The following is a 72,089-nucleotide window of genomic DNA, read 5'->3' on the forward strand; positions in this document are numbered from 1 at the left end:
GTTTAACAAGAGTTGTTGAAAAACCTGCTACATCAACAAGAGTTGTTGATTGGAGTTTATCTAGTAGGTTAAATCCACCTCAAGAGTTAAGGGAACCTCGACGTAGTGTGAGGGTTGCGAACCCACCTATTCGTTATATGGGTTTAACTAAAATCCTAGCTATGGTAGTTGATGGCGAGGTTGAGGATCTGTTGTCTTACAAAAAAGGCAATGGAGGATGTTGACAGAGATAAATGGATCAAAGCCATGGATATCGAGATGAAGTCTATGTACTTCAACTCAGTTTAGGATCTTGTAGATCAACCTGATGGGGTTAAACCTATAGGTTACAAATGGATCTACAAGAGAAAACGGGATGCTAATGGGAAGATGCAAACCTTCAAGGCTAGACTAGTGACAAAGGGTTATCCCCAAGTAGAGGGAGTTGACTATGAGGAGACTTTCTCGCCTGCTGCTATGCTTAAGTCTATCCGCATCCTCCTATATATTACCTCATATTATGACTATGAGATATGGCAAGTGGATGTCAAGACTGCTTTTCTGAATGGAAATCTTGAGGAGGCCATTTATATGGTACAACCCGAGGGATTCATAGCCTAAGGTCAAGAGCAAAAGGTTTTGCAAGTTGAATCGGTCCATTTATGGACTGAAATAGGCATCTCGATCTTGGAACATAAGGTTTGATACTGTGATCAAACCTTATGGTTTTGACCAAAACGTTGATAAGTCTTGTGTCTACAAAAAAATCATCAACAGTGCAGTAGTTTTCTTAGTGTTGTATGTAGACGATATCCTACTCATTGGTAATGATGTAGGCTTACTGACTTCAGTTAAGAACTGGCTAGCGACCCAATTTCAAATGAAATATTTGGAAGAGGCTCAGTTTATTCTTAGCATTCAAATCTTTTGGGATCGAAAGAACAGGGTACTAGCACTGTCTCAGGTATCGTACATTGATAAGATGTTGTTCAAGTACTCGATGCAGAACTCCGAAGGGAGCCTTTTGCCTTTCGCCACGGAATTACATTGTCTAAGGAAAAGTGTCCTAAGACACCTCAAGAGGTTGAGGAAATAAGATGGGTCCCTTATACATCTGTCGTGGGCAGTTTGATGTACGCGATGTTATGTACTAGACCTGACATATATTATGCAATGGGGATAGTCAGTAGATATCAGTCGAATCTAGGACAGGGTCACTAGACAATTGTCACAAACATTCTCAAGTATCTTCGGAGAATGAGGGACTACATGCTTGTGTATCGTTCTAAGGGTTTGATCTTTACAGGATACACGGACTCGGATTTTAAGACTGATAAAGATTCTTGGAAATCCACTTCAGGATCAGTATTCACTCTTAACAGAGGGGCTGTAGTATGGCGAATCACCAAGCAGAGGTGCATCACTGACTCCACCATAGAAGCCGAGTATGTAATGGCTTATGAAGCTGATAAAGAGGGCGTTTGGCTCAGGAAGTTCCTGACTAATCTGGAAGTTGTTCCAAATATGTCTAGGCCCATCACCTTTTATTGTGATAATAGTGGTGCTGTGGCGAATCTCTATGATCCTCAGTGTCATAAGCGCAGCAAGCATATTGAGCGAAAATACCATCTCATCCAAGAGATTGTGCATCGAGAGGATGTGATTGTCACGAAGATCACTTCGGAGAATAATGTTGCTAATCCGTTTACGAAGGCTCTCATGGCTATAGTGTTTCAGGGTCACCTACAGAGTATGGGTCTATAGGACCGACCGTGACTGAACTAGGGCAAGTGGAAGATGTTGTACTGGACCTTTGTGCCCTAATTTATTGTTTTGTGTACTTGTAATGAGATTATCTTGTACACTCCACTAGCTTTAAGACAAGTGGGAGATTGTTGGGATTAATGCCCTAAATCTCGAAGGGTCCTGTAGTTTGTAAACATCTGTATGAACAAACAGTTTTGTGATATATAATATGAGATATTTTATTCACTTCAGTCTATGAAATATGAGATATTTTAGTTGCATTAATCACAAACCAATAAACTAAGATTTCTGGTTATCATTGTAACTTAAGCATATATGTGGAGACATACAAGTGGATCGTGCTTTAAGTGATAATCTAAATGGTCTGTAGTATATGGATAAAAGAGGGAAACCTTATCCTGTGACACTACGAGTATGGCCCGCTTTGTAGGTATTATAAATGTTGTAAAATGCTACAAATGGTATGATCTTGATCATTCGTGTATTAGACATGTGAGTGGGGATGCTCTATACAAAGGAGTTTGTATAAGACCGAACAACGAAATGTTTAGTCTCGTTTTATAACGTCGTTCATGACAAAGACTTTCTTTTCACTAGGATGGCCATAGGTAACATGACCTTAATCCTGAGTGAGTTGTGAACTCCTGCCTATGAAGATAGTCCTTTGATTTGCATGGGTGAGAGTGGCCAGATCACTGACTCAAACCTACCACTTTAGGGATTCGTCTGATTGAAGAGCTAGGAACTCAGTTATACAAGACGGAATTCACTCCTTCCCCAAAGTAGGGGTAAGTAGATAAATTGCTCCCTTAAGGGCTGATTCTGAGGCTTGAACAATGTGGCACCACACCTTCTCTTGGCCCGAGAAGGGTTTAGTCATAGTGGGACTATGATGTATTGTTCATTAAAGGAATCATTGGTATTTAAGGAGTTAAATGTAACTATAGGGGCAAAACGGTAAATTGGCCCAACTGTACTTACGAGCGATTTGTGAAGGGTCGTCGTACTATTGATTGGTTATATCTGATGGACACAAAAATATATATGTAGTGCGAAGAGTGCAATTGTCGATCTTAAGTGGAGTGTCTGGCAGTTAACGGATGGTGGATATCATGATTAAAGAGTTTAGTCAGTTATTCACGTACTGTTGAAGCTTCAAGCTATAGGTCCATAAAGTCCTCTTGGTAGCTCAATGGATTCATGTTGAGAATTAATTTTAAGTTAGTTTGAAATGTTCAAATTAACAAGAGAGAATTTGATTATATGTGATATAATTAAATTAGTTCAATTATATATGATATAATTGATTTGATGTATTTGATACATTGTATGATTTGAGGAATTAATATAAATATGATTTATATTAAATGCCATAAAGGAGAAAAAGAACTAGGGTTTATATGTTGCATATGATGTGATATTAAAACTATAGGTTACAAAAATAATATGATAAATTAGTTATTATATTTATTTATAATAAATTAATTATGAGATAATTGATTTTCGTCTTTCTCCAAATAACCACCTTAGTGGAAGGTTTTAATCAGTTTATGGCAACTGTTGGATAAAAGATGAAAATTGTTTTCATTTTGTATTCAACGCGCAAAGAGATCAAGTTATCAGATAACTTGTTGAGAGAGTAAACGATCGATCGAATTTTTCCATACGATAGTTACTCATTACTAAACGATCGAGTACTCAAGTCTATAGATAGGCTTAATCATTCTTCCACCTACTCGATCGTCTAGTTCCTCCATCCCTCTACCCAAATCCATACAGAGCCCATACCTCCTGGATTTTCACACCGATAATACCAAGGTAGCCAAGTGGTGGTGTCAAGTTTCGTTCGAGGGTCGAGAATCAAGTTTTACTCTATTGTGATCAAGGATTTGCCAGTTTGTGATGTTTGCTGAGTTTGCTCGTTGCATTCGTGCTGACCAACGCGTTCGAGTTTGATCGAGGAAAGACTAGAAGAAAGGATTCTTCAAAGGTATGTTTTACTCGATCCTTTGTTTTTAACTTTGAAACATGTTGCAATTTTATCCTTGATGCATAACTGGTTTGTTTGATTGTAAATGTGTATATTCATTCACAATGGAGTTTGGAATGATTTTCTTCCGCTCACTGGTTCTCTAGATTTAAAGCACATTGAGTGTTGTTTGTTGGAATGGGGGGTTGATAAAGTCATTTCCACAACTGTTGATAATACAAGTTCAAACGATGGGGTTATTTCGTATGTTAAGAAAAGACTTAGAAGTTGGAAAACCCTAGTCTTGGAAGGTGAATCGTTACACATGAGATGTTTTGCTCATATAATTAACTTGATTGTGAATGATGTTTTGAAAGAAATGTATGATTCCATCACTAGTGTTCGTAATGCTATAAGGTATGAGATTCTCTCCTAAGAGATTGACAAAGTGTAAAGCTTGTGTGGAGCAAGAGAAAATAGAATGCAAAGCTCTTGTTTGTTGGGACATGGCAACAAGATGGAACTCTACTTATCTTATGCTTGAGCATGCACTCAAATTTGATAAAGCTTTTCAAATATTAAAGGAAGAGGAGTTGGATTATCAGGACTATTTTGCTAAAAATGATCATGGAAAGATGAGGGTAGGGCCACTAAGTAATTCTAATTGGAAAAATATTGAAGTGTTTGTCATGTTTTTTAAGGTATTTTACGATGTCACTACAAAGATAAGTGGTTCTTTATAAGTAATTGCAAATTCTTACTTTCATGAGATGTGGGGTATTAATGAGCTTTTAATTCGTCAGAGCAAAGAACATAACTTTATTTTGCGTACTATGACTGTAAATATGAAGGTAAAATATGACAAATATTTGGGGTTCATTTGACAAAATTAATAAGTTTGTATTTCTAATTGTGGTGCTTGATCCACATTATAAATTGGATTATGTATGCTTTTGCTTTGAAAGTATTTATGATGACGCTATGGCTAAAGCTCTTGCTAATGGGATTGAAGCTTATTTGATATGTTTGTATAATTTTTACAAATCACAAGTTGATGGCTTTGATGATGATTTGAGTGTCCAAAGTTGTGTTTATGAATAAGTTGAATTAAGTGATAGTTCAAGACTATTGAGTTTGGGAATTATTGTTGAGACTGACCCGAGTGGTTTTATATTATCACGATACAAGAGAATACAAGAAGAAAAACATGCTTTAGAATTGAGGAATAATGTGGATCGATAATGGTCTAACTCTTGTGAAGAGCTAAGTGATCATTTTGATGTTCTAGATTGGTGAAAACTAAATGGCCATAAATACCGAGTTTTATCAAAAATTGCTCAAGATGTTTTTGTCGTTCTAGTATCTACTATGGCTTCTGAATCAACATTTAGTACAGGAGAGAGGATTCTTGATTCTTTAGAAGTTCATTATCACCTAAAACAGTGGAAGCTTTGATTTGTACACAAAATTGGATCCGTGGCAAAACATCCTTTTTATATCTTCCTCCACAGCTTGAAGAAATTGAGATTTGTGAAAAATTTGAGAGTGGTAAGTGGTGCCTCCAACCTAATTTTTATTCATTTGTTGCAATTTACTATGCATTTTTATATGGCATTATATACCTTTATATTGTTTTTCTAGATAATGTCCAGCCCTCCATCACAATACAAAAATGAAACTCCATGGGTTGACCATTTTCATGGTAAGTTGAATACTTATATGACATATCTTTTTTTTTATTGAATGTTAGGGATGCAATAAATTGTGGATTTAGAAGTTTGGTTCATAGTTTAGTCGTTGGTTGTCGTTATGTAATTCTATAGGATTAAGAACTTATGTGGTTATGTATTGTATTCTATTAATGTTGTACTTTATGTTTGTGGCTAACTAGTAACTATGGATTCATTGATATGTGATTTCATAGATATTGATATATTGTACTTAATTTACGGATATGTTTGTGACTATGGATTATGGATATGTCAATTACTATTTAAAGACTATTTTACGTTTATATTTATCTTGGATCAATGTTTTTATAATGATTGGGTTGTTATAAGGTTTCTTAATCTATCAAAAATAGGGAGAAAAAAGAAACACAACCCGACAAACCAACTCAAACTCAACTCGAATTTTAAGGGTTGGGTTGGGTTAGGTTGGGTACCCTATTTGGGTTATTCGGGTAGCCAATCCCACTAACCAGAATTTTTGGGTTGGTCCAGAAAATACCCCCAACCCAACCCATGTACACCCCTAGTTGAAATTGTTCCTTGGAGGGGTCGGTTGAAATTGTTCCTGAGTGATCAAAGTTCGTAGTTTTTGTGTGTTTTGGAGTGTTGGGTTGAAATTATTCCTCAATTATCCAAGTTTGTTATTGTTTTGTTAAGTTTTTTTTGTAATTGTTATGTATATGAAGTTTTTTTTTTTTTTTTTTTTTTTTTTTGGTAATTGTTAGTTTTTGTGTGACTTGAAAGTTGTGTTTGAGATTAGTTTTCAATGTTGGGTTGAGATTTCTTAGGTTTAATCTTAATAATAATGTGGTCTAATATCTCAAGTTTAATTATATTGGAGGTAAATTTGATGCTTTTTGGAGGTGCCTTTTAAAGCCACACACACTTCTCTCTCTCTTTTATGTAACAAAGAATATTTATCAACGACTTCATTTGATTTGAACGTATGAAAACGATTTGTTTAATTGTTATTGATTTGGTTCTAAGTTTTAGGTACAAAAATCAAAATAAAAAATAATTACAAGTAATGGAAGTATTTTAAAAAAAAAGTGTATCGAACTTTCGACGGGTCAGCCATCTTCGAGAGTAAGTTTAGTAGAATGAGGAGTTCATACATACTCTCGATGTCGTCAAAACACTGTTGAGAGATAGTACAATGCCTAGCGTGGTGTTGACATCGACGGGCGTGAGTATCTCTTGATGGTGTATATATGGCATCAGGAGTACGTATGAACAACCGACGACATAGCTTTCTGCATCAGGAGATTATCTCCCAATAGGTATTTTTCGACTAATCTCTTAACACCCTTAAGTGCGTCGGGAGATGAGTTCCCAACATGTTGCCTTTCTTGACGAATTTAGGCGTCAGATACTTATTTCTTATAGTGTAATAAGCATTGTGTTATTTTTGTAGGAGGAAAATAAATCCTTTTGAATCACACAATTATGCTTGCAAAATCAGTAATCATCAAAATTTATGTTCCAAGTGTTCCAAATATTTTTAAAAAGACGTGAAATTCATTTTACATTGTCGTGAATAAACCTAAAATAAGATATATATAGTTTTAGCCATTAATTATTTTATTATTTTTAATTCATAGGTTAGATATTTATTATTTAAACTTAAGAAAATCTATATTCATCTGTTATTAAAAATTCATCAACAGAAGTGATGTTGTAAATATTTTTAGTCACGTGCACTCACATATATTTTATAGCTAGTCCTAGTAATAGTCGGAAAAAAAATCTCATTAAGTTATTTATGAAAATATTGGAGGTAAAAAAAGGGCTAGTTGCATAAATAGAATTTAAGCCCAAAATAATAGAATATGTAGTACAAGGATAAAATAATTGCATATATAGATCAAAAAATGATAAAAGACTAAAAAACCTATGCCTAGCCATCATTTTTTTTCGCTTCTTCCCATTTTTCTCAAATTAAAAACTATCACTGATAGCAGCTATCGGTGATGACCACTGATAGGTTCTATCAGCTGCTATCGTTGATAGCTTCTATCAATTGCTATCGATGATAGTTGCTATTAGCGATAGCTTTCAATTTTAGAAAAATTAATACAATCTTGAAATATTAACTTTTAATTTGCTATCAATTATTATTAGCTATCATTGATTCACTTTCATCAATTGGAATCAACGTTGAAATATTACTATTAAGGCTAGTGGCTATCAATGATAGATTTATAAATAGTGATCAACTTTGAAAAAAGACTAATAACTTTGATTACCATAGTAGTTATCACTAATAATCTTTTATCATGGCTATCACTGATAATAGCTATCAGTCATTATCACTGATAGACTTTCATCAATTAGAATCAACCTTGAAATATTAATACTTAAGGCTATTAATGATAGATTTCTATAACTGGTTATCACCTTTGAAAGAAACTCGATATATGGATATCACTTAAGTTTTATCACCGATATTACTAACATTACTCATATTGTGGTTATCAGTGATAGCTTCTTTCACTGACAACATCACTAATAAGATGCTATCAACGATCTCACTGATATCATGCTATCAGTGACTATCACTGATAACATGCTATCAATGGTAGCTTCTATCATCGATAAAGTGTTATCAGATAACTTCTATCATCGATAACATGTTATTAGTATTAGCTCCTATCATTGGTAACATGCTATTAGTAGTAGCTTCTATCAATCACAACCACTAAACACCTTTTTGCCCCTTTCTTGTTCTTCCCAAACATTTATAAGTCTCTTTTCTTTTGGATGATAGCTTCTATCACTGATAAATATTCTATTAGTGATAATTTCTAGGCATTCTACTTACATTTTAGTTTGAGATTCAACTTTATTAATTAAATTCACTAAGTTGGCTATCAATGATAAATTTCTACAAGTGGCTATTAACTACGAAAATATAATCAAAGATTAAGCTATTAATGATAGAAAATATTAGTGGCTATCACTGATAGACTTTCATTTGCTATTTATATTTATTATTTGTTATAATAATCAAACTTAATGATTGGCTTGTTGGTGTTAAGTCACTTATGAATTGAATACTTTCAAGTTATGCGTATGGAACTAGACTCATAACTCTTGTGAAAAAAAGTGAAGAAGAAAAAATTCAAATAAAGGAAAGAAAAACTTTAAAAATAAGAGAAAGAGAAGAAGCAAAAACGGAAGAAAAAGAAAGAAAATTAAATAGAAAAAAGGAAGCAAAAACTGGAAAAATGAAAGAAAAACTAAAAAAGAAAAAGAAAGAGAAAGACAAGAAGCAAAAAATGGGAGAAAAACAAGAAAATAAAATAATAAAAAAAGAGAAGAAGCAAAAATCGAAGAAATGGAAGAAAATAAAAAAAAAATTTATAAAAAAAGTAAGAGCTGAAGAAAGAAAAATAAAATAAAAAGACTAAAAAAAGTTGTACAACAAAATAAGACAAATGAAGGCGAAATTAGAAATTAAAAAAAAAAAAATCAAAGATTGACTAGTCAATTCATCTATATTTGTAAATATTTTAAAAATATAATATATTTTTAAATTTTTTCTCTTATTCTCCTCTACGTTACGAATATCCAAAAAAAACATTTATGTAATGTAGAAAAGTCGTATGGGTAAGGCTTCGATAGGTAGAGGCCCAACCTGGCCCATTATCGGCCCATTTTAAACCCTTTAATTCGACCCTATGTTGCAGCGCCAAACCCTCTCTCCGCCTGAATTTTCGCATTCTTCCCACGCGACATTGTAGCCGCGGCAGACTCCTCCCAAATTCTCTCGCGGCCATCAGTTTCTCACAAGGTATACTCCTCTTTCTCTCTTTTAGATCCCATCATTTCTCTCTCGATCACTCTCAGTTTCATCCGCAGATCCGCTAGTTCTTCATACGTTCACTTTCTTATCGGTTCGTCTTTGGTAAAACCGATCCTTATTCGTCTCTCTTCCCAACTTTGGGATCTGATCCGTCGCTGTTTGATAAATCCCGATTTCATGTGCTTCAGTTAGTCCGATTCGTCTGTTGGTCTTCTCATATTCATTTCTAGATCGGGATCTGTAGGCTGATTTTTTTTTTTTTTTTCTTTTTGGTTGTTATACTCTCCTTCCTAATTATACCCCATATGGTTGATTACTATTCACTTTTACTATTGCTGAATTTCTGCTGTTGAAGTTTGTGAACGGTATCTCTGATGATGTGAATTTTCTGTTATCGTCTGTTAGTCTTCTCATATTCATTTCCAGATCAAGACTATAGTTTGTTAACGAAATCTGTTTTCATGAGTTGTATTTTTCTAAGCCTTTCATATTGTCATGATATTATTGACTATGGCCTCTTATGGGTGAGTAGGTCTCGTGTGGTAGCAAGTGATTGCCCCCGTTGTTTTACTCTAGATCAGCGAATTTTAGTCATCATTCTATTCTGTGTTCTTAGGGATGCTCCGTTGTTTATATGCTTTGAGCCAGATCTTAATGGTGTGCTTGTGTACGTTTTTTTGTTATCTTATTGATTATGTTTTGTTATGACGATTTGATATTTTATATATAACACAGTCGAGGAGCGGATGCCTTGGTAATGATCTCTCAAACTCGTCTGGTGTTGCTATTTATCAATCCTTGGCGTTTGTCATTACAGCTCTGTTTTCAATGAAGATTTAGATAGTCCACGTTTTGTCATATTTAAAGATGCTTAAATTTTTAACTTTGTTCCTCGATTCTGTATAAATCTCATTTTTCTTTTTTAGCCGTCGCCCGACTAAAACTATGGTCTTGGCCCATCACTGTAGTGTCTCTGTGGGAGCCCTTGTTTTAAATTTGAAATTAGAGTTTCTCATCTGATCAGGACATCGGGAATTATTGCAGGGAAGAAGTAGCCATGGCTGATCAGGTTCAACATCCCACCATCTATCAAAAGGTTGCTGGTCAGCTCTCCCTTCAGTCGAGGGTTGCTTCGGGTTTCCGTTCTTGTGACGATGGCTTTAGGAACCCTACACTTTATCAGAGGCGTGCATCAATTAGCAATTATACAAATGCCGCTTTCCAATATCCTGCTGTGCAATCCTGTGTTGCTACAACTGATCTTTCTAGGGTTGCCTCAACTGCCTCCCCCATTTTTGTTGCTGCCCCTGTGGAGAAAGGACACTTTTTGGTTGACTTTCTTATGGGTGGTGTCTCTGCTGCTGTGTCCAAGACAGCCGCTGCTCCAATTGAGCGTGTCAAACTCTTAATTCAAAATCAAGATGAGATGATTAAATCTGGACGTTTGGCTGAGCCATACAAGGGTATTGGTGATTGTTTTAAGCGCACAATCCAAGATGAGGGTTTCGGTTCCTTGTGGAGAGGAAACACTGCCAATGTCATCCGTTATTTCCCCACTCAAGTGAGTAATTTTCTTCCCTTGTTTAATTTTATCTCCTTTTCTCAACTGTTTTGAGCTAATTGTTTTGTGGTTGTTACTTGCTCCAGGCATTGAACTTTGCTTTCAAGGATTACTTCAAGAGAGTTTTCAACTTCAAGAAAGACAGGGATGGTTACTGGAAATGGTTTGCTGGCAATCTGGCATCCGGTGGTGCAGCTGGTGCTTCATCCCTTCTTTTTGTTTACTCTCTTGACTATGCTCGTACCCGATTGGCAAACGATGCCAAAGCTGCCAAGAAAGGTGGAGAAAGGCAATTCAATGGACTGGTTGATGTCTACAGGAAGACATTGCAGTCTGATGGTATTGCTGGTCTTTACCGTGGATTTAACATCTCTTGTGTCGGCATCATCGTGTACCGTGGCTTATACTTTGGAATGTATGATTCTCTGAAGCCCGTTTTGTTGACCGGGAAGATGCAGGTCAGTTTGCTGGTGGTTTCAGTAGTTTTCTGCTGGTAATTGGGTTCACCAATATATAACCAATGTTTGAATTGCTATGTTCTTATTAATTTTACTGTTTTTGTCACTCTGCAGGATAGCTTCTTTGCTAGCTTTGCCCTAGGTTGGCTCATCACCAATGGTGCCGGTCTTGCATCCTACCCAATTGACACAGTTCGTAGAAGAATGATGATGACGTCTGGTGAAGCAGTGAAGTACAAGAGCTCATTGGATGCCTTCTCTCAGATATTGAAGAACGAAGGTGCCAAGTCTCTCTTCAAGGGTGCTGGTGCTAACATTCTCCGTGCCGTTGCTGGTGCTGGTGTGCTTGCCGGTTATGATAAGTTGCAGGTGATCGTCTTCGGGAAGAAATACGGATCTGGTGGCGCTTAAGCTGGGTTAACCTCAAAGGTTTTCTTCATTTTTCAGATGTTGATGAAAATGTCTCCAGAGTTTTGGACTTTGTTCCGGCGATTTTTGTTTCCTTCAATAATTTAGTTTTGAAGGGAGTAATTCCCAAACTTTAATATCATTTAAAAGGGCTATAATTTAGTTTTGGACTGAGATGCAGAATTTTTAGACGTTTCACATTGGGGTCACCCTTTAGAATCTCAAAATAATTTCTCAGATAATTTGGTTCAAATTATATTCTGTTTATTTAAGCAACTGTAACATTCAATTACTTACAATTGAGGATGTTCTTCTGGGCTTGTACTGGTCTGAATGTTTTGTGATCTAAATTGTTCTAGAAACCAATCTTGATCTGATCTCTATCTTAATGATGTTTTTTTTTGTTCTAAGAATCTATATTCAATAAAGTTTTCTCGTTAAGAGTCCATATGTAGATCGAGAACTAGCATTTTCAAGCAACAATCGTTAGCATTCCGATGCACAAATGATTGATTTACTCATTCAAACTACTGTGGGTACTATTTTTTATTGCTGGTTATTTTGTAGCTGTAGTCCACCACCTTCAGTAAATAGAGTATCATTTCTGAATTGATCAAATGACTTATTTTTTAAATTAAATAGTTGTTAATAATACATTTTAAGCACTCTTATACGACGAAAAAAATATATGAACCTAGTCACATGATCATGTATGTTAATAAATATATGAATTCAATATCAAATGTTTGAATCTACTTGAAAACATCAAGCTCAACTAGAATAATTACTATCTCTAAATATAATTAGGAAAGCAAATCCAGTTTCACAACTAAATTTGACAAGTTGAATCTATCCAAATTTTGCTACTTCACCCACCATTAAAACTTTAAAATTATGTATAGAAACTCCAATAATTCACCATTTTAATACAAGTTCTGCACGAAATTAATTTCTATAATGACCAAAATAGACCATCTAAACTCTACAAACGACTACAACATTTTTTTTTTCCAACAATAAAAAAGAAGCTCAAATATAGATGCAAACTCTACAGACGACTACAACATTCAAGCTCTCTCGTTTCTCACACAACGGGACACCCTTGTTGAATGCTCGTGCCCACACACCTCCCAACAAACTAAAATATAGATGCAAACTTTCCAATGGCCAATTTAAATGTTGTCCAAAATCTAAATGGCCTAATAATGCATATTTGAATTATCTACCTAACAGACCCAAGATTGCATGAATCTTTTTTTCGAGAAATAATTTGAAAACAAAAGTCTAAATTATGAGATTACTGATATGTTTATGAGTTCATTTCAAAATCACTTTCAAAAAAGTTCTGGATATAACAAAAAGTGAGTTATCTGCTTAACTCATGACAATTCTCTAGTCAAACCAAAAACACTTGAAAGAAAAAATGTCAGATCAAAGGTGCATTTGTGAGTGCTTCTACCGAGTGTTTTACTATCACAATTATAGAGGAAAGTGCATTTATAACAAAATTTTCATCTTTTCCATGCTTAAATGTCTAAAATCCAATTAAGGGTTCTTAAAAAAAACAAAGAACAATCATTGTGTAAATTTGCCTTACTAGCATTTACTCTCAACACGTGCAAAATTCATAAGAGCAAAGGAAAATGAAGATTCAAGATAGCAAAGTGCCTATATACACACACACACACATACATATGAGGGGGGGGGACTAAAACAGTGACCCGTAACTCAGGCTTTTTAGGAACTAGAAAACAGAAATGCCAAAAAGTAAGAAGCAAAAAAGAAATCTTATAACTTTATACAAGTAACAGTACCAGAAGAACTTAAAAGAGGGTGGTCCAAGATTCTAAATACAAACACACAACAGTCCTTTCCTGTAAACCAAAAAAATAAAGGTCCTACTACACAAAACCAAGTCCCCACCTCAACAGTAATGCTCGTGAAAGTGTAGGACCCCAATTAATTCTAAACACACCCACCAAACTTCAGTAGGACCCTAATTGATTCTAATCACACCCACCGTACTTCAAGGTAAAACGTACTCATCTCGACTCTTTACCATCCTTAATTTAGGGCATTTCAGTAAATCCACCTTATAGGGTTTAAGATTTAACACGACCTTACTTGAACAGGATTTGTTCTATAGGTTGTACAACTGTGTCCTTGAATGCTAAGGATTTAAGATTTAACCAAAAACTTGTCAACTATGCTTCCAAATGTTATAGTTACAGTTACAGGTACCTAATTTTGGTGAAGACCATTAAAATGAAACCCAAAACTGAGAGAGATTAATACAAAACATTATACAGATTGTTTGATACAGTGCAACAATAGGGAGAGACTGCAGAGGAAGGAATTTTTAGGAATTCTTTCCAGCAATTTGAGGAACGAAATGCTGGGGATCCTTACATTATAGATTGTGACCTGATTGATCATATTGTGAGTTGGGTATACCAGTTCATGCAGAAGCCTCCCTGTCATTCATGATATGAAAGAAAGGGGGCAACATCACCTTAAAGTGTGAGGTTCGCGAGGCTGTTGTTCTTCAAGTTCTTGCTTTCTCCATAGATGTCGGCTTGCTTGGGTCGCTCCACTTTCATATCCACTGCTCTCTCCAGATTCACTCACAAGCCTTTCCATGAGCTTTTCCTTCAGTAGTGATCGTCCTGGTTCCCGTCCCACTCTACGATCCTAAAACATTGAGGAGAGACAATGTTGGATCATAAGATGTGGAAAGAAGAAACACCAGGGACAGAATTTAAAGCAAATGAACGACAATCTTCTAGGTTAAACAACTCATTCAATGATTCTTTTTTAAATACTTTTTAAATAAAGACTAAAAGAAGCAAACAATTTTATGGAACGAAGATAGTATTCCACAGATCAAAGTTGGTTGAAGTATAGTAGAAATGTAATTAACTCACATCTCGGAAAGGAAACTCGTCAGCTTCAAGCATATGAATTACGTGCCCCATTTTAGGCCTTTTCTGAACATTAGGATCCACACAGCGTAAGGCTACTAAAAGAGCACGCTTAAGTGCCCTTGTTGAAGGCTTCTCAGGCAACTTAGGATCCAGAACCCCCTCTGCATTTCGATTACTAACCATTGTTTTAAGCCATTCAACTAGGTTGACCTGAAAGTTAGATCCACCGATTGACCATGAAAAGTTAAGGGTGAAAATAGGAGCCTGTATAGGGCCCTAGTAATGCAATAACAAATAGTCTGGATGAGTGAAAACAAACCTCTCCTGAAGGGCGGCTATAATCTACTGGATTTCTCCCTGAAATTATCTCCATAATGAGGATACCAAAACTATATACATCACTTTTTTCATTTAACATGCCAGTACTTGCATATTCTGGAGCTACATATCTACAACACAACCCCAGATGGCAACACATAAGTTCACTCCGTCAGGATCGTGGATTCAAATTAAAAATCAAGTGACACATTTCACACTAGAACTTAAACTAACCCGAAAGTTCCCATCACACGAGTTGTCACATAACTCCTCTCTGAGCCTAGAAGCTTTGCCAGGCCGAAGTCAGAGACCTTTGGATTCCACTGCTTGTCAAGCAAAATGTTACTTGACTTGATATCACGGTGAACAACCTTAGGCTCAAGCCCCTCGTGGAGGTATGTTAACCTGTGATTTCATGAAGTCATAACCATGGGAAAACCTGCAGAACATAACTTATCTACAACCAAAATAGGGAAAGCAAACACAATGTAAAGCATACCCTTTCGCTGTTCCAACAATTATATTCATTCGAATGTCCCATGTGAGAGGGCTACATGGTCCAACTTCTCCATGAAGCCACTGTTCCAAGTTTCCGTTATCAATGTACTCGTAGACAAGTATCCTACAACAAGACAAGCAGAATGCACACATGTTCTCAAATCCTCTAGAGAGTGTTTTACATATGGAAAAATTCCTCATTTATGCAATTTCTTAGCTTCTACAGGATTAATTTGGAGGAAAATCAGAATACCTGTGAGCTCCTTCAGCACAATAGCCGAGCAAACGCACCAGATTCTTGTGGCGCACACGTCCAATTGCTTCCACTTCAACCTTAAACTCCTTCTCAGCCTGTCCTCTGATGACAAGAAATAGTGCATAAAATTTCTTCCAATGCAACAACATAATGTATCAAATTCAGTAGTGGATCCTTGTAAAATAAGATCAGTGCTCGTATTATAATGACATAACTACGAGAAATCATAAGGATCCGTATGAAAAAGAAACAAAATGAGAAGAAAAACCTGTTGTTGAGCAAATTTTTTATAGCAACCACAGTGTTGTCCTCAAGAACACCACGGTACACGATACCATATCCACCCTCACCAATTACATTTTCATCCGCAAAACTATTAGTAGAATACTCGAGCTCTCTGAGAGTGTACCAATGTCCCCAACCCAAATGCGAAACCTCCGGCACAGCCATTGATGCCTGATCACCAGACCGAGCCTCTCCGCTACCATGGGACGAACCGCCACCTCTCTCCGGGTACGAAATCCGGTGGTCCTTACCAATTTCAATGTGAATTCTATGGCGACCACTAGGTGGGCTTCCTTCTTCCGTCTGAAGCAGCATCGCTAAAGGCTCTGCCTCCGGCAAAGGCTCGGGGTTAGAAGCTAATTGAACTTTAGGGTCAGAATGAGTTGGGTTCCGAGAATGGTCGATTCGTATTTCCTGGATTTCTTTAGACACATTTGGGATAATGGGGTTCTGCGAGGGTTTAGATTTATTAGAACTGTTACGCCTGGAAGTGAACCAAAGCGAGATGAGGAACAGAACGATAACAATGGCGGCACCAACGCAAATACCCAGAACAACCCACAAGCGCAAACCGAAAATGGAGGTCCGCTTCGAGAGCTGGTCATTCAAGAAGGCATAATTAGACATTTTTCCCCTTCCCTTTTCTTCCTTTCTCCACCTTCTCCACCCTTGTTCTACAAACCCCTCAAGACTGTTTTTCTCGCGGAGACAGCCACAGAAGGAGGAGGACAATCACTCAATCAGTTGAGTGGCAAAAGCAAGGATACAATAAATCGAAAAAATGAAGACAAGAAACTAAACTGCACATTCCACTCATTCATTCAGTGGGGTTCACAGCGAGAGAGAAAAGAGAGAGAGAGAGAGAGAGAGCTGGCATGATGGGACTTCAAACTTCAACAATGGAGAAGAAGAAGAACCAACAAACCCTATAAAAGCCAATCCATTTTTTGACCCCTCTTCCCCGCTGTGGCTTAGCTGAAATTCCACGGTAAGTTACAAATCATTTCTGAATTTGAGGTGGGCTTCCATTTTTTTTTTTTCATTTTCGTTTCAGATTCTTTCTCTTCCATTATTTTATACGCTGTTTTTTCAGTAAGTAAACTGCTTGAATTGTGTTTGTTTGATCATTAGCCTTATAAAATATGCAAATGAATTGATGAACTAACCCATTTGTTCAGAAACACATAGTAGTGACAAACACCTTTTGTAGTATCTGATTCGTATTGCTACAATACAATAATGATAGTGTAATTGGTAAAGTTTTTAATTCAAAGTAATTTGTTGGTATATATAAAGATAGTGATCACGGACTTCGTATTAAAAGAACAGAAAAGGAGAAATTCAAAAAAAATATGTAGTGTTTAATTAATTTTAGCATAGATCAAGACTACTTAATTACTTACAAAGTACCATTGTAATTTTGTTTTATTTTTTTCTTAGGTGTTGAATAAACATTGAAAATTAAGTCATTAGATACTACTTTCACCTCCAAATTTCTTCCTTTATTATCTTGGTTTAAACAATCAAGTCAAATTTTGAAAACTAAAAAAATAGTTTTCAAAAAGTTATTTTTATTTTTAGAATTTGATTAAGAATTCAATCAAAGATGCAAATCATTCTAACAATTGTGAGTGATATAGGTTTAATTTAAAAAAATTAAAATAAAAAATCAAATAATTATAAAACGAGGTCGAAGTTATTCTATTTTTTTATTTTAATTTTGGTAAATAAGTTTAGCTTCTCCTCCTTTCTTTTTACGGAAAATATGAATTTAATATGCAATTCTAAAACCATTGTGTATCATATTTTTACTAATATAGCATTAGTTTGACTTTTCTCATGCTAAATGTAATTTGTAATTTATTTTGTTTTTACCTTAAGTTTGGTTTTTATTATTATTTTTATTTAACATCGACCTATATTTGAAAATACTATATGACGCTGTTTATTTATATGCCTCTTTTCATTTGGCTTTTTAGAAATATTCTAAAATTCTGGGTGTAGACTTTAGGGAACTTTGGTAATACTTCTATTGGTTTTTACGCGTTCAATTTTTTAAATTATTAATAAATTGTCTTTTATGCTTTTGTGATCATAAAAGTAAGTCAAATATTAAAAAATAATAATAATAAAGATAAATATTACTCAAATAATAATAAAAAAGATAAACAAAATTTTGGAATTTTACGGGTTTTTTCCCTTTTCTTTTAACTCAACCAAATGAAAGTTAGGTATTTAAACTTCTGACATATTGGTCCCTTGGCATTAAAAAAAATTTCCCACTTATTTTTTAGTAAAATAGGGAATTATCATCTAGGTTTTGCTTCTTTTTTTTCCCAAGAAATAGTAGACATTATTTTATTTCTCAAACAAAAACCGATTAAGAAATGAAAAAGTTGGGGGAATCATCTAGGTGTCCCTACCACTTTCCTTATTCCTAATTATTAAAAAAATACATTTTTTTTCAAAAGATTTTTTTTTTTTTCTTTTTAGATCATTGTATTCTATACATATATAATTTTTTTAAACCAATTGAATATCTTAACTTCAAAATTATAACACGAACATTATGTCAATTTAATTATACTCGTTTTAACATACATACTTAAAATATTATATTTAAAGATGACTTTTTCATTTAAAGTAAAGAATTTAAATTTTGTTGGCATGCGATGGTATCATTCATAAATTAAAGTGGCCTTGTTAAAAAAAAAAAAAAGTCATAACAAGTTCATTGGTGATTTTTTTTTAAAAAAATGTAAGCTTATATTAATAAAAGAACAACTTTCTAAACCCAAAATTAGTAATTATTTGACTCATAGATAAATATACGAGCTTTATAGCTGTTGTGATTGCTTTTTCTTTAGACTTGTTGTTTCTTTATATGATATGATAGATAGAAAATATATCCACACAAATAATTTTGAGTTTTGTACGAAAATATTCAAACATTTTATGATTGTAGAAAAATAAAGTCATTTCTATAAGAAAGTTCTGTATTACAATTCGACGTGAAAAATAAAAATTTATCTTTATTTTATAACATATTACTAGAAAATTAGACGTGAAATTCTCAAATAGAGAAAATGTATCAGTTGATTAATCATTTTGGACTCATTTGATAATGTTCATGTTTCTTGTTTTTCATTTTTTAAAAAATAAATTTGTTTGATAACCATTTTTGTTTCTTGTAACTATAATTTGAAAAACGTTTTTAAAAATAGAGCCAACATTAAGAAACTAAAAAGTAGGTTCTCTTATTTCTATTGTTATATATATTTAACTGTCCAAACATTTGAACCATCTCACATTTTTTTTCCAATAGGTACAAGGTGCCTAGACAATCATTCTTTTTACTCCTCTAGTCTTGAGTTTGAATCCCACCTAATGCAATTTTTGTTTGCCCTTTTGTTCTTTTATATTCTTTTGTTTTTATTTATTTTATTTCTTAACTTTTTTTTTTTAATTCTTTGTTTTTATATTGTATTGTTTTGTTGTTATTTATCATATCTTAGTTTAATTTTTCTTTATATTTTTTTAGTATTTAGATTTATATATTATTTTAATTTTCAATATGTAATTTTTTTTAATTTTTAAATTTTAAATTTTGTAGAATAGTATAATTGAGATAGATGTAAGTTGAAATCATTTAAGACAATCGCTCGAGTGAGAGTTTGACATTGTCGATCAAATTTGTACAACATTTGAAGGATAGATACAAGTTATTTTCATATTTAGTTGTGCGTTGAAACGTATTTCAATTAGATTATATAATTTTTTTTATAATTTCTTTTTGATATTGAATGTATGACATATCTTTTTTATATACATATTATATTACTGAAAAAAAAAAAAAAAGAAGAAGAGAAAACAAGAAACGAAAAATAAACAAATAACTTGAGTGAAAAATAATATTGCAAATTAAACTTTAGCAATATATAAATGATAAAAATATTTGTATTATAGTTATTCATCTTACTTCAGGACTTATGGGTATTTGATAATGTAAATGTTTTATAATTATTTTTAAATATTTTTCAAGCATGTTTTATATATTTATTTTACATAAGTAAATTATATTTAAATTATAAAATAAGAGAAAAGGTAAAGTAAAAAAAATATAAGAAACGAGAAACAAGAAATAAGAAATTGTTATCAAATAAATATATATTTTTTATTCTTGATTTATGTTTATGTTTCTTTTTTTTAAGAAACAAGAAACAGTTGTCAAACATATTTTTATTTCTAGTTCTAAAAAAAAAACAAAAAACGAAAACTTTATCAAACAGTCTATTAATTATCAACAAGTATCACCCCAAAAAATCATTAAAAAATTGTCAAATGACAGCTTATCCCTTAAACCTACACCATTTTTTGTCTAACAGATCCTAAGCTTTTCATTTATATTTAATAAAACCTTAAACTTATAAAAATGTGTAACTAGTCCTCAAACAATATAAATTTATGAGTAAGACCCTAATATTTTAAATTCTAATTCACAAAAATTGAAAGTTTAAAACCCTATGCGACATGTTATAAAAACTTATTGTACTTAAAATTAAGAATTTACAGACCTATACGATAGTCAAGGGTTAAGTTCAATACAAATTTTGTTCTTCAACTTATAAAAAATAAAAAGAAATTAGTCCTGTTGATTAAAGAAAAGAACTCACTCTACCTATCTGCCTGCCTGCTTAGTGCTTTAATCAATAATAATGAAAATAATAATGGGTAGCTCAGTAGTTAAGTAATAACTAATAATAAAGAGTGTCAGTCAATGAAACATAATTAATTACCTCTCCCGATAAAATAGAGTTTGACTACTGTAGAGGCTGCAGACCCTCCTTTTTCTAAGGGCACCCCCAACCTTTTCTTTTCCCTTTTTCCAGAAGGCCACCAAAATTCATCTTTAATCATTCATATGTATTTGCCCTTTACTCTTTACCCTTTACCTTTTACCTTTTACCCTTTCTTATATATCGTATAAGAATTCACATCAACTTGGCCCAATTTGTCCCTATTTTGGGTCAGTCTCACTAAGGGAAGAATCTGGTCCTCGAGGGTGTTTTTATATAAATGATGGAATTCAAAAGAACAAAGTTACCAAACAGCATATGAACAAAGTTAAATTGATATTATCATATATTATAAAAGGATATTTATCTCAAAATATCCTGCAAAGAGACAGACATATTTTTTGTTTTCATTTCTTGACATCATTACATGGCAAAATAATTGATCTACTTCACATCAATGAGTACAGATAGTGCTTCAAATTGGTAAATGGTAAGGTAAGGAAGGACCACCATTTTTTGCTTCTTCCCAAAAACATTTGGCAGCTTCTATCACCTTTCTTTTCAGATAAAGCAGAAGAGGTAGATTTCTGCATTTCTATGTTTGCCTATTCTATTACTTGAAGAAGATGTTTCTTAAAAATAGAGTCGAAGGATAAATATCAAGATTATGTTGTTAAACCTATTCTACAATAGATTTATGGTAAGTGTAAAAATAGAACTTTTTGTAGTTTCTGTAATGTTTGTAGTTGAAAATCCACAAGGAAAGGAATTGCTTCATTAAAAAGGCCATACTCTAGTGAGCAGCATCCTGCACAGGACTACAACTAAGATGCTTCTGCTGACTCCTCCCCTGTTTGAGCGCAATCTAACCGTGCAGCTGGTTGGGCATCCTACATGTTTGCAAAGAAAAATAGTTGGTACCAATTTCACTAACCCAGAAAGAAGTTGGTTAATGTTATTATTTTTGTCACCTTGAAATCAGAGGAAAGGTCAAACTCCGCATTGTAAGCCTGAATCACAGGTTCAAAACCGAAAGCCGTCTCTGAAGTTGAGTTGTTTGGTACAGAAGGGATGGCAACTGACTGATCTGAAAGGTTACATTTGCTGGAAAGATTGAATGTAGATTGCATAGGACACCCTTCATTCCTAGTAGACGATGTGTCTATTCCTCTTCTGGATGTTAGAAATGCATTTCCTACATCAAAGTCCAACCCCATCTGAGGTAGTTGAATTGGCTGCAGCATTCCTGGCAAGCACATTGGTTGCAAACTCAAGCCATTTCTCATTGATAACATCTGCAAAGCCAAACGTCGTCGATAGCAAGTTTAAATATGTCCATCAAACAATGACCACTTTCGTGGACCAAAAGGAAAAAAATGGAACAAGCTCTCACTAGCTCCAGACCTCACATAACATGCATATGATAGGAATGCTATTAGTAAATAATTAGAGTAGTGGGGGCATATTAACATAAGTCAAGGAGTTTGTTAGAGAAGTTTGGTTATAAATACAACAAGTGGAGGAGGTGGGAGATAGATAATATGTGGTGAAATGCATTAGGGCTAGGGAGTATTCTCAAGATTGGGAGGGTCCAAATACATCGAACACTTAGTTTCTCGTAATTCCATTATTGTTTATAGTTTAATATATTCAAGTTCTATCAATTTCAATATAAACCGGAACTGAGCAACGGAAACAGGGAAATTTTTTAACTAAACAATGATCGAGAGAGGTAGTATTTCTGCACCTCATTTCCGAGATTGCACCTGTCAAAATCCATGAATTATATCATTCTCAAACGTAAGTTATGCTAGGAGAAAACCTTTACTTCACAAACCATCTTCTCTTGATAAGTAGAATTTTGGTTATGCTAGGAAAAGGTCAAACTAGACATCATCTTACAGTAACAAAGAGAGTGAAAAGTAATCGACAAAAAGTGGTAGTGGCCGTAGAAGGAGGAGATCTTCAGCCTTTTTCAGCTGAAAATATCCCAGTAATTCTCGGAATGAGTAACAGAACTCCTAGACCTTTGCTGGAATAACAATGGCAAGCAGAACTATGGATTTAGAAAATTATCAACACTCGAGAGTCAATAAATTTCATAATCAAGTGGCTTTTCTCTAGTAAAGTTTGGCCACAAATAAAACTAGGATGCAACTGTTTGGATATTCGAAGTTCTCTGATTGGTTTGCAACCCTAAATCAAGATGTTCAGGCACATTTGATTCATATCATGTGGACAAAAAGAACATTACTTTTTGATATATCAGCACATAAGATTCTGTGGCCCAAATTCATGGACTATTTGTAATTAGTACCCAATAAAAACGAACGAGTGCATATAAAGAGAGATGAGTCCATATCAAAGAAAAGTGAAAACGTGATCAAATTCTCAGGTCCATATGCATACAAAACAAAATCAGTAAAGAAAAAAAAAAAAGGACACCCACCTGGACTTGAAGTTGAAGCTGCTTCAAATACTCAATTGCTTCGTCCAACATTGAAGCTTTGTCCGTCTGTCAAAGCACAATCTCATTGTAACTCCATAAACTTAAAAGTGAAACTGTCATAATCTTGAATTTTGACGAACATACCTTGTTTGAATTGGGAATTAGGTTCTGAAGGGCTTTCATTTTCTCATTGATCCTCCTTCTTCGTCTCTGGCCCACTCACCAACAACATTAGCAAAAGTTAAGCAACCAAACGCCTCTTAGTCTAAACTTAAAGACGAGAATGCTAAGAAATCGGGGACCCAAAATGAAACTGACCTTCTCCGACATATTATGGACCTCAGCGCTTCTACTTCTCTTGGACGAATTTCGAGGCAGATCAGTACTGGATGGAACTTCCGGCACATCCCCACCCTTTAAAAGATGGTCGAATTAACTCGAGGATAAGCAGAATCTTCATTTGGGTACTGGAAAAAAAATGGTGAAAACTGAGAAAACAAGAAGCAATTGTAACAAATTACCTCGCTATCGCAACTGAAATCCCCAAGATCATTTTCAGACGATAGACCCCTTCTCTTCAACGGCGTATTCGAATCGGAATCGACAGCGCCGGAGGAAGAAAACGCGTTGTCCGAATTTTCTTTAATGAAATCGCCAGGATCCGACAATTTCACGCCGCCACAAGTGGAGTTGACAGCCAAATACGAAGTATCAGCAAATCTCACATCCCTAACACTACAATCCGACAAAGCGTGGTTCAAAACACGACTGGACTGAAGCCGATCCTCGGGGACATCGAGCATGCAGGACACACCAGGAACAGAGGTGGAATCCGGTCGGCGAGGAAACATCGGCGGAGAGTGCCAAGGAGGTTGAGAATGCAACAAGGGCATGAACTTGTTCTTGAAGGAGACGCAAGAAGGGGAAGAAGCAGAGGAAGTAGTGGTTTGAAGATGGTGATTGATGAAAGAAGAGAAATCTTCAGGGTCATGGGGCAAACCCACAACATCAGAAGAAGGGGAAGTTCCGTAGAGATCCGCCATGATTGAGGATCAAAAGGGGTTGGAAGGAAGGATAAAAAATGAAGGATTACGTTGGGTATGTTGGCTTTGTGCGCAGAAACGGTTTGGAGTGGAAGGAATTATGTATTTGTATCGTATTTCTCTGCGTTTGTGTGTACTTTTTCTTGGATTCCGTCTTATCTTTTAGCGTTGGATGATTAGTTTTGTTGGGTAGAAAGCAAAAACAAGGATTAAGGATTTTCATTAATGGTGGATTTTCTGAAGTTGCTGACTTCTGGTCTGCCTCCCGAGGTTCAACTTATCGCCTTCCTTCTTAATCCTAACCTCCCGCCTTAATCTTCTGTCTTTCACTTTTCTTTTTTTTCTTTTCTTTTTTAAAATTTTCCTTTTTATACTTGAGAGAACCCATCAATGGCTTCTTTTTCAAAATTTGGCCCATTATTTCTTTTATTTACAAACTTTTCCAAAAATAGAGGATTTGTCTTTTACCTAATTTCCCTTTTTGTCTTGTTTCTATAATGATGTAATTAACGTGAGTAGTTGCTTTTATGCAATCCAAATTTTCTTTGATTCATGACCAATTTGCCCTTCGTATATGATCTTTTTGTTTTTTTTTTAAAATTATAAATGGGTTTTTTTTTTTTTTTTTAAGAAAAAATCCCCACCTTAAAAATATTAGATCCATTAGCTTCCAATTGTGTGTCTACGTAACATTTTCTAAATTTAAAAAAATAACTAATTTATTATATTAAATTTTTAATTTTTTTGTCTAATAAATCTCTAAATTTTTAAATATTGTTGAATAGGTCAGTGACCTACAACATTGACAAAATTGTAAGTTTGAAAATAATTATATACAAATAGATGGTGAAATGGCATATCAGTCCTTTAATTAAGTTTATGAACTCCACATACCTAAAAACTTGAAGGTTTAAAAATTAATTTTGTAATTTAACTATGTAAATTATATTTGAGTTTTTTACTTTGCATGGTAGCTATTTTAAAAAGTTTTATTAATGTTTGTTTTTCACTAAACTATGTTCATGCTGCCGTTTACATCCTAAAATTTTGAGAAGTTTTTTTTTTAATATAAAATTTTAAAAAGCTTTTGACTATGTGGTCGAACTTTTGATTGTTATTTATTATAATGTTGTAAAGATTATTAACAAGATATTAATATAATTGACCATAATCTATCTTATTTAACATACGTATTACTTCAAATATGTTATGTTTATTATTTCAAGTGTTACTCCAAATAAACTCAATTTTTTTTAAAAAAATAATAATAAAAGAAAAAGAAAAAGAAAAGCATTAAACTAAATTAAAGCTTTTAGTGCAATGAAATGTCTAAATTTACCATTTAACCAAAAAGGTTAACTCTTTTTTTTTTTTTTTTAATTTTATAGTACTTACTATACTATTGTTTACCATTTTCATTAAACTTTACATTAAAAAATAATAATACTAATTACTTTTCATAATTTATTTATTTTGTAGACTAAAAAAATAATAAGAAAAAAAAAACTGAAAATACTAGCTCAGTTCTAAATAGGCATTGTTGGATAAGAATTTTTCATTTTATTTTCCAGAAAATCCTAGCATACACTCACAATTCTTGTCTTATTATCACCTAAAAAAAACACCTTCGAATTTACTTTTAATCATCTTCGCATGTCTTCCATATACCACAAGAAGTAAACAACCTGTTGTCACTAATAAATTTCTATATTGATCCACTTTACTAATCACTAATGTATTGAGCGTTTTACTAATTGATTTTAGAATGGGTTGAAATATATTTTTAAATATTTAATTTAAAAAATAAGTTATTTTAAAAGAAATTAGAGTGTTGGGTAATCACTCAAAATAATTTTTTAAGTGTATTTTAATCAATTTTTATAAAAAGTGTTTAAATAAAATTGATTTTTTTTTTAAAAAAAAATACTTTTTTCCTCAAATCAATCAATATGAGCTCTTAGTCATCGATAGATTTGAAATACGATTGAGTGTTTTACTAATTGGTCTTAGGATGTGTTGGAATACATTTTCAAGTATTTAATTTTAAAAAAAAATAAGTCTTGGAAAAAATTAAAATGTTTGGTAACTATGTATTTTAATCAATATTTATGAAAAATGTTTAAACAAAAATGAGTTTTTTTAAAAAACATTTTTTTTCTCAAATCAATCCAAACGAGTTCTTTGTCATTGATAGATTTGAAATACGTTAATAGACAATTTTTTTTTTATCATCACACATTTTTAACTTGGGTTGGATGTAAAATGTATCATATCTATAAATAGTTGTTGTTTGTACTGGATTTGTTATTATTTTGAGTTGAATTGTCATATTAAAATTTAGAATAAACAAATAAAAAATTGTTTTCAAATAAAGAAAAATAAACCAAAATATTTATAAATAAAACAAAATTTCACTGTTTATCTACGATAGATCGCGAAAGACTACTATCTGTGTCTATTCATGTCATGGTAGACATAAATAGTAGTCTACCAAGGTTTATCACAAATAGACTATGATATTTTACTATTATTTGTAAATATTTTTCACAATTTGATTATTTAAAATAATTTTTCATAAATAAACTCTACATTGATATTCCTCCATATAACTATTTCTTTTTCTGAAAAAAGTGGGATTGAAAAACTTTTCAAATCTTAGCTTAATTTCAAAAGCAAACAGCAAAAAACTTGATATTTTCAATTTTTTTATTAGAAAAAAACTGGTTAATACGAAAAAAGTTTGAAAAATGTTCATATATTTTTTTCCTTCTAAACTTGGAAGGTATTGACTTTTTATCCTAAACTTTTAATTTCATTAAATTGTATCTAAAACTTTGATTCTTGTTGTAATGTTTGTTTTCAACTTAAATACAATAAGTGTGTATTGTAGTCTTTCTTTTAACTCTTTGGTAAAATTTCACTTCATCAATTGAACAATTTTCATGTGTTGTTAAGGTTTAATATGAAATTATTGAAGACTCAAAAAGGGAAAAAAAATCGGTTAATAATTTTTTTTTCTTTGTTGAAATTTAAAAGCTTTAATTTTTTTTTTTATTGAATTGTCAATTTTGTGAATTAGTAGGACTTAATTTTGTGTAAGGCTTGGTTTGTTGAAATAGATGACTTTCGATAGACTTTTACTTTATTTTTATTTTTTATTTAGTTGGTAAATTTAGCGAAAATTGAAGATTGGGTAAAATTACAATAATTTTCATAAGTTTAGGTTTAAATTTGATGAAATTCGAAGTATGGGATAAAAATTAAGACAACTTTTTTCAGCTCAAGTGTAATAGATAGATAGATAGGTATGTATATATTTTCAAAAATGAACTATAACACAACTAAAACATCAGTACTCAAAGTATCAAAATACGTGTGTATATATATCAGTATACAAATTAATCTTCTAGTCCAAAGAAAAAAGATTGAGTTTTTAAGGGGGTGTTTGGCTCATCAACATGAGTTGAGTTGAGTTGGTAAAATATACCAACTCACCCAAACTCTCCCTTCTTTCAAGACCCATTGGCCACTCTCATATTCTGGAAACTAACTCTAGGCTCTGACAACCACCTCTGATGAAAATTTCGACGACCAACTCCGGGCTCTCACAACCACCTCCGATGACAACTCCGACGATGAAATTCGGGCTCCAACAACCACCTCCAATGACAGTTCTGACAACCAACTCTGGGCTTCGACAACCTTTGCACGACTAACTTTGACAACCAATTTTGAGCTCCTACAACCACCTCCGTTGACTCAACTCCGTTGACCACCTTCGCGCTACCAACTCTGATGACCAATTTCAGACTCCAACAATAAACTCCGATGACCAACTCTAACAATCACCTCTGACTACAAACTCTAATGAAAAACACCTTCAATGACCACCTTTGAACGAGCAACTTCAATCACCCACTCGGGGCTTCAACAACTACCTCCAACGACAAACTCCAACAACCAACTCTAATACCAACTTCATGCGATTAAAATTCAGGCTCTGACAACTACCTCCGACTACAATCTCTGGCAAAATCATCTTCGATGATCAACTTCAATAATCACCTTTGCCCGACCAACACCGAGATTTCAAAATCACCTCCAATGACGAAATTCGACAACCAACTCCAATACCACTTTCATGTGACCAACTTTAGGCTCCGACAACCACGTCTAACTATAAAACTCCAATGAAAGCATCTTCAAAATCAACTTCAACAACTACCTCCGACTATTATAAGACTGATGACTGTTAAAGTATATTGTAGGGTTGTTTATATAAAAAAAAAATATTATTTTTCTACATTAAGTGCAATATTTATACGTCAGCAATTAAAAAAATATTTTTATTTAATTGAATTCACATATCAAATGAGTATTAAGAATATTTATATGAAAAGTAAGTATGTAGTTGAAAAGTATGTAACTTATTAAAAAAAAGATATAATGAATTTTTTTTCCTAAAATATTTTCCAGCAAGAATTAGTGAAAAATAGAGATTTGTTCTCTGATGATCCACCAAATTTAGAGGAATTGAAAATGAAACTGCTAAGCTAATGAAAGAGATTTAATTAAAAAAGTTGTTATATAGTAAAAGTATAGAGCAATGACAGGAAGAAGAGAAAAAAGAAGATGATAATGAAATTCATGGAGAAAAATTAGGAATCAAAAGTTTTGATTTCTTTTTGGTTTCTCATTTTATCTAACCATATTTCTACAAGAAATGTAATGGGTTAATTGATGTTCATTGACCAAGAAAGAAAGAAAGAAAAGTTCTAACAATTAAAAAAACAAAAAATGTAATCTATATTTTATTCAAATAAAGATGGGTAAAATTATTGAATAAAAAAGTTACAAAACAAAAATAGTAAAATCATATTATTTAGAGTAAAAAAAAATGCATCAAATATCACAAACATATGAATTCATGCTAAATAACTCTGCACCCCAAACACAGACATATGAACTCCAGACATTCTATCTCAACTCAACACCCAAATAACCCTTAAGGGGCATTTGGTGCGTGATAAAAGCAGAGAGTTGAGTTGGTAATTATTATCTGGAGAGTTAAATTTAGCTAAGGAGTTATTGTCCATGTTTGTTGTGCAAAGTTGAGTTGAGTTGGTAATTATTGTCTGTGTTTGTTGTGCAAAATTGAGTTGAGTTTGGAAGTCTGTGTCTGAGTGCAGAGTTGAGTTAAGTTGAGTTGGAGTATCTGATGCAATTTTTTGTGAATAAGATTAGTTATTTTTTTTATTTTATGCTTTGCTATTGTTGATTAATTTTCTTATACACGTATTTTCTCAAATCATTTATGATATAAATTGGACAATCTCAATTTTTTCTCAATTTATAGAACATGATAGATTATTTTTCATATTCTTTTCAAAAACTGTATAATTCTAATTCTCTTCAATCTGTAAAACATACCAACAAAATACATTTCATATTGTTGCTCAATTAATTGGTATATTGTATATTGTATGTATATATATTGAAGGTAATTATCTCAATTACTAATGAATTGGTATATTGTATGCATATATATTGAATCTTGCTAACTTAACATTATTATTTCACGTATCACACCGTTTATTTTTATATAATATGAATAATATATTTAGAATTGAAATTGTACATAGGATAATTACCGTTCATTTGATTATGATGGTGAGAATGTGATGTAATACAGTAACATTTTTCAGAAGATCACAAAAATAATATGAATTGACCGAACATGTGGCCGTTTCCAAAAAAAACCACAAAATATATGTTTTTTGGGTTGAAATATTAGGTGGTCAGTCTAGTGCGTCTGAGCAAGTAGGTGTGTATAGTACCGTAGTCATTTGTCTTCTGGTATAGCTAGAAAGAGTGTTTTTTGTATGTCCATGCCAATGATATCAATCAGGTCACATCTATCATCCTCAATGAGCCATTCAATACCAAATATGGTCTGAACTACCTCCTTCCGACGCCCAAATTCCATCTCATATTTCTCGGCTTACCACGCAACGAGTCTACCCATGTGCGCTGACTACATATTAGCAGTTAATCGCATGATGTCGATTATTTCATTCTGGAAGGTGCGTCGTTTCCTCTTACTTCCTCTAGATGGTTCTGCTGATACGCTCGCTCTGCTGGTGGAAATATCTAGTACACTTGCTCTCCCCGTGGTCGTGACATATCTCCCTGGTCTTCTTCCATTGCATCCTCAGGCAGTTGGATTTGTTCATTATCAGGGGTAGGGTATTCTTGTGACCCTAGCCGATTGAATCATAGAATAATCATTCGATTCTTTTTGCTCTTTGTATCATAATTCAATCAAAAAACTTCTAGAATTACCCCAATTTGTAAGATAAATAAAATTATTTTTTTCTTCAACTTCGCTGAAATCAGAATAGTTCTCTTCATTCTGATCCTACTACATTTGGATGAAATTTAATCGGATTGAAATATTTCTTCTGTTTTATTGATTCCTCTGAACTCAAAAAGAAAAAAATTGAATATCAAGTGGGATTTTTTATTTTAATGAATCCGTTTTTATTTTATGTTATTTCGTACTATGCAATTCCTTTGTTTGTGGGATCTTCTATTTCCCAGAACAAATTTGACATCATCACCACTGGTGGCTCGTAATAGTGCCCGGTTGCCCTATCCTTCCCAAACACATTTGATAGTTCATCATAATTGGAGAATGGCTTGTTCCACAATCCCTTCACGTTAGGATGACTCTGCATTCGTATATGGGAATGATATTAGAAATTATATAGAAACAAGTTCGGTGTATATTGTTTTATATTTTAAAAAACTTATTCGAACCCAGACGTCGAATATCTCCCTTTCCACCTGAATGCACTTAAACTTCTTGTTCCATCTGAACCCTGATTGATTTAACATCTCCGTTATTGCTGAATATTGTTTCTTCAGACTTCTAATCTTACATTCGATAGTGTTCTGGTTTAGGCCACACCCCGAATACTTCTCCTCCATTATGCGTTCCAAGTGTTGTAGATATCCTGGTCGAAAGATCTCATTGTCAAACTTCCAATCAGACTCTACCAAAGAGGTTAGGGCATTGTCCAACCCAGTGCCCTCGGCTTTTGTCCACGTATCGATCGTTTTCTATCGTCTGTCATTCTAATTCATCCATGCATACATTGTAAAGATATTACTGAAAATTAAACAACTTCGTGTGACATGTTATAAAATAAAAATCTAAAACCATGGATTGAAATAGTCGAATTAAAAATGTTCACGAGATAAATGAAGCATAGGAATATTGTTCAACAAATAGATATTATGTCTTTCTTAAAAAAAATAATCATGATCTTTGCCATTGAGAAAACATTCCGGTAGCCAAATCATCTCTAAATTTGGTCAATTCGTCTGAAGTCTCAATAATTTCAATATTCTCTCCCTCCGTAACAGCAGACACATGATTCTCTTACAGCGAATCATCAAGTGAAGCATCGATCCCCACTTCCCTTGTGATTATGTTGTGAATCAGGTAACACGTAGTTATCATTCGACATTAAACTTGTACCAGGTAGAAGGATTTGTCCCTAAGAATTGCCCATCGGCCCTTCAGAATTCTGAATGCACGCTCAATAATATTTCTTGTTGATGAATGCTTCATGTTGAAAAATTCTCTCGGTGTTGTCGGTGCATTGCTCGCTCTACGCTAGTATGAGAGATGGTAGCACTCCCCTCTATACGGAACCAAAAATCCTTCAGCATTAGGGTAGCCAACATCACACAGATAGTAGTACCCTATACCATTTTTGGGATTATAATACATGTCTATTTAATGGAGTAACTAAATGTTGCTTGTATACATGAGTGATTTTTATACCCTTTAGAACCCTCAATCCGTACGATCACGCAACTGCATCCTTCAGGACCTAAGATTCGGCGGCCGAGCCTTCCCAACCTGGCATAACGAAGATGAATTCTCCATTTTGGTCACACATCACAAGAACGTTTGTAGCGATTTACCCCTTCTTCGTCCTATATCATGGTCGATCTACGAAACTGACATTCACTTTCACGTACGTGCCGTCTAATGCCCCTAGGAAATTCTGTTCAAATTGTTTAATCATGACAATTCGAGAAGATGTCAACACAATTTATTTCGGATGCATTTATAGAACGGTATTGGAACTTTTTTCTATCTTAAACCATTTCCATTGTCCATCGGTACATGCATTTGTAACTGGTTCGGGGGTTTTCAACAACACCGTGTGTAGTTATATTACTGCTCTAAGAATTGCATTGAAATATCTCGAAACCGTCTCGCTAGATCTCGAAAAATGTGTTCGTACTACTTTATTATTCACATCATGCGCAATAATATATAGGAACATTGCCATCATCTTTTCAATACCAACACATCTACCTAGCTCCAAACATATCGTCGTTCTAATCATGTTGCATAAAATCATGAATGTCCTTCTATCCATCTGAATACTCTTCACGACACACCAAGTCACTCTCGTAAATGAGACGGAAGAACGTCAATTGCCAAATGCAGTGGCAAATGTTTGCTGGTTGTTGTTCTATCCTTCTATTATTGTTAAGCAGCGTTGTCAAAGTGAAGAATAATTGTCTTTGAGACTCAGTAATACTTGTTATGATTTTAAACAACTCCCGAACAGTCTCCATCTTACTAAGGCAATGAGGGAAGTACGTAGATCCTAAAAGGATGATTACGCTTATAATAAGTGAACTTCAGTTTAGTTACAAAATGACAAGTCGTGAAAACCTAGTACATCACTCATATCCAACTATCCCGAGCTAAGAATACATTACGATCATCTAAAAAACAAAGCCTATTACAGTTGCAATAATTGTACTACATTGTCCTACACCTTGATCACCGACTTGTCTAATGTGTATTATACTATAAGACCTATACGCATGCTCCGTTGCATCGAATGTTTCATAGGACTTGTATAATGCCTCCTTGTACCCGTTGACTTGTCCATGATATTCGTGCCAGGATAGGTAGATCTCTGGGATACGAACAATGAAAACGACATAGAATTCATGTTTTCCCATTTATCTATAATTTCAAGACATGGGTAGTCAATATCAGTAATCAACATTGAAGTGAATGGTTTTTTGGGGAATTAGGATGTAGAGGTTATGGTATAAGGGCCCCTCATACAACCCATTACTACCTATAAAAACCTAAAGTGTACAACTAAGTATGGTAGTTGACACATTATAAATGTCTCTAACGTAATATGTGCCTAGTTAAAAATTTTATTGTAAGAACTTTTTCATTTTATTTAACTTAAAAAGTAAATAAGACATAAGTATTATACGACTTGACATATTTGGATTTTCATGTGCCTAGTTAAAAATTTTATTGTAAGAACTTTTTCATTTTATTTAACTTAAAAAGTAAATAAGTAAAAACATCACTATAAAGAAAAGTATAGTTATTTCACCATCAATAAATAATACGTTTGCACTATACTTTTATTAATAGTGAAGTAAGTTAAAAATGTACAAACTGAAATAAATTTATAAGTTTGAAACTATACTTTTATTTATAGTGCACTAAACGTTTTAAATTTACAAACGTATCATTTATTGATAGTGAAATAACTATACTTTTCTTTATAGTGAAAACTTTTATTTCACTAATAATAAAAGTATAGTTATTTCACTATTAATAAATAATACGTTTGTACATTTGAAACGTTTAGTGCACTATAAATAAAAGTATAGTTTCAAACTTACGAACTTACTTTAGTTTGTACATTTTTAACTTCACTATTAATAAAAATTTTATTTCACTATTAATAAAAGTATACTTATTTGACTATTAATAAATAAAATTTGAAACTTATAAACTTATTAGACTTATTTTGAAACTTACTTTGAAAATTATTAAACTTATAAACTTATAAACTTGTAAAAAAAAAAAAAAAAAAAAGACTTCTCATAAGGTATTATTTAATACTTCTTAGACTTATTTTAAAAATCACTCAAAACATATAATTATGTTTAGATTAATAAAGTGAACAATTAGAATTAATGATGGATTAATATTTGAAAACGTCATAATTAATCAACAAAGTTATAAGTTCTAGTGGAAGTAATTAACCAAGTTCTAAGTTCAAATTCATTTGTTTGTGAAAATGTAGGGATTTAATTAATAAAATTATAAGTTTGATACTGTGTTCATAATTTAATATACTTTTGATAATGGAAGATGTAAATGAATATAATTTTGATAAAACTTGTGACTGAAATGAATTCATTTGATAAATGAAGATGTAAATTGTGAAGGAAATCAAACATGAGGATTTCCATGAGTAGCGGAAGGATCGTTCCAAATTCCATTTGAAATTGAACATATACAATTACAGTCTTAAAACAGAAACTAAACAAGTCATGCACAATAAGAAATTACAGCATGCTTACATAGAGAGTCAAGGGATAGAGTATGCGTACCTTTGAAGAATCATTTTTCAAACTCCCTCGATCAGTCTTCAAATGTCCAAGAACAATAACACTCGAACACAACGACCGGTGCAATAGCACGATCCACAACAAACACCAATGAACAACACGAACCCAACGAACGACCTTCAGAACCTCAAAACCAATCGCGTTGAGTGAGGACACCACCACAATGGTTACCTTAGTATTCTCAGTGTGAGAATCCAGGAGTTGTGGGCTCTGTATGATCTTGGTTAGAGGAAGAGACGGAAGGACAAAAATCGTGTAGATGATTGAATAAGTGGGAGATAGGAAGTGTTTATCGTATAAACGAAATGCTCAATCATGTAGAAGATGGTAACCTATCGTATAGACAGTGCCACACAATCGTTTAGCTACGACCAGCTGAAAGAACTATCGTATAGATACTGTCCACGATCATTTAATCTCTCTATTAGCTATTGCTTAGTGAAACACTTTCACTTGATAGCCTTGTCCACGAGAATATTTCCGAATCAGGTAACTCTCTAAATTTAGGAAAATATTTTTCCTTTTATCTCACGGTTACCATAAAACCACCAATAACCTCTTACTCAATTGGTTATTACAAAAAAAGAGATAATTATCAAATAATTAATATTATTATAAATAAATATGATAACCAACTTACCATATTATATTTATAACCTATAGTTTTAATATTTCAGCTCATGAAACATATAAATCATAGTTCTTTTTCTATTTTATGGTACTTAATGTAAATCATATTTACATCAATCCTCTACTTGATGTATCTCATACATCACAACAATCATATCATATATAACTGAATTTTCTCTTGTCAATTTGAATACTTCAAACTAACACCAAGAATTGATTCTCAACTTGAATCCATTGAGCTACCAAGGGGACCTTACGGACCTGTAGCTTGAAGCTCCAACGGTACGTGAATGACTGACTAAACTCTTTAGTCATAGGATCCACCATCCGTTAACTGCCGAGCACTCCACTAAAGGCTGACAGCTGCATTATTCTCACTACAGATATATTTTGTGTTCATATCAACCAATCAGCAGTGCGATAACCTTTCACAGATCGCTTGTAAGTACAACTGGGCCAATTTACCGTTTTACCCCTGTAGTTACATCTAACTCCTTAAGTACCACTAATCCCTCTAATGAACATAAGTCATAGTCCTACTATGACCGAGTCATCTCCAAAGAGAAGTTGTGGCCACTATGTTCAAGACTCGGAATCAGCCCTTAAAGGAGCAATCTATCTACTTACCCCTGCTTCGGGGAAGGAGTGAATTTCATCTTGTGTAACTGAGTTCCCAGCTCCCCAATCAGACAAATCTCCGAAAAGGTAGGCTTGTTGAATTCTGACCACTCTCACCCATACTAATCAAAGGACCGCCTGAAAGGCAGAAGTTCCCAAAACAATTAGGATCGAGGTCATGTCACCTATGGTCGTTTAAGGTGAGATGTAAGTCTCAAGTATCAACGGCGTTATATAAAGAGACGAAGCATCTCGTGGTCCGTTCTTATACAAACTCTTTGTATATGACACCCCCGCTCGCATGTCTCCACATGAATGGTTAGGCTCAAACCATCTATAGTAGTTCACAACACTTGTAAACATCTACAAAGCGAGTATCCATAGTGTCACAAGGATAAGGTATCCCTCCTTAAATCCTTATACTACAAACCTTTTTAGATTATTACTTAAGGCATGAACCACTTGTATATCTCATATACATACTTAAGTTTTCATACAATAACCATGAAGCTTTGTTATTTTATTCATAACAATGTGTATAATGTATAAAAACTACGAGACTCGGGGAGAATTAGAACACCAATCCCAACAATTTGATACAAACCAAAATTTAACAATATAAGATAATATTTTTCCTAATAACTTTGAGTTCGACATAGTCTTCTTCAAGAAACAGAGGGGGAAAAATCTCATATTCTCACAAGGGAGAAAATGTGGGAAAATGTCTAACATACAATTCCAAAATACATAATCATGATACATTTGAAATAAACAGTCCTCAACAAGTAGAAGAAAGAAAGAATAGATAGTAACTAAGATCATTCCGAACTTAAAACTTACGAACCTCAAACTAGTTACGAGAGGTATGTTCGATTAGTTTGGGCCCTACACAGAAGAAAAAGAAGTGTAGTTAGACAATGTGATAATGTATGTTAATACAATTCAAGTAGTAATAAAAGATACAAGATCATACCTTTGTTTATGTTCGAAGTGAGCGATGGTGAAGACAGTCCAAAACTAGGGGGCAAAATAATCAATTGACGGCCTAACAAAAACAAGAAAATGTTAGCGACATATCTTAATTCGATTATACGGAAAGAAGGAAACATACCTTATATGGATAGAATAAGTTGAGGTTAGAGGTGGAAGAAGGAAACAAAGTATATTGCAATAGTCAAACAACACATACTAGGATGGAAAATAGATTTAAGAGAAAGTTGCAATTAAAAGGAAGGTTGAGGGACTTACCAACACAGTTTACAAAGGAGATGGGGACAAATTGGGATATAAGTAGAGAATACAATAAGTAGAGTTTGTGAGGAAGGTTAGGTAAACTTAAGTGTACCTAACTCAATAAATTCAAACAGTAAACCCATATTAAAGACAGTCAAGTCAAAAATAAATAAATTAAGTAATGGTCAGGTCACTATTAATTTGGTAGTTGGGCTAAAAAATGACATGAATACAACATAATATATCATACAAATTAGAAAGCCTCAAGATTTCGAAAAGCCATTTGATTGGAACAAATCCAACTCCAAGAAAAGAAAATAAACATTTTCAACAATTCCAAAATTGAAGTCAATTTTAAATGTACAAAAGTTAAATTCGTTTGAATGTTGGAAATAAATTTAATGGAATGAAGCAAAAAAATACATTCACTCACAAAACAAATTGAAAGGAAATAAAACTAAAACATAAATCATACTCAAAAGATAAGGGAAAACAAATTTAAAGGAAATAAACAAAAAAAAAAAAAAATTCATTCAAAAGATTAAGAAAAACAGAGATGTATACCCTTTTTTTTAATCTAAAAAACAGTTTGAAATCATCATCGAGCTTCAGGGAAAAAAAAAATAGAAAACAAACCTGTTCTTGGGTGTATTGACCCCCACCAAGCTCCAATAACACAGTTTACATTCTCTACTAGGAGTTAACTTGCCTTTAATTTACATGGAAGCATAAGAAAAATGGCAAGAGAAGGACACATGATTTAATATTAAAGTGGCAAGAGAAAATCTGGATAAAAAAAATATGAAAAACAGTCAGGAAGCAGATCAGATATGAGAAGGGAAAGAAGAACAGAGATGGATTTAATATACCCCATTCGAGCCAGTGAAAAGAACAGTAGACACTAGTTGTAAGAGGAAGAAAATGATTATAAAAATTCTAAAGGTTTGCAAGGAAGAAAATCAAAGAGGGAAGGAAGAACATCAAATATGCAAGGAATAATATCAAATATGCATGAGAAAGAACAGAGACAGATTTAATAACATATAAATTGATATAAAAAAAAAAACTCATTCAAGCAAGTGGAATAGTAGACAGTAGGAAGATAAAAATTATCAAGGTTTGCTTTGGACAGTTCGGAATCGGAAACGAAGATAGAACATTCAACAGTCCCGACTTAGAAAATCAAACAATGAAGGAAGAACATCAAACATGCTTGAGGAAGAACAAAGACAGAGTTAATAATATATAAAAAAAAATTATCAAGGTTTTGCTTTGGACAACAGGAATCGGAGTAAAAAAATAATATCAAACATGCATGGGGAAATCAAAACGGATTTAATACAAATCTTCAACGTAGAACAAGGTAATTGCAAAAAAAAAAAAAAAAAAAAAAAAAAAGAAAGAAAGAAAGAAAATATGAACAAAAAAAAAACCTAGATCTACTATAAAATTAAAAAAAAAAAAAGGAATATCGTTAGATCTACAACAAAATTGTTCGTATTTACTAGATCTAACAAGAAACGTAAGAAGAATATCAGAAATAGACATATAGAGAAGCCAAAAAACCCATTCGAAATTAAAGAAATGAACAGACTTACAGAGAAACAAAAAAAAATGCATGGAGGAACCAGAGTAGAGAATGAAGAGATGAAGAGAAATACAACTCATTCCAGCCAGAGAAACGAAGAGACATACAGCCCATTCCAGCTGGAGGGAGAACGAATAGACCAGAGAACGAAAAGACTAGACGAAAAAAAGAAACCAAACGACAGAAGAAAGGAGAAGATGAGAAGAGAGAGAGTGATGACTAATTATGTGTGATAGAAGAGAGACGAGGCAAAATAATGCACCTGGGGCGTGAAATGAGGGGGTAAAACGGAGGGTTTAAAACTCACCGATTTTAAGTTAAACGCCCATCAAACTATGGCGAGCTTTTTAAGCCTAACCAACCCAAGACCCCATCAAACGTCCCTTAAGAAAAATAAAAAGAGAATATATTAAAAGATAAAGTATTTAAAAACAAACAACCACTATATATATATCACTAGATTTTATTGAATAGATGTGAATAATGTATGTTTGAAATCGTGAAATAATTTAAAATCTTATGATTTAAATTTTGCTATATGAATGGATCTATTTTCTTGTTTGAAATAAGAACACTTTCGAAAGTATCTAACTAAAATAATTTTGTTTGAATGGTTGTTGAAGAGGGACAAAAGAAGTACACAAATACAAACTGCTAAAATGGATGTAATAATAGCAAATTGAAATATGACAAAGTTAAATACTTCCTCTGAAATCTTACAATTTTTAACAAATAAAAAGAGAATATCGAAACAAAGAATCCCTGCGTCAAAAAGAAGTACAAATAATAAATTTGATTTATGGCTCGGTTAATTTTTTAAATTGGAAAAAATAAAAATAGTTTAAAACATTGACATTAAATATACGCGTAAAGTTAAAGGAGAAACATATTTTTCTTTATATGAAAAAGAAAAAAAAATTAAAATTAAAAGCGGGAGAAGAGAAGGGGACGTATATTTTATAATTAGAAAAATAATAAAAGCATTAAAAGTGATTGGATGAGGAAAGAGTAGTAAATGACAGAATGGCAGATTGAGAAAGTCAAAGACGTAATAATGATGTATCATTCACCGTCTTATCCCCACGAAACGTCACCGTTTGGCAATTTCCAATTTATTACATAAAACCATCAAGTAACCAACACCAATATTCTCTATTCTATATCTATGGTATATTTAAATGAGACAAAATGGGAGAATCTTTATGTTCCCATTTTACCCCCTTATATTTAGATATATATTACTATACCCTTGTTAGTTATTTACATGTGAACCTTTACACCTTTTCTATGAAGCATCCTTTCATTTTGCCCCCTAACGCATCAAAACCCTCGCACACACTTTTCTAACAAAACATCATTTCATTTAATATGTATTTAATCTATGTGGGCGGATTAGAGATTTTAGGGACAATTCATCTCTTTATTGGACTGCCGGCAATAGAACAATATAAGTGCCCATTTTGGCTATATATTTTCAATGTGTGATTTTTCTTTTTTTTTGGCCAACTAGAGAAACTCTTATGTTTTAACTCTATTGAAGAGAGAATAAAAAGAGTGGAGATAGTAGAGAATAGAGAAGAGAGGAGTGAATCTCAATGAAACAATGTAAGTGCCTATTTTGGTCATATACATGATTATTTATTTATTTTTATGTCAAATCAAGGAATCCTTACCGTTTTTTCAATATTGAATTCAATTAATGTAGAAGAATGGGGAGAGTAGAGACGAATGGGAAGAGAGGAGAGTAAAAAATAGAGGAAATTTTGAGAAAATGTGGGAAGAAAGAGATACAGAAGGAGGAGTTAAAAAACATGGCAGATACTTTTTGTTTTAAATTTTCCTAATTTTAACCGCATAATCATTCATCTCTTTCATTTTTCAAAATGTTATTGTTAATTAATTTGATTATTATATCTACTATTCTCTCATATGTGTGAATTTTTTTAATACAATTTTTTTTTTTGTTCTCCTCTTATTCCAATAAAAGCAACATATTTAGGAAAACAAAATATTCTCATAAAAAGTTGAAAGTGATAGGAAGAACATGGGAGACATATAGAGAAGTTTGAGAAAATTAAGAAATAGAGAGATAGGGAGAAAGTTAGAATATAATCTTCCTCATTTAAAATTTTAAGATCTTTAGTAGGATTAATCATATTATATTGATTATTTTGTCAAATTTTTTTTATTATATTGATTCTCCCCATATCTTTATTTATTTTCATTATCTAATATAAATTTTCTTGTATTATTTCTCAATAACATATATTTATCGCTATATTTACAAGATGAAATTAAAATAATTTGATTTTGAAAATATTAGAAAGTCGATATTGATTCGTGTGGTTTTGAAAAAAATGTAATGTTCACCAAATCCATTAGTTTCTATATAAGTAAAAACTAAAAAATTCTCTACGTTAAAATTTTTTTAACTAAGACTAAAAGATTTCATGTAAATAGTTTCTATAAAATAAAATAAAATAAAATATTTGTTTGGATTTTTAGACTTGGCGTGTGAACAATATAAGTGTATTAAATCCAAAACACATGATTTACAAAATAATCATTTTTCCAATTTTGAATTGAATATTACTCACTATCGCTATGTGTTTTGAGCTAAAAATATATGGAAAAATCCGATGATATATTAAGACCAACAATCTCTAATGTCAATGAGTAAACATTAATTAGTTTGACCGACCGTCATCATAACCTTAAAGCTAACAAATTCCTTGCCAATTACAACCCTTGAATTTTTCTTCTTTTTTTTCCCCTTCCAAAACAAATTAAAAAAAATGATTGCTTGCATTATATAAAAATTTTACTACTTGTAGTAATGTATATAGAGAAACTTAAATGTGGGTCTTCAGAGGTAGAGAATTGGCAAGCAACATCATAGCATTTCGTCCCCCGTCTCACAGTTGCTTGCTTTTTTTAACTCCTTTTTAAGCAACAGCAACCACCACCAAAGGCTCATTCTCGGCTTGCTAAACCAGTTGTTTTGCATATGGGACACAGATTCTTTTGCATCAGCCACTGCTTAATACAAGCTGTGTGGAAGTCGTGCCCGCATTCCAATGTTCCGATGTCTTCTCCTTCGACGTATTCCTCCTGGAAATCAGGTGGGTTGTTAGCAATAATCGATACTAATAAACGAAGGAAACAGCATTACAATGTTGTGCAGTTTCAAGAATGATACAACTCAAGAAACACATATGATAGATGAATCTTGTTCTTGTATGTTACAACCTGACAAACACAGCATGGTTCTTCCTCCACCTGTGAGTCAACAGCATTCACATGCTTCTTTTGTTTCAGTCGTGCAACAATCGTCTCTTCATTTAGTCCTGTGTTGACATTCCCAATACGCTCTTCCAAAGCCAACAATTCCTGCACTTGACATAGTTAAAACACGAACAAACCAACAAGAAAATGGTGCAAAATACAGTGGTCGTTGGTTTGTATCAGCCAGACCTCATATGACATGTTATCAACATCGAGACGCATATCCCTGTGCCTATCATAAATATCAGCCATCCCAAAAAATAGTGACTGGTCCAGGATCATCACATCCTAACAAAAGAGAAATTATAAAGCAACATTAGTATTATTGATGACAGATGATTATAAAACATGAGTTAAAAATGTCGAGCCAGTGATTTCAACTACCATCAGACGCTTCTGAGTCTCATTGACAAAACTAAGTTTTCACCAGGCATTAAACAAATTCCCCAAATTTGATACACAAATCCCATTCATCCACAGAATCCCATTAAAGAAAAAAGAGTCAAATAAATTGCTACAGTAAGATTGCTACATTGTAAAATCAGAAGCCCCAAACAAAGTCTAAAGCCATGGAGGCGTATTTCATAAATACAAGACCCTGTCCTACACTGCCATCAACTCTATTCATATCATATCAATTAAGTGCATCATTTTGATCTTTCCCAAGAGCAACTGAACATGAATAAGACTAAGTAGTTGTTCGCCACCATTTACACATTGTAACAAATCTAAACAAAAATAAAACATGTAACTTAACGACTGCTTGTATCTCAATACAATCATACAAATTCGCCAATGCACCGACTGACCATGATACAGCACCAATAAGGATCCTACCTCAACCCGTAAGCTTTCACCCCTGCGAACAAGCCCCAAGACATTGCGAATGTGCTGCAGACAAAACAATGGCATGTGAGCTTCAGGTTCAATTCAAAAGGTAAGATTACTAAGAATCAATATAATATAATCCATCAAATCTTTTTTATAGGACAATTAACATATTTGTGATGTAAGTTTTTTATGAGAATGTAACTTTATTTAGAATTGGAGCAAAAAAAAATGGTCTCCTAGAAACAATTAGAGCAAAATTGATAAAAAAGAAGATTGTTGATAATATAAGGTAGCTCATGCTGAGTAGGATTTTTCAAAGAACTTGACTGCAATTTGTAGTCCAGCAAACAACATCATCCTAGTAGACGCAATATCCAGGGCAACCAGGTAACGCACACCCATCCCCAGAAAAGGCTTACATTAAAAGAGGAAGCTACCTAGATACTTGCACAATAGTAGAAGTTATTTAAAAAATTTGCATAATGCTTTTCAATGTCTCAAAACGAAGTTGAGAACACTAGCATCTTGACCACAAATGTAATTATAGATGTGCAGGCCTAAGCATAGAATTGTTTTAAGGGGAAGTAATCTAAAAAGAAAGAAAAAAGAAAAGAAAAAAAGAAAGAAAGAAAAAGGAAAATAGGAAAACCAACCAATTGGATAAATTAAATACTCATTTAGGATGAATCAAAGAAATCAGCCACCCAAGACATCTGATGGTTTTCCAATAGATATAGAAGTACAGAAACTTTAAAAGACAAAATAATAAGAAAGTGATCTTCATTAAAAGGAATTTAGGAACCAAAGATGTTCAGAAGATTCAACAATCAAAACGAACAGCTCTGCAGATGTAGACAGGCATGCATATACCACACATATGAATCTAGAGCCATCATTCAGTTACTCCATGAAAAAATTCAACATACCTCAGATACAAGTCTATTATTGTCGCTTCCTTCACCAGAAGTTGCCAAAGTTCGTAATGAATAGGGAAGACCAAGTCCACCGTCACCTCTTCTTTCCATCCATAACGCAGACCTTGGTTGCAATAAATGGTGCCCCCGGCGGCCAGATCCAGATGAAAGAACCATATCCTGGGCAGAAGTAGAACCTGATCGCTGTGAATAATTACTTGTCCTTCCTCCAGATTCATTTGTAGCAGAAGCAAATAGCTGCCTACGAACATATTCTGTTAACCTCCTGGGAAACTGTGTTGGAGAACTCTCAGGAGGAATCCAAGGTCCAGAAGAGGGATGGACCCCTGAACTTGAACCAATCCTGGATGTAGAAGCAACATTTCCAGGAATGGCCAGGTTTGAAGATGCTAAACCTCTATTTGATGGATTTCGAACCAAATTCCTCAGCTCATTTGCTGGGACAAACATAGGATGTTCGGATACATTTCTTCCCATGTTGCTTGGTCTCACCTCTTCACGTTGCACCACCTGCCTCTCTCCTGTAGAAGTTGATGAACTGCCACTTCTTGAAGTAGAGCTCCCATTCCACCTATATGGTTGCAGACTTCGAGGTAAAGCAGGCACGTGTATCATAATTGGCTGACCTTGAGCTGATACATTGTCTACAGCTGGGGCTGGCCTCAAGTCTAATACATGCTCAGTAGGTAGAAGTCTTGCTGGCAGCTGGGAAGATGGCGGCCCAGGATGCCTAACAGCAGTGCCTGCTGATGCAAAAGAATCTTGTGCATTTGATGAACTAATCCTTATACGATAGTTTCTCTGAGAACTGTCTGAGCTTTCCGCAACAATCGACTCAGAGAAGTTGTTGGAAGTCAGTTCACCTGCACCTCGTACAGGTGCCTGATTCATTCGTGCTGGTGCAGGAGGTATGCTTAACCTACTGCCTGTGTTGTATCGACCAGGGAACACTGGAAGATGGGGCTCAGAACCACTTTCAATATGCTGCGAGTAGTTACTGCTTCCACTTAAAGAGGACTGCGCAACACTTCCTTCAATAGATTTTCTTTTGCAGGGTGCACGACGACCATCCAAGGAAGAGCCTGCTCTACTGTCATTTGCAACCACCGGAAGTCCACTATTTCCGGAAGGAAGTAAAAGAGGATCAGATGTACTAGAACATAAAATCCTCCCTTCTTCTGATCCACTAGATTTATACACGTTAGTACCTTCATTAACTCTGCTATTGTCACCTCCATGACTAGCAAAACTTGCATTTAGGTTGAGATTATGAGGAATCGCATTAGAATTAGAATTAGAATTTTGTATAATCAGCGGGCTCAAATTCACATGACCCAGTGAAGGATTATTTGATGACTCACAGAGTCGATTTTCGGTAACAGGACCATCTGCATCACGAGTCAGTGAAGACCATCCAATTTCAGCTTTCTGCTCGTCAGGCAGCACCTCAGTTTGCATATCACAAGAGCTAGGTTCACCCAAGCTCCATCTGCTCAAACTTCGTTGTTCATGGCTCACAGAGCTTACATATCCAGAATTTATATCAGAAGTAGGTAATAAATAATCTTGTATTCGGTTTTCTGCTGGATTCCACATGTTATTCCAGTAAACTGGTTGGTTACCCGGATTATTTGATGAAGATCCATGTTCAAAGTTTATTGTTTCTGACAAAGAACCAACACTACTCCTTTGCCCTTGCATTAGAGAAAATGTAAATTTCCCTATCAAATATGAGCCAGGTCAACAAAGTTTTCCAGACAACAAACCAAGCCACATACACTTGATTGAATCTGAAACCGATGAAACAGAAAAGCCAATTAGAATAAGAAGTGCTAGAGCTTCATATGACATTGCAAATTAGCATGTAAGATCTGTCAAACAAATAAACTCAATGATCAAACACGATACTTTTATTGGCACCAACATTCTTGATATTTAAACCAAAATATCAAGTACTATTTGCTAGCATTCAAAGCAATTTCTACATGATTATAGGAATGTAGAACAAGAATGGATAAAGGACAAAGAAAAGATTCCAAAAACACGAGATAAATCAAGAAATTAGAGCCTCGTTCCCCCAAAAAGATTGACCTTAGCAGCGAAACGAACTCCCAACATTACTCATTTTCTCTAATCTAGTTTAATGGTTAGCCATAGCAATCCAAGCCAAGAGCCTAATGCTACTAAGCAACACTTGCTTCCTATATATCAACCTTCAATTCATTTCCCTTACAAACAACTAAATGTAATATGATTACTACAAAATTTACCATATTTTGAAACCTCTAATTCCTTCAATACATGAGTGATATCAGCTAGAAATGAAACCTAATCAGCAGAGGGAAACTTCTAAGCTATAAGGAGATATCAACAGCTAGAACTTCATGTCGATGCCAAAGAAACACTTATTTTGGCACGTGGTAACAATGTAACACTGGAAGAAATATCCAATACCTGCGAGAAATTTCAGTCCCATAATGCATACAACATTACATCACCAAAAGAAAGACAAAGAGATGATATGGAAGAACGATTCAAATCAAGAATGTAAGCACCCAGATACGACTGATGAGAATGAGCAACACAGAAGTGTAATATCCTGTGCAAAATGGTTACTTCAAATGAAACATTTCTAACATGCAATCAATTGCAGATTACATTAAAGATTTACATATTCCTATCCCTAGAAGTGGGCTCACAACAATGGCAACATTCTCACGTTGATATCATGGAACAGTACAAAGTTTCATCTAGTCCTGTAACAGCACCAAATGTCAGAAATGAACCAAAAATTATGGTTTTAGAACTCGGCGAAGCGTCTAAAACACATCCAACCCACAAGAGAAGAAACTAAAAGGCATAGAAAGCTACAAAACTAAATCCCAGAATCAATAAAAAATCGAACTCACAGATTAGGCAAACAGCTTAACCCCAGCTACAATAAACAAAAAAAAAAAAAAAAAAAAAAAAAAAAAACAACTGAAAAATGAGAACTTTCTACTCCAAACAACCTAGAAAATAGCACTGATGAAGGCGGAGAAATCAAGGCCGCTCAACTTATATCCATAAATTTTGGCGTGATTAGAAGAACCATCATCGCCGAAGTCGCCGATAAGGTTAGTTCAAAATTCAGATTGAAGAAGTCAAAAGGCAAATCCTTTTACCCTTTGATATACCCTTTAAACAAAATCCAAACAAAAAATATATATATCATTATTTAAAAAAAAAAAAATAATAAAAAAAAAAAAACGTAAGAACATATAATGTTTGAACAGTAATCATATGAATATCTGCTAATTCTATTAACGCATTAAAAACCTCCGGCAAAGAAGAAATGATAACCTCGGAGATCAAACATTGGATTATTGAATGATCCATCATCAAGGACCGATCAACCTAAGAACAGGAAAGAAAAAAGAAAAACTTACCAAAAGAGATGGGAAATTTGAAATTTGAAAAGGGGAAAAAAGGGTCCGATCTATGAAGAAGGATCTGAGAAGAAAACCCAAGAAGTAATCCCTAAATGGAAGTGAGGGGAAGAAGAAAGCTTTAAATTTGACAATCTCCCACAAGATGAAAGTGGGAGGTAACAAAACCCACCGAGTAATGGGTGAGGGAAAGGTGGGGGATGTGAGGTAGACAAAAGACCATGTCCAAGATTAAAAGGTAGTAATCTTTAATTATAAGGATTAACCCAGCAGAACAAATATATTAAAAGGAGAGAGAGAAGAGAGTAAACAGTCCATCCATAGCCAGAAGGGCAAGCCAAGGCGTTCCCATCTTCAGACAGAGAATTTAATAAATTTGAGAGATAAAAACCAAAAAAAAAAAAAAAAAAAAGGAAAAAGAAAAGAAAAGGAGAGAATAAAAGTGTGTGTCGTGTTGGGCCGCTTACCAAATGGCTCAGACCTCAGGTTCAAAAGTCTCCATCTTGTTAAAAACCCTCAAAAGAGAACACTAAACACGCAACAACAACAAAATTACTGAATATTATATAACAAATGAACCAGAAAAAACCCGCCCCCCAATGTCCGCCATAGATACCTTCAACCCCACTTCCTTCTTCCTCCTCCTCCCTCCTCCTCCTCCTCCAAGTTCACCACTGTAGATCAAGGTTGTAAATTATGAAAATTTCCCAAAAAACAAAAAAAACAAAAAAAAATACATAAACGTGGCAATGATACTTTTCCTTTCATGGGTCCCATTCCTAAACTTGAGATTTGGTTTCCTTTCTTTGCTGCCAGGGCTGTTTGTGTGTAATTTTTGACCATCTATTAATGGGGTGTTTTAATTTTTATTTTTTTCTTTACCCATCACGTGGTCAAACAAATGATAATAATCACAATAATCATTCAAATACACCTAATTTTAATTTTTGCTTAATGTAACGTAAAACTTTTATTTGGAAATACAGAATCATATCATATCCCTCTTATAATATACGTTTTGGATTTTATTTTGGCAGTGGGTAAAGGTTATGTATCGAAGCCCCTCCTTTGCTTAAAAGAAGTGTGAAAGGATGAAGCTACTTGAGTATTAGGCCAGATTCTAACCCAACTTCTCCTTTTTAAATGAATGGCCACCCCCCACCGTTCATATCTCAAATTGTGGGCCTATTCATTCTTTATGGTTTTGGTCTTATTGACACTTTTTTTTAGGAAAAAAAAAACAAAAAGTTATTACTGTCTTTCAATTGTGGGTTTGCTTTGCCATATACCCTGTATTTTTTTATGCTATAAAATGAGGCCACACAATATGATAGCAATTTGTCCATACCATATGGGTTTGCTTGTAAAAAAACAAATGCTTCACAGCTCCTTTCAATGGAAAATTTTTAATTTTTTTTTCTAGAATAATAATCAGACATACTAATTATGATAATGAGATGACGATTCTCCCACCATAGAGAATATTTAGAAAATTTCAATGCTTTTGACTAATTGGAGAAATATAAGGCCAAAGCCTAAGCCTTTGGTTAATCAACAAACCCAAACGGCTCAGCTTATCAAAATCTACATCTATCTTGATGCTCTTGCTTAAGTTGAAATATATCAATTTAATATATGAAGGTTCAATCATGCACCCACATAAATTTATACATCGAGAGAGAGAGAGAGATTGACCCTTTGAATAAAGAGACAACTTGTGAAGTGGGGTAAAAGTAAAAACACAGTGGTTGGCTGCCAAAATGAAACCATGAGAGTCTGAGACCTAATAATAATCTCCATATAATTACAATCTTAAATCTAATTTCCTCCTCTTTTGCAAATTCAATATATTTTTGAAAAATAAATAACAGAGTGACCCAAAAATCATGGATCTACCAAACCCAGAAATCAGGTATTTGAGGCCATCCACCTAATCAAATCTACTGTGCTTAGGCATAAAGGGTTGAGGAGATTGAAATTAACCAGGCAAATGAGATGGGTCACTTCTCTTTTCCTTTTTTTTTTCACCAATGGCGGTAGATATAATTATCAAGCTAAACCATGAGGGAACCAAGATTGCCTCTCTCCTAACCCACCATTATAAGTGGGCATCTTTGTCAGTTGGCATTTTTCTTCTCAAAATGAGTAGAAAGAAGATTGAAATTCAATCAAAATGAATGTGCCAAAGAAAGAAGAAAACTGGATGCAACTTTTGTCAATAATCAAACAGCAGAAAAATGTGCTAATCAATCCCACCTATTAGCTAAGACTTTTAAATAATATATTATTACAAAAAAAAAAAAAAAAAAATGATAAAGGAGCCTGCTGCAATAATCACTGAAAATTGATATTGCCAATCCCTTTCACCGCAAGTACTGCAGTAAATATACATACCAAACCATCTAGTATAAAAATGTAGGGAGTTTAATTACATAGATTAAGCAAGAAGGGTGGAACTGATGCAAAGGTCAGTACTTGGTGGAACGGTCATTCACCCATAACTGCAAAACAATAATATCACATTGGGTTGTTTCAACTACCAGTTTAAAAATCAGACTCGCAGCAATAAACAGGAAAAGAAAAATGAAAAAAGGCCTTTTTCATCATTAAGTTTCATTGAACTTTGCATATAAAGTTAGAAAAATTGAAAGTAAACTATCTAAGAAGTTCCCGTGATCTGCAAAATAGATAATGAAGAGAAGCCAAAATTATTCACTAACTTCACCATCAAGGGAAGGATGACACAGCAAGCAAGCATGCCAGGCATCCGATGCAATTTAAAATGTCACTCTTCCACTAGCCCATTAATAAAATAAATAGGCTCATCCTGGTGTTTAAACCTGCAGATTGAAAATATGAAACAGGTAGGTTTGATATTAATTTACTGCCAACTAACAATATCTAATTTATTCAGTCTACATTTAGAGTTCCTCTACTATCCACACTTCTACCCTCATAAAGAAAAAAAAAACTGCAAATATTATATTTAGGGGAAATTTTCAGTCAGTAAATCTTCATAGCAAAGCCAAAGAATGGTAAAAAAATATTGGGTGAATCTTAGAACCGAGCTCAGGATTTTCACAGGCCATCAATTAACTTGTTTGAGTTGTCTTAAAAAACTTACCAGGAAACTTGATCCATAAGTTGGGTTTGATACCTATTCAAGTCCTCGTCCATAAGAAAAGTATTTGCTCGCAGCTTAAGCCTCACACGTGGGAAGCTACCAGCACTCAAATCATTGAAGAGAAGAAGGTAATCAAGTAGTTAGGATGGAAATTGTGAAAAAGCCAAGGAAAACAGATGCAATTTCAAAGAGGTTTCACAAACAGAGTTGTGGGTCTGATAAGATAAACATCAAACAGTTTTTCCTTATTTTAATTGTGTCCACTTTCATCACAATCCACGTGTTAGAAGGTAAATGATGTTTCCTAGGTGTCGGCTGAACATTGGAAATCACAGGACAAAGAAATATGTACTAGACTTTGAGGTTTAATGTTAAAGGCTAACTAATGAAATGCATTGGGTCAATATGAAAAATGCACCATAGGATTTATATTCTATAGTGTCAAACGCTTCTACGCAAAGATGACAAATCTAGCTGTCTCCAAAATCCAAGACCAAAGAACGTTGAATTTTCCAAGCAGCCACATAACCTTCATGCGACCAGTCCATTCAACGGAAGCCAATTGGACAGCTGAGTATCTGAAAGACACTCCTTAAATACCCTCCGAAACTTGTCTTCAAAATCTAAGGTGACACAGTATGTGTGAAACTTCAATTTGGCCCATCCGGGAAGCAACCATTTAGCAAAGAAGCAACTGCATAGAGAAAAGTTCTAACCAAGAGCGCAGAAGTCCAAGGTAGAACTTCTCTTTAATACAAAGAAGAATGGAGGCAAAGAACTTCAAGCTTTTTTTCTGACTGATTGTCTCTGCATCTTCTACTACTATTACTCTCAATTTTTCGACCATTGAGAACTGGTTATTCTTTGGCATAGACTCCATGTTAATGTTCAGAAATTCAGCAGAAACCATTATCAACCCAAAATGTAATTAAAAAAAAAAAAAAAAGGACCAATCCTTAACCCAGGGAGCACCAGAATATCATCAAATCCATGCCGGAGAAATCATGCCACAATCTATCCATAAAGGAAAAGAGGTGGAATGAAGGGAAACGCGTAAGAATATGGGGGAGATGATTTAGACTCCAACAGGAAAATTTACAAACAAATTATGACATTCGTGGGTCGTGGATCTCAATTAAACTAATAGGATAACTAACAATCTCTATGATATTTGATTATCTCGGGCACCATGGTTTGAGTCCCCCTAATCCTTAAAGCATCTGAGGTTAACCCTTTCAGATTTTTACCACCAGAGTGATTGCCACAATGTATAAATGTAAGTCATCATAACCACACAGCAACGAGAGAAATTTACAAGCTATACTCGATAAACAATGAAGAAAAAGTTGAGAGATTTTTTTTTTCCTTACAGGAAAGTACAAAAAGAGATCATCCAAATCCACCATCCAAATATAAGCCAACGGTTACAAAAAGGATTACCAATGGGCATAAATGGCAGGAAGAGTCATTACTGAAATTGTTATCAAGAGAGTTGCATTTTTAAGCCACAACAGTAATTGAATCAATAATCACTCCCTGTTCACAAGCATCTACAAAAGGTCTAGATTTCTCTCATTCTATATAAGCCAGCAGGTTGTATGGCAAATATTTAACCGAAAGACTTCAGTCGTCAGTTTTACACAATGAACACACAGAAGGACAGTATAAATATTTATTTTCAGATTTGTGAGAAGGCAATGTAAAAAGCTCGGTCATCGTACACATAGTTCTACTGAAAAATGCATACATATTCAAGAGTTTATTCATAACACTAGCATGATGAATGGAAGAGAGCTTTTTTACCAGAATTTTTCGAATAGTACTATACAGAGAACATCAAGAACGTAAACAGGAAAGTGACACAAGCAATTGTCAAGCCAGCAGACTGGGAGTTGTATGATTGCTCCAAATAAGAAACGTAATATAAGTGCTACATAGAGATGAATACAGTACTGCATTTCTCTGCAAACTACCATAAATAATAGAGCGCAAAATATAGGAAAGGATGAAGTTAGAACTGCAGTGTCTTATCATAAAGAGAAAATAACAATCATCGAATGAGAAAATTGTAGCAAATCCAAGAACACTACCTTAAAATTTTCATCATGGATCCTATGAACCAAGTTTATATCTAGATATTTGGCAAGTAAATCATCTGCATTATGCTCAATCAGCTCCTGAACTCTCAGAAGTCGGAGCTTTTCAACTTATCACTTGTTTCCATCAAACTTGTTATCATTCAAGTCCATTAGTTGCTTTCACAGAATCATATGCATCTTCTAAGTTAACAAAACCGAAACACTTTAACCTTCCAATAACCTTCTACAGCACTGTGATTTTCGCACTTCCTGGATAATGTGCAACAGAGCACCATCTACTGATCTCTCCTGCTTCCACAAGGAAAGTATCCACGTCCAGATTTATTACTTATTGATTAGCACTCCATTAGCTTATCTACTGCATTTTGTGCTGACTTTTCATTCTCAACTTATGTCTAACAAAATCATAGCCGTTAACACGCCAGAAGCATCTATAACAATCTTTCAAGATAGAATAGAACAATGCCAAAAGACTCAAAAGTGTATGGTACAACGTTTTCTGATCAGTTGCTTTGCCCAAACAAAAGTTTATCTGGGAAAATTCTTGAAGTACATGATACCACATCTAGAAAACCATCCAACAGCACGATTATCAAACAATCTAGTAAGGAAGCTAGATACCCATTATAAAAATAAATAAATAAATAAATAAACCAACGTATCATATTTCAAAATATTTTGTCAATGTACGTGGGACCCGGATGAATATTATATATAATGACCATTGAACAGCTCGTGTAGGAGAGCTTTTCGAGTCAAATCAGATGTTTAGGTTATAATTTTGATTCAAATAAGATATCACAAACAGCCAAAAAATACCCCATAATTGGGCAACGACACAGTCCTGCGGAAGAGACACCAACATAAATGACTCTTCGGGTTTCATATTTTATAACATTCAAGAACATGAGATAAACAAGAAAGAAAAAAGAATTATATTAGTCAATACAAGGGGGAGAAGATCTAGAAGATAAGAACACACCCAAACAAATATAATATGAATCTGTCCTTGCAGGTTGTGGGACAGCGACGAAATAGCAAAAATGTAATGGGCTTGTCACTTAGTGAAGTAAAGAGAAGGATTCAGTCAAATCCTCTTGTGGGTGCGTCTATTACATGGAAACAGAACAAAACAGCATAAGATGAGATTATAAGAACTAACCATTTTGAGAATTGATATAGTTGTTGAACAGATTGTGAAGTTGGGAAGTAGGATCGAAGATCGACGAACAGCTATGTGATTTCAAATTGCATTAACCCTAGAATGATTTCGCATAGGCAATAACAATGGTTAGATAAAATTTATGAATTTGGAATTTGATGGAGAATCAAGAATTGGTGTTTAGTGTATGAACACCAATTGAACTAGCAGAGATGGTCAACGCCTTTCTTGATGAATTCGGTTTTGGTTGAAACTGTTAGGTGGAGCCGATGAGGCATTTCAGAAATTTATACTCAAAATATTTTTTAAAAAAATACGAAGAAAAAATTATAGACACGAAATTAATCTCTCTTCTGTATTTTTTAGCCAATTAAACTGTGATTGATAGTAATATAACTACATTTTAAACTTAATAGTGTTGAAACGATCATCTGAAATTATATTTTAAGTTGTCGCTATGCTTAAAAAAGATGAACTTGTAGTTGGGCATGGTATATATCCGATGGACATGAGATGACATGTCCCTTGATATACTCTCCATCTTAATTCATCGAGGATTTTATTAGCCACTACTATTTTGGTATAGATATTAAATATCTGAAATTTGAATGTATGAATTTTAAATGTCATGGATAATTAATATCTATATCCGCATATACAAGATAATTAATATCTTGAAGTTAAATATGTATGTTTAATTTATCAATTCTTTTTTTATGGAAATCAAAATTAAATAATTACTCAATTAAATATAATATATTATAAATATTATAGAAAATAGATATCTATTAGATACTCATGCTTAGTGTCTATTGACCATGTGTCATGCCACCATTTTCTAAAGTATTATCCATGTGTCTTGTAAATACTTATTCTTAGTGTCCATGTAATCCACCCCTACTTGCCAAATTACCTATAAATAGTGGCATTTGGTAGGTTTTGAAATATACACATTGGGCAAATTTTGGAGAAAGTAGTGAATTTGATAATTTTCTCATTTCTTATTTGTGAATTTATTTTATTTTATTTTATATATTATATTATATTTATTTTAATATTTATTTTATTATATTTATTTTAATATTATATTTTATTACCATCCATGCTCTTATTGTGCTCCTCAAATTCACAACACGTTATCAACACGAGCTCTTGTTGTTTTTCCTGCTAAAGGTAGGTCCTAAAAGTATGTTGGTTTTTTCCTCTTCATTATAATTAATAAATTTAATGTTATTTTGCATATTCAATATCTATTAAATTTCTAACATAAGTACAATATTTTATGATAATGCTGTCATGACAAATCTCACAAAATTAGAATTTGTCACCCTTGGTATTAACAGTAATAATTAGAATTAGAATCAATTATCCAGATTTTATCGTTTTCCACTGAACATGCTTCGATAATAAGTAAATCAGATTTATCTTGTTGTTCGAATTCTGCACTCTCATCTACATAATTCATAATTTCAAATGGGTTGGGAGATAGAGGACAATCCTCTATTGAAACTCTTTTGATGTAGTCAACCGCTAGTAATTTGTTTGTTGATTTGATTTTTACTGTTAATTAAATCAGAAGTGAGTATTCTAGAAAAATTCGACATGCTGATAAAATTCAAACAAATTGTAACTAAATCTAAAATCCTGTTTTAGCAAAAAGTAATAATGTACCCATAACCATTATTTATTTACAATGATACTTTAGTGAGTCAGAATATGTGCTAGGGGCAGTCAGATACTCCTTCACTAAAGCAAACAATTTGACCAAACATTATCTCTAGAACAAGTCTTATTCCTATTGTCTCCGGAATAACTCTTATTCCTATAGTCATTTAGTTATCGTTTTCGGTCAAGATCTTTACTAACAATTTAGTAATTCTTGTAAGTGTGACCCGCCATTTTCAAATCCTATAGGATGGTATGAATTTGCCTCCAAAATAGAAGACAATATCCAAGACGAAACTATAAGACCCTATTCTTTTTACTGAAGCCTTGGTTGTTCTGAATCCTATGTTACAACCCTCCGAGGGGATAGCCGTCGCTAAACGACTAGCAAAGGGTCGCTTAAAGTAAACTAGCGGGTGCAACATAGGAATCTCATGGTTCAGACTAGTAGAGGAGATCGTAGGATATATTGACATATATCTTTCACTCACTTACTATGAACAACTTCCTCCATTTACCTTGATATTGACTCATACATAACACTTTCCGAAGGGAGGTCACTTCCAGGGTGACACGAAGCGTCATATGAATCTCACAGTGTAAACTATGTGGAGACGTGGCAGTTGAAATCTATATATCAAATAATAAACTTTATGTTTTGAATAACTTCCCCTTATTCACCGAAATCTAGATTTAAGCTAAAAAATACTTTCCGAATGGAGGTCACTTCCAGGGTGACACGAAGTACCGCTTAAATCTGGATTGTGAACTCTTAGAGACGTGAGAGCTAAAAATAACGTATCATATATGTTATTAATCTCCCATTGAAGCTTTCTAATAACTCTATCATATAGAAGTTATTAAACTGCCACTGAAGTGTTCTATTGGGTAGATTTATACTTAAGTTCTTTTAAGCTAATAAAACAATCCTAAGTATATGTGGTTTATCCAAGTATAACTCTATAATTGGATTTTAACCTACGATGTCTAGGTGATAAACCATTTTATTACCTCACATCACTCACGTATGCTCGTAAAATAGGTTACCAACGCTCAATAATTCGGCCATAATCCCTAGGTAGGAGGTGTTCCGTAAACTGTCAACTTAAGTACCCCTATCCTTAGACAGGAATATATACCAGTTGAGTTTTTAACCTAGGTTTTATAAGTTTTAACTATTAAAACAAATGGTCATCCTACATGAGCATGCAACCGTTGTTTATGGATTTTTAGATGTCTAACCCAATTTTATAACAACTTATAAACCTTTAAACATGCTAAACATCCATAACATACATAAAGGCATTCAATATTTAAAGTAACACTTATATTAAATACAAGAAACCCTAATATGCATACTTTATATTATAACTAATTATAACATACTTTCAATGCATGTAACATACTTCCTATGGTGGGATTTTAAATCTAAATGGCATACTATATGCACATACAAGATTTATTTAATTATAACATACATCAAATGCATAAATAATTAAACACAAACTGATATGGTTTTAGTTTTGGCATAAACAAGCAAACAAAAGCTTAACTATTACAAAAAGCTTCAAAATCATCTTTAAACTGCTCGAACCGCTCCAAACTGAACCCAAGCATTTTGAATCGAACTGGATGAGTCTGAACCAGACCAACAAAGTCTGAACCGGACCAGCAAAAAACACTTTGAGGCTGAACCAGATTGGACCTTGAGAAAATCGGTCGAACCGGCTACTCTCAGTCCAACCTCAAAGTCTTGCTAAGGTCGATCGTGTAGCACTGAAGGCAATCGTCTAACACCATCACCTTGTGTTGTGAAGAGGTACACGATTGCTTAGTATCTGCCGAAGCTAAACAATCGCTTAGCTCTATCGTATAGAACTACACGATCGCTTAACACTATCGCCTAGCTATCGCTTAGCTCTATCATATAGAACTACTATTGGGTTTTATATTTTAAAACCTCACAGTTTGTAAAATAATAAACATTTTCTATTATCAATATACTTGTTATTGATCTTATAAATTGTATGAAAGTCTAAATCCAATAAACTAAGATCCATGACTATTGTATGAGCACTTAAACTTTATGTGGAGACATAAGAGTGGATCAGGTCCGAGTAAATAGTCAAAATGATCTATGGTGCATTAATGAGGTTGGGTACCTTATTCTGGTAACACCATTGGATGCGGCCTACTCTGTAGTTATTATAAAGAGTTGTAAAGTGCTACATACGATGTGATCCTAATTCGTACATGTTGTGACATGAGGAGTGGAGGTGTTCTATGCAATGAGTTTGCATAAGATCAGGACCAAGAAATAAGTCACTCTTACTTTATAACGTTGTTTACTGTTTAAGACTGACTATTTCACCTAAATGACCTAGGTAACTCGATCTTAATCCTGACCTAACTATGAACTCCTGTTTATTCGGGATTGCCCTTAGATTTGCATAGTTGAGGATTGGCTCAACAACGCCGGGTCAATAAGATCCCCATTTTAGGGGTAAGACCAGATAGATAGTTGGGAACATGGGGTGCAAGACGAAGTTCACACCTACCTGATTTAGGGATAGGAGAAAGGTTGTTTTCTCAAGTACTGAATCCAGGTCATGAACATGGGGCCCCACCCTCTCACTGGGCTAAGAGTGTTTGGTTTAGTGATTGGATCACAAACTAGTTGTTCATTAGAGGATCGTAGGAACTTGAGGAATAAGACATAATCTCGGGGGTAAAACAGATATTTGACCCAGCCATTATTACGAACAACCATTGAAGGGTCGACTTGCTAATTATGGTTAAATCATGTGGACATAATATATCTATAGTGAGGAGAGTGCAACTATAGGCTTTAATGGAGTGATCTATTAGTTAACGAATGAGGATTAATTTGGTCTAATGAGTTTAACCTATTAATCTCGGATCGTTGGAGCCCATGATCTGTAAGTCCGCGAGGTTCCCCTACTAGCTCATAACGGACTAGCCCTAAAATAGCGTGATAAGTTAATTTGAAACATTCAAATTAGAATTAAGAGAATTAGTAATTATATGTTTAATTTTAGAATTAAACGGAATAGGAGAATTTATATATTTAAATATGATTTAAATATATAAAGATGGATATGTGTTAAAGTTAATTTGATATTTGATATTAAATTAATTAAGTTTTATTTAATAATTAATTTATGAAATTAATTAAAATTTTAATTTTAAAATCAAAATAGATTTAATAAAATCAAATTTTGATTTTTTGAGATAAAATTGAAAAAGAAAAAGAAAACAAAACACTTAAATGGAAAATAAGGATTTTCCATTATCCATCTTTTGAAGTAGCTCACACAAGAAGCAATATCTTTGCCTTGTCTTCTCCAAGCATGAGCTGCAACTCTTTTCTTTGCATGTTGATATGCAATATAATGAAAAGATCAGAGTGAAAATCGGGCATGCAATCTATAGAGATTTTGAGAGAAAAACTGGTTTGAAGAAAGAGTTCTTCAGCTGATTTTCTACAGTAGGCATTTCTTCTTCTACCCTTGATTCAAGCTTGTTTTGAGTCCCACAACTCAATCTAGAGTATCAAGAGAATAATGGGAAAGATCTTGAGGTGATCTACAATAAGATTTGGAGAAGATAGCAGCTGGTGAAGGAGCTTTGAAGAAGTTCTACAAGAGGTATGTCTTGAAACTCATTTTTTCTACAAAAGCATGCTTTATATTTTGCCAAAAGTAGTGAATTTGAGTGCTTAGATGATCCTTGTGCTTCCACTACAATTGATACATTCCTACAACTACACGATCACTTAACACCATCGCTAGCGCCTCAATCATCGTTTAGTATCCGCTGCAGCTAAACGATCGCTAACTTTATGGTATAAAACATCATCGCGTCGCTTAGCATTGTAGCTAAACGATCGATTAGTTCCATCGCATAGAAACTTCAACGCATCGCTTAGCAATGCATCTAGACGATCGCTCAGCGCTGCATCTAGACGATCGCTCAGTACTATCGCGTAGCACTTCATCGCATCGCTTAGCGTGTGCAGTAGCTACACGATCGTGTAGTGCCATCATATAGAAAATTCAACATATCGTTTAATTCTCACGCAAAAGGTAAACGATCGCGTAGTGCTATCGTATAGCAATTTGAATGCATCGTCTAGCTTCTGTAGGTACATGATCATTTAGCGTTCAACATCACAACGACCAGAGTCCATTGCTATACGATCCTCTAGCTTTTCTTCACATTGTGTAACGCCTAGAACTAGACAATCACTTAGCAACTGAACCTCAACAACGATTTTGAGCAGAAGCTGAAAAACTGGAACAACAGCTCAGCCTCCTTCACTTGTTTCTTCAACTACATCTAATTTTAACTCTAATGACTCCAAATAAATTACAAACTCTTGCTAACACATAAAAGCTCATCAAACAAGAACCAATTACAAATTTAAATGAGAAATTAAAGAGAATTAAAATGCCAAAAATCATAAAACCATATTAGTACAGCAGTTTCATATTTCTCATATAAAACGCCCACCAAACCAAAATTAAACCGAATTGAATGCTTATATGATGCTTTGATACCAATTGTAGGAATGTATCAGCAACAGCGGAAGCACAAGAATCATTTAAGCACTCTAATTCACTAATTTTGGCAAAATGTAAAGCATGCTCTTGCAGAAAACAAGTGAGTTTCATGACATACCTCTTGTAGAACTTCTTCAAAGCTTGTTCTCCAGCCGCAATCTTCCCTAAATCTTATTGCAGACCATCTCAAGATCTTTCCCACTATTCTCTTGGTGCTCTAAAATTGAGTTGTGGGCTCAAAACAAGCTTGAATCAAGGGATGAAGGAGGATAGCTCACAGCAACAATCTTGGTGAAGAACAACTTCTTCAGCACGAATTTTCTCTAAAATTCTCTCTTGATTGCATGCTCGAATTTTACTCCAAACTCTTCATTATATTGCAGATCAACATACAAGGGAGAGAGTTGCATGAGTTGCAATTCATGCTTGGAGTAAGACAAGGCAAGGTTGAATGCTTTTTGTGTGAGCTAATTAGGAGATGGATAATGGAAAACTAAGTTTTTCCATTTTGTGTTTTATTTTTCTATCTTCCAATTTTATCTCAAAAATCAAAATTTTATTTTAAAATCCATTTTGATTTAAAAAAAAAAAAATTAATTTTTAAATAAAACTTAATTAATTTAATATCAAATATTAAATTAATTTTTATACACATCCATCTTTATATATTTAAATCATATTTAAATATAAATTCTCTTGTTTCGTTTAATTCTCAAATTAAATACATAATTATATCTCATATAATTACTAGTTCTCTTAATTCTAATTTAAACGTTTCAAATTAACTTATTGCGCTATTTTAGAGCTAGTCCGTTACGAGCTAGTAGGGGGACCTCACGGACCTACAGATCATGAGCTCCAACGATCCTAGATTAATTGGCTAAACTCATTAGACTAGATTAATTGTAACGACCCGATCCCCTAGGACTTAAGTTAGGCCGTTACTAAACACATGCATACATGGAACTTAAAACAACACTCTGTTATGGTGAAATAAATACTAATTAAATAAGGTAAATTTAAAAGACTTTGCATGTAATTTCAAATATTAAAAACAACGGTAGGGTACCCATAAATCATAAATGATAATAAATAAATCTGGAAGTAATTCTAAATAATAAGTTTTAAACATCAACACTGAAAGCTAAGAAAAACATGAAAAGAAGTTTAAATCTCATGAGCGAAAGCATAAAACTAGTCCCAGTGGCTCGATCACGAATTCCGCTTGTCATTCGTCGGCGCGTCCCTACTCTTACCTGAAACATAAACATGAGAAAAGGGTGAGTATAAAATACTCAGTAAGTAACCCCACTACTGGGATCAGGCTAGGCATCTATGTCCTCTAGATGCCTATCTCTAGTGGAACATATAAACTGCTCTAGTCCTCATGGAACACATACATATATGAAAAACTTATTTTTATCCTACTGTAGTTAAATATGTCCATTACCTCTAGTAAGTCCCGTAGGACCCACAACCTCTGGTGAATCCTGAAGGAAACACAATCTCTTACATACGCATGGTTATGCATACACCTCTTTCGTATACACATAACCCACTTAATGTGTACCTCTTTCATATACATGGTTACGTATACACCTCTTTCGTATACACATAACCCACTGAATGTGTACCTCTTTCGTACACATGGTTACGTATACACCTCTTTCGTATACACATAACCCACTGAATGTGTACCTCTTTCGTATACATGGTTACGTATACACCTCTTTCGTATACACATAACCCACTGAATGTGTACTTCTTTCATACACCTGGTTAAGTATACACCTCTTTCGTATACACATAACCTACTAAGTATGTACCTCTTTCGTACACCCTAGATCCTCTCTATAAATGTAGGGATGCGTACCTCTTTCGTGTACACATAACCCACTGAGTGTGTACCTCTTACGTATACCCTAGTACCCTCTAGGTATGTATCACTTTCATACACACCGGTCCTAGTACATCTCTTTCATGTGCTAGCACCCTTGGACGTGCATCACTTTCATGCAGTTACATAGTCTGGAAAGGAAAAGATATTGCATCTAACTTCATATTACATATAACGTTCACATAATCATGAATTCTCTAAAATCTCCTGATCAAGGTCTTGATAATGTTAATTAACCTCAACATACATAATTAATCTAATATTAATGAATCCACTCTAGTACATCACTTTCACGCACTAACTTATGTAAACAATCAAACATTTGAAATTTCATAATATATCATATAGCTTACACACTTTCATAATAAATCACATAAATAAGCACATCAACAAAATGCTCCAACTTTTACCAAACTTTAAGACATTCCCGTAGTAGTGTCGCTTAACTCATAATTTAGGGTTATGCTCAATCGTCCTTTTAATATATCTCATAAAATTCTAAATCATGCTCATACATTAACATGCTTCAGACAGATTATCACATGCTCATATGTCTTTTCTAAACAGTCCATTAAATCTCAGAATAGTCAAAATTATCCTGGTAACTAGTCTTACAATCCCCAACATAAATCATAAATTTATCGGTACAAAGGCGGTTCCAGTAGTAAGATTACTTACCTCAACTTGGTAAAAAAACGTAAAACAAAATCTCCTTAGAACTTCTTTAGCACACTTGAATCAACCTAAAGTTGTGGCTTAGTCCAAGACAAATTCCAATACTCGATTTAATTAGCTAATCTGATCATGAATTAAATCCAAAATCAATAACTTAATTTTCCCACTATTACTCTCAATCCAAAAGGATAACCATCCAATAACTTACAAAACTTATCGATCTTCATCAATTTTCTACAAAACAAAATGGTATCTAGCTTGTTGATCAATGCCTCAAAACTTTCAAACCTTGAATCTAAGTTTCAAACCAAAGAGAGGTTAATAATTTAACTCAAAATCAAAGGGATGAACTTCATCTCCCAAATTATAAGGAAAAATAAGTCTTACCCAAGGTTTTCCTCAAAATTCCGGCAAAGATCGGGGCAGTGGCGGCTAACGACGCGTTGACTTGTGGCTGCCATAGGTAGGCAGCATGTGTTGCTGCCGGATGGCATAAATTGTTTAGGCTAGCGGCTGGTAGTGAGGGTCTTGCATGAGGAGGGTTTGCGAGCTTGGGAGAGAAGGGGAATTTCTAGTTTACAGATTTTATTTAGCAGCGATTACGAACAAACCAGAGCTTCAAACAATGATCCTACCGTTCAAAATGAAACTCTATATGTCACGAATAGGCTGGCCAAATTTGAGCATGATCCAACGGGTCAAACTCTAACAATCGATAATTTTGTGGAAGCTGTCGCTGAAGAACCGAATTGCTTTCTCCCCCAATTTTTGACCTCTTTTCACTCTCATTTAATTTCGAAAAAAATCTCAATTCTTTTATTTTTTTTTTCCAAATTTTGAAAAGATAAATAAAATATTTTATCACAATATCTCCAAAATTTCCAAAGATTCTATTAAATTTAGAAATCAATTAACTTTTCAAATTATCTTAATTTAGGCTTTAAAAACCATAATTAAAGGGCATAAGATCCATCAATTTAATACAAATTAAATCCTTCCAAATCTTTAAATCAATTCAAAACCACATGAAATTAATTATCTCTTTTATTTTATTTATTTATTTTTTTAAGTTGGCCCTAAAATCCAAAATCAAAGGGAAGCAAAATTCAATATTTTCAAGATAATCTGTTCAAATATCTAATCAATTAAATTCAATTTAACCAATAAATTTTTTTCAATTATTTCAATTTAACCCCAATTTTTCAAATGAAAGGGAAATTTAAACTCAATAATTTAGATAATTAATTTAAATTTTCCTGAAATTCGGGATGTTACATTAATCCCCATTCGTTAACTAATGGGTCACTCCACTAAAGCCTTGCACTCCTCTCACTGTAGATATATTATGTTCACATGATTTAACCATAATCAGCAAATTGACCCTCGTAATAATGGCTTGGTCAAATATCTGTTTTACCCCCGAGATTACGTCTTATTCCTCAAGTTCCTATTGATCCTCTAATGAACAACTAGTTCGTGATCCAATCACTAAACCAAACTTTCTCTAGCGAGTGAGAGGGTGGGGCCCATTCTTCAAGACTTGGATTCAGTACTTGAAAGAACAACCTTTATTCTATCCCTAAATCGGGTAGGCGTGAACTCCATCTTGCACCCTATTTCCCCAACTATCTATTAGGTCTTACCTTTGATATCTGAGTCTTATTGAGCTAGCGCTGTTGAGCGAACCATCACCTATGCAAATCTAAAGGGTAATTCCGAATAGACAGGAGTTCATAGTTAGCTCAGGATTAAGATCAATTACCTAGGTCATCTAGGTGAAATAGTCAGTCTTAAACAGTAAACAACGTTATAAAGTAAGAGTGACTTATTTCTTTGTCCGATCTTATGCAAACTCATTGCATAAGACTACCCACACCTCATGTCATAACATATACAAATTAGGATCACATTGTATGTGACACTTTACAACTCTTTGTAATAACTATAGAGTAAGCCGCATCCAATGGTGTTACCAGAATAAGGTACCTGACCTTATTCATGTACCATATATCATTTTGACTATTTACTCGAACCTGATCCACTTTTATGTCTCCACATAAAGTTTAAGTACTCATGCAATAGTCATGGGTTTTAGTTTATTGGATTTAGACTTTTATACAATTTATAAAATCAATAATAAGTATATTGATTATAGAAAATGTTTATCATTTTATAAACTGTGAGTTTTAGGACATAAAAATCAATAATTATTTTCTTTTAATGAAGAAACCTAAATCATTTTCATATATTGGGTGACTAAAAAATGAGTAAAGAAGATATATGTCTGGCAAACAATGTAACTACAGCATACAATACTTACAAGTAAATTTTTTTTCCAAACTGACAATATTATAAGTAAAAGTCAATACGATATAAGGTTCTACAAACCTAATCGAAGATTTTGGAAAAACAAATAAATATGATTTTGTGTAGAGGAACAAAATTTACAATTGACAAGGCATTGTTCTCTAGTCAATCAGAGAGAAATCTTCTAAATTTTAAAGATATACGTTGCAATGATTATCATATTGAGACTGATAGTAAGAATAATGTGGAATATCTATATATTATATCCGTTGTCTCAAATGAAAAATGTATATTGGAAGAATTGTTTGCTTTATCTTCTGGCTTATATTATACTCATATACGAGTAACTGAAACATGTGCAACAATGACCTTCAAGTTCATGAACCCATACATATTTACAATTTTGCATGACCGATTGGGTCATCTAGGATCTATAATGATAAGGAGAATTATTGAGAATTCAAATGGATATCTATTGAAGAGCCAGAAGATTCTTCAATCTAATGAATTATCATGTGATTCTTGCTCTCAAAGAAAAATCGATAATTAGACCATCACAAGCTAAAGTGGGGACTGGATTACCTGTATTTTTAGAATGAATTCATGGTGATATATGTGGATCTATTAACCCACCAAGTGGACCATTTAGATATTTTATGATATTAATAGATGCATCTAGTAGATAGTCACACGTGTGTTTATTATCAAGTTGAAATCTTGCATTTGCAAGATTACTTGCTCAAATAATTGAGTTAAGAGCACAATTTCCTAATTATACAATTAAGATCATTCGTTTTGATAATGCTAGTGAATTTACATCCTAAGATTTTGATAATTATTGTATGTCAATTAGAAAAAGTGTTGAACGCCCTGTAGCTCATGTTCATACACAAAATAATTTAGCATTATCATTTATAAAACGTTTGTAATTAATTGCAAGACCATTACTTATGAGAACTAAGCTTCCTTCATCTGTATGGGGACATGCTATTTTGCATGTTTATACGCATTAGACTAGTAGTTTATCATACGTACTCGCCATTCCAATTAGCTTATGGTCATGAGCCAAATATTTCCCATTTGAGAATTTTTGGATGTGCAGTATATGTTCCAATTGCTCCACCATAACACACTAAGATGGGTCCTCAAAGGAGGTTAGGAATATATGTTGGATATGATTCTCCATCAATTATTAAATATCTTGAACTCCTGATCGGGATGATGTATTTATTGTACGATTTATATATTGTCATTTTAATGGGACAAATTTTTCAACATTAAGGGGAGAAATTAAGAAATTGAAAAATGAAATTATATGGAATGCATCGTTATTGTCCCATTCAGATCCGTGTACAAATCATTGTGAACTTGAAGTTCAGAAAATAATTCATTTGAAAAATATAGCAAATCAATTATCAGATGCATTAATAGATGCCAAAAAAGGAAATAAGTCATATATACAAGCTGCAGATGTTCCATAAAAAATTAATATCCCTAACATAACAAGTTGTCACTAATGAGTCTGAAACACGCCAGAAGCGTGGTAGACCAATGGGTTCCAAAGATAAAAATCCTTGAAAACGAAAAATAATTAATAGTGAAAAAAACTTGGTTGAGGATGTAAATACAAATGAAAAAATCCTCGACATGGCAAGTGAGGAAGGTGAAATACTAAAGATAATAATGAGATTTCAATAAACTATGACATGTTAAGAAAAAGATGGAATCAAACTAATATAAATATTGACAACATTTTTTTGTATAATACTGCTATTGATATTATATCTGAAAATGAAGATCCTAAACCAAAATCTGTTGAAGAATGTTGACATAGAAAATATTGGCTTCAGTAGAAAGAAGCAATCGAAACAGAATTAAACTCACTTTCAAAATGCCAGGTTTTTGGACTAGTAGTCCGAACACCAAAAGATGTTAAATCTGTGGGATACAATGAATATTTTTCAGGAAAAGAAATGAAAATAATGAGGTCACAAGATATAAAGCAATACTAGTTGTAATAGGTTTTTTCACAAAGACCTAGTATTGATTTTGAGGAGACGTATTCTCCGATGGTGGATGCAATTACATTAATATATTTAATTGCCTTGAATGTATATGAAAGTCTGGATATGCATCTTATAGATGTAGTCACAACAAATTTATATGGATATCTTGATAATGATATTTATATGAGAATCCCAGAAGGATTTAAGATACCTGAAACATATACATCAAAATCCCAAGAAAGATATTCAATAAGGTGACAGAGATCACTATATGGATTGAAACAATCAGGACAGATGTGGTACAATCGCCTGAATAGATATTTATGGAAAGAATGATATCAAAATAATCAAATATGTTTGTGTGTAATTATAAAGAAATCACAATCAGGATTTGCTATTATAACTGTATATGTTGATGGCTTGAATATAATTGGAACTCTTGAAGAGCTTTCAAAGGTAATAGAATATCTTAAGAAAAATTTGAGATGAATAATCATGGAAAAACAAAATTTTGCCTTGGTTTGCAAATTGAGCATTTAGCCGATAGAATATTTATTCATTAGTCAACTTATACAGGAAAAAATTTGAAAAGATTTTATATGGACAAAGCAAATCCATTAAATATGCAAATGGAAGTCCGTTCATTGGATATAAAGAAAGATATATTTCAACATCAAGAAGATAATGAAGAACTTCTTAGTCTTGAAGTACTATATCTTAGTGCAATTGGTGTACTTATGTATCTTGCTAATAATATAAGACCAGATATTATATTTTTAGTAAATTTATTAGCAAGATATAATTCTTGTCCAACAAAAAGACATTGGAACGGAATCAAACGTATATTTCATTATCTCCGAGGAATGATTGATATCAGGTTGTTTTATTCAAATAAATCAAATTTTGATCTAGTTGGTTATGCATATTTTGGATATTTATCGGATCCACACAAAATGCTAAAATTCTTGCAATTCACGAGGCTAATCGAGAATGTGTATGGATAAGGTCAATGACTCAACACATTCATGAAACGTGTGGCTTGTCTTCTAACAAAAATCTTCCAACAATGTTATACGAAGACAACATAGCTTGTATAACCCAAATCAAATGAGGATATATTAAAGAAGATAAAACAAAGCATATTTCACCAAATCCTTTCTACACTCATGATCTTGAAGAAAATGACGACATCACTGTACAAAAAATTTGTTCGAAGGATAACCTAACAGACTTATTTACAAAGGCATTACCAACTGCAACTTTTGAAAAATTTGTGCACAATATTGGAATGCGGCGACATAAAGATCTTAAGTGATAGTTTCGTGACAGAGCAAATATATTGTATTTTTTTTAAGGAGTATGCATTATATGAAATATGTACTCTTTTTCCTTTACTAGGGTTTTTTCCCATTGAGTTTTTTCTAGTAAGGTTTTAACAAGACATGTTTCATATATCTATAATGTGCATCTAAGGGAGAATAGTATAAATATTATAGAAAATAGATGTTCATTAGATGCTCATGCTTAGTGTCTATTGACCATGTATCATGTCACCATTTTCCAAAGTATTATCCACGTGTCTTGTAAATACTCATTCTTAGTGTCTATGTAATCCACCTCTTACTTGCAAATTGCCTATAAATAGTGGTCTTTGGTGGGTTTTGAAATATGCAGATTGGACAAATTCCAAACAAATTGGAGAAAGTAGAGAATTTAGAGAATTTTCCCACTTCTTATTTTATTTCTTTATATATTCTGTTTTATTTATTATTCTATTATATTTATTTTGATATTATATTTTATTACCATCCGTGCTCCCGTTGTGCTCCTTAAATTCACAATACAATAGACCAATTATGGAAGTCATCAAATAAATTTAGCATTATTTAATCAATAAGAGTAAAATAAATGAATACTTTTATATTAAACCTTATTAAACATAATTAATTACTAAAAATAATTAATTATTATAATTAACTAGAATATTGATAATCACCATAATAATAATATTTTATATTAAATAGTTAAGATAGCATAAAATATTAACGGTAAAGATATTGGTTAAAATTTATTAAGTCTAATTAATATATTTGTATTTATTAATTAATAAAAAATAATAATAATGAGTAATTGATATTAATTTATTAATTAATTAATTAAGCTATATTTTGTTGGTCATCTCCCAGAATACAAATTTCACACTTTTGAAAGGAATTAAAAAATTCATGTCAGATGGGTTTTGAAGTTCCCTAAATAATAGCATCATAGGTTTTAAAATTTGAAATTATGTTAAAATAACAAGGATATTAAATGTCTCTAAAATCTCATGAAAAACTTGTGAAACAAATAGGCCCTAAAGGAAAAAATTTATACTTAGAATTTTTTTGGGTTTTATTTATTTATTTATATTTTTTTATTTGGACTAGTTGGTCCATAGTCTTAGCCCTTGGGTCTTTGAACCAAATTAAGTTTTTTAATAATAATTTTATGGCAAGATAAATAGCAAATTTCAAAGTTTATTTTGGAAAAATAACAAATTGTTTTCAAAAGTATGAAAATAGCAAAAGAAAATTAAATATAAAAAATAATAACTAGAAATGACAAAACAACCTCTAACTAACCTCAAACACATAAGGTTCAGTTTTTGAAGGAAATGGGTTTTAAAAATATTCAAAAAATAACGAAATACATGATATGTAAACAATGAATCTGAGAATTGTTAAATCTACACCTATATGAATAGTTATCACACTTAACAAGGCATGCATTTAAAACAATAAAATAAAAAGAAAACCCCAAAATCTAATCCCAAGCCTTCCCAAATCAAAAGATAAACGACGCTCCAAATCCCTCTCATCCGGCGACTCGACCGACCATCAACGTGACAAAAAAATCCATCTTTTTCGGTGACCGCAACACAAAATCAGTAGAGAAACACTTTGTCAACAAGAAATCTAACCTCAATCTTTTACATTCTCAACTATAATCTTCTCTAAAACTCATTTCTCCGTCCAAGGCACTTTTTTACTAATTCATTTTTGAGAGGTAAACAAACCTAAAACCTTTTTCACGGGTAAATAAACCTAAAACCTTTCCCAATCTTTCTATTCATACATTCATTGTAATCTGTTTCACACATATTTTCCCCCCTTTTTTGGTATGAACGAAGTGGTGAACCAAAATCTTTAGATATGATATATAGAAATTTTCTTTATTTTTTTTCAAATGTAAATTAAAATTTACCTACTCATTATTTAAGATATAGGAACAAGATTGTGATTTTAAGCTAATTGTAATCTTTATGGAAATAAATAAATCTTTTATATATATAATAGGTTTAAATCCTATTTTGGTTCCTAAACTTTAAGTCTTGTTCTATTTTGGCACCTAAACTTAAAAAAAAAAAAAGTTAATTTTAGTCTCTCAATTTTTAAAATGTGTTTATTTTGGTCCCTACTGATAAGATTAAGTTGATTCTTTAAAAATGAATTTTGTTTAAAGAAGAAATTACATCTAGCATCGGTTGAGCAAGATGAAGGTGAAGTAAAATATCAACAACTATTGTGCTAAAATAGTGAACGACCAAAATCACGGACGCAAAATGACTTTAGAGATCTTCTCTTAAAAATTACTTTACCACTTAATTCAAAATTGAAATCCTAGATTTTTTAGCACTAACTTATTTGGTAGCTTAATCATCTAAAAATATAAGTCATTTCATCATTATGTTTAAAAGTCAAAATCTTAATAGCAATGACTAAAATAAGCACTTTTTAAAAGTTCAAGGACTAGAAGGCATTTTTTAAAGTTTAGGGACCAAAATAGGATTTAAAGCTATAAAATATTGTCCTCTACGTTTGAGGATTCCAAAACAGAAATGAATTATACATCTATTTATGATGGACCTTTAACTCATAAATTTAAAAATTAGTCAACCGTTCAAATGCATTTGAAGAATGATTAAAGTTGTGATAACAGAGAAAATTGAAGGAAGAACAAAAGTCAATGAAAGATTGCGAGCTGTTGGAATAACTCGGGAAAAACAAGCAAGCAAAGGGTCATCATTTTGTTCATACTAACTCATTTATTCAAATATAGTGTATTGCACTCAGAAGCTTGGGGAGAAGGATTTATTTATGCTAACTCATTATTCAAATACAATGTATTTCTAGAACTCGAACCAACAAAGAGATATGCTAAATAACTACACATATATCATTTTGGGGGCAATCTGGTAAAATCAACATCAACTACAAAACATCCTTATCTTCAACAATCCAAGTGAGATTATAATTTTTGGAATCAATCCCGAAAAATTGTCAATCAAGATATAGTTAGATTACCAGAGGGAAAATACTTACCTAGGATATGTTCCACAAATGATTGAAATGATGAGTTTGACGAAATATACACCTCAACCAACCAAAATCGTGATAATGAGAATTCTCATCCCATGTACCATCAAACAGAATCCTAATTCGTTGTAAAGCCATAGTAAAAACAGTAACTAGAGAAGAAAGCATGACAAACCAAAATTGAATTCTAAACTTATGTGTCAACAACAATATTGATTTGAAAATGATAAGAATAGGTATAAAATTTGAAATTAGTAACAAACAAATTAAATATTTCAAAAATATGAAAAAGATGAAATCAATTTGACAAGAATATGTAGAAAATAATGAAAAAGAATGTTTAGATAAAATCAAATTTGGTAAAAGAAAACATTTAAAATATGAAAATTATTTTTGAAAAAGTGAAATTGAAAATTAGTTTGAATAAATCAGACATCATATTAGAATTTAAATTTATATTTTGGAGAAAAACAAATAAGTCTGTCTTTATTAATCATTATTAATTCAAAAGGTAGTTATATAGAATCTAATTTACTAATATAATCGAATTCGAATTGTGAACATATAATTATATGTATGTTTACTTAATCTAGTTGGTTAGAGAGTTTTTAGGATGGTTAGAGTAACTCCAGGCCCTATATATAGTCTGTTGGTATTGTATTTAAACCTATGTATGCTATACTGTACAAATATACTTCTGATTAATACACTTTTCACACTGTATCAGAGCTAGGATTCTCTTTTTTTTCCCATTAACCCAACAAAGTCGAGCCTTGCCTCTCGCCTCTGTGAAGAACCTCCGTCTGCCACCGCCTCCCCTTGCCTGCCACCCTATGTCGTCGCCTCCCCCTGCCCGTCAGCTTACATCCTTGCCTCTCTACCTAGACCAAATTTGTACATCGCCATCAACAACCCACTCACATCATCACCTCCCCTTGCC

At 33.2% G+C, this 72,089-nt stretch overlaps 4 protein-coding genes and 1 long non-coding RNA gene across 12 annotated transcripts; 1 reads left to right on the forward strand and 4 right to left on the reverse strand.

Annotated features, from left to right (window-relative positions):
* The first annotated feature begins 9,092 nt into the window (after positions 1-9,092).
* LOC120075787 (ADP/ATP translocase 1, mitochondrial-like) lies at positions 9,093-11,997 on the forward strand. Of its 3 annotated transcripts, none has more exons than XM_039029460.2 (4): positions 9,093-9,238; positions 10,295-10,811; positions 10,898-11,269; positions 11,384-11,997. In XM_039029460.2, exons 2-4 carry the CDS (start codon positions 10,308-10,310, stop codon positions 11,678-11,680), a joined length of 1,173 nt encoding a protein of 390 aa, XP_038885388.2. In that variant the 5' UTR covers positions 9,093-9,238; positions 10,295-10,307; the 3' UTR covers positions 11,681-11,997. The 3 variants fall into 3 exon arrangements, with proteins under 3 accessions (XP_038885388.2, XP_038885389.2, XP_090169080.1); XM_039029461.2 differs by having other exon boundaries at positions 9,111-9,238; positions 10,275-10,811; XM_090312954.1 differs by having other exon boundaries at positions 9,144-9,341.
* Positions 11,998-13,837: 1,840 nt separating this feature from the next.
* On the reverse strand, positions 13,838-17,130 carry LOC120075543 (putative serine/threonine-protein kinase At1g01540). Its single transcript, XM_039029029.2, has 7 exons — positions 15,942-17,130; positions 15,671-15,775; positions 15,419-15,541; positions 15,154-15,324; positions 14,921-15,050; positions 14,602-14,811; positions 13,838-14,368 (listed from the first exon to the last, which is right to left on the reverse strand). The coding sequence occupies exons 1-7, from the start codon at positions 16,583-16,585 to the stop codon at positions 14,186-14,188; spliced, it is 1,566 nt and encodes a 521-aa protein (XP_038884957.2). The 5' UTR covers positions 16,586-17,130; the 3' UTR covers positions 13,838-14,185.
* Positions 17,131-21,073: 3,943 nt separating this feature from the next.
* On the reverse strand, positions 21,074-24,585 carry LOC120075544 (uncharacterized). The gene is made up of 6 exons (XM_039029030.2): positions 23,725-24,585; positions 23,522-23,617; positions 23,348-23,413; positions 23,204-23,269; positions 21,726-22,049; positions 21,074-21,644 (listed from the first exon to the last, which is right to left on the reverse strand). Exons 1-6 carry the CDS (start codon positions 24,244-24,246, stop codon positions 21,579-21,581), a joined length of 1,140 nt encoding a protein of 379 aa, XP_038884958.1. The 5' UTR covers positions 24,247-24,585; the 3' UTR covers positions 21,074-21,578.
* Positions 24,586-41,422: 16,837 nt separating this feature from the next.
* On the reverse strand, positions 41,423-48,095 carry LOC120075839 (putative E3 ubiquitin-protein ligase RHG1A). 6 transcript variants are annotated; one of them, XM_090312804.1, is made up of 7 exons: positions 47,191-47,749; positions 46,860-47,025; positions 43,840-45,638; positions 42,920-42,973; positions 42,272-42,370; positions 42,047-42,187; positions 41,423-41,908 (listed from the first exon to the last, which is right to left on the reverse strand). In XM_090312804.1, the coding sequence occupies exons 3-7, from the start codon at positions 45,547-45,549 to the stop codon at positions 41,771-41,773; spliced, it is 2,142 nt and encodes a 713-aa protein (XP_090168930.1). In that variant the 5' UTR covers positions 45,550-45,638; positions 46,860-47,025; positions 47,191-47,749; the 3' UTR covers positions 41,423-41,770. The 6 variants fall into 6 exon arrangements, with proteins under 6 accessions (XP_090168930.1, XP_038885465.1, XP_090168931.1 ...); XM_039029537.2 differs by having other exon boundaries at positions 47,277-47,714; XM_090312805.1 differs by lacking the exon at positions 46,860-47,025 and having other exon boundaries at positions 47,744-48,095.
* A 1,504-nt stretch (positions 48,096-49,599) lies between these two features.
* Positions 49,600-53,801, reverse strand: LOC150036453 (uncharacterized). The gene is made up of 4 exons (XR_016529151.1): positions 53,662-53,801; positions 50,401-53,064; positions 49,997-50,116; positions 49,600-49,777 (listed from the first exon to the last, which is right to left on the reverse strand). It is a non-coding gene; the product is annotated as an uncharacterized LOC150036453 (long non-coding RNA).
* Between the last annotated feature and the right edge of the window lie 18,288 nt (positions 53,802-72,089).

This window comes from Benincasa hispida, chromosome 4, assembly GCF_027475165.1.
Source record: "Benincasa hispida cultivar pf3 chromosome 4, pf3_genome.v1.1, whole genome shotgun sequence".
NCBI lineage: Eukaryota > Viridiplantae > Streptophyta > Magnoliopsida > Cucurbitales > Cucurbitaceae > Benincasa > Benincasa hispida.

Excerpts from the sequence above, each read along its gene's own strand:
- LOC120075544 (XM_039029030.2), bottom strand. The coding sequence starts at position 24,246 with ATGGCGGATCTCTACGGAACTTCCCCTTCTTCTGATGTTGTGGGTTTG. Across the intron at positions 23,618-23,724 it reads ATTTCAGTTGCGATAGCGAG|GGTGGGGATGTGCCGGAAGT; the intron begins GTAATTTGTTAC and ends CATCTTTTAAAG. Across the intron at positions 22,050-23,203 it reads AGCTTCAACTTCAAGTCCAG|ATGTTATCAATGAGAAATGG; the intron begins GTGGGTGTCCTT and ends TTGGCTTTGCAG.
- LOC120075543 (XM_039029029.2), bottom strand. The coding sequence starts at position 16,585 with ATGTCTAATTATGCCTTCTTGAATGACCAGCTCTCGAAGCGGACCTCC. Across the intron at positions 14,812-14,920 it reads ATAGCCGCCCTTCAGGAGAG|GTCAACCTAGTTGAATGGCT; the intron begins GTTTGTTTTCAC and ends TCTAACTTTCAG. Across the intron at positions 14,369-14,601 it reads ACGAGTTTCCTTTCCGAGAT|GATCGTAGAGTGGGACGGGA; the intron begins GTGAGTTAATTA and ends TCAATGTTTTAG.
- LOC120075839 (XM_090312805.1), bottom strand. The coding sequence starts at position 45,549 with ATGCAAGGGCAAAGGAGTAGTGTTGGTTCTTTGTCAGAAACAATAAAC. Across the intron at positions 42,974-43,839 it reads ATAATAGACTTGTATCTGAG|CACATTCGCAATGTCTTGGG; the intron begins GTATGTTGAATT and ends TTTTGTCTGCAG. Across the intron at positions 41,909-42,046 it reads AACCATGCTGTGTTTGTCAG|GAGGAATACGTCGAAGGAGA; the intron begins GTTGTAACATAC and ends CCTGATTTCCAG.
- LOC120075787 (XM_039029460.2), top strand. The coding sequence starts at position 10,308 with ATGGCTGATCAGGTTCAACATCCCACCATCTATCAAAAGGTTGCTGGT. Across the intron at positions 10,812-10,897 it reads TCCGTTATTTCCCCACTCAA|GCATTGAACTTTGCTTTCAA; the intron begins GTGAGTAATTTT and ends TACTTGCTCCAG. Across the intron at positions 11,270-11,383 it reads TGTTGACCGGGAAGATGCAG|GATAGCTTCTTTGCTAGCTT; the intron begins GTCAGTTTGCTG and ends GTCACTCTGCAG.